Here is a 56,140-nt window from a genome sequence, read left to right as displayed (position 1 = left end):
AATGGAGTGGCAGAATGAAAGAACAGAACTCTTGTGTAGTGCGCAAGGAGCATGCTTCAAGGTAAGGGTCTATCAAATGGTCTTTGGGCAGAAGCTATTAACACTACTGTGTATTTAAAGAATAGAACACATATTTCATTATATTTGGAAGTATTCTATTACAAGGCCTTCAACAACATTCATTCTTTTGTAAATCTCCATATTAACTTAATTAAATATAAAAATAATTCTAGTAATTTCAAACCAAGTAGAGATCATGAACAGGTCAAACACGGAATTTTTATTTACAATAGTATCAATACACAATAGGGGTGTGAAATCAAACTCTTAGAAGCAATTGATTTAAGCTAAATCATATTAGTATGTCTAATATTCAATAAAGATATTATAGTTATGGATAGCAGACTAGATTCCTCGATGTTTGAATTTTGTGTCTAATGACTCTAGCCCCCTTTCCCACAACCTACGAGGGATTTATTGATTGAATGATGGTGATGTGAGGATCTTAGTGAAAATGGAAAGGATGTGTGTCCCTTGCATTGCATTGAAACTATTCTACAAAAAAATTAGTAAAATGTTTTTGTGCTCAATTTCCTACGGTCCCTTCATGCCTTTATTAAGCACTAATGAGGGGGTGATCATTCATCTTCATAGCATCCAGGCATCCATTATAAAAGTTAGGCATTGTTGATTTAGGTATTTTAAGAAGGTTAGGCACCTTTGATCTATCTCCACTAAGAATCCAAGTACATCAAATGAGAGTTCTTAAATGGGTATTCAAGTTGTTCCATTGTGATGGACAATGTAACAAATTGAAGTAAACAAGAATTAGTGGTCTTCTTGTGAGTAGTGGAGGAAAGGGTTTTCAAAGATTAGTAAAGTTGATGGTAGTGTGGATATTGATATCTCCTTGTAAACATTGTCAAAACCAATAATAGTCTCAATGTATGTAAATAATAGTCTCAATTGTATGGAAAACCATGATTGACCATTACTTTCACTAAGAGGAGAAAATTATAAGAATTTTTAATGGGGAAGAAATAATTGTGAAACATAACTCATGAATTTTAGTTGAAATTTATATAAGTCCTCATGTTCTTTAATTATTAAATACTTAACGTAAATACAAATAAATTATCGTTAACATATTGATTTTGAAGATTAAATATGTATTAAAAGGCATTCATCTATGACACTTGATTTTTGATATAGTCAACCACTTAAAGTTCATTATCAATTAATCCTAATTAGTTTTGTAAAAAATATATCTTTACTTACGTTAAGAGCTTTATTTCAAAAATAAATTACATTTATAAACTTATATCAATACATATAAGTAAATGGAATTGAATAAATAGCTTTTAAGTCTTGTTGGATTCTATAAGATTATTTTAAGTACAAATAGTTTCTTTAAGAATTGAAATTTACAAAATGTTTATCTTGATGGGAAAATCATATCATATGGTGCAAAAAGTTTAAAGACATTCATTTATGGCTCATCCGTTGAATGAGCTTAAATAGTCTACTTAATGCTCATTGTGAATTCATTAATCCATGTTTTATTAGAAAATGCATTTTTTACATGGATTTTTACTTTGGAAATAACAATGTCACATTTATACATTCATATTAAACCACATGATAAATAAAAATCAATTAATGGTTTCTTGACTTATTGACCTATATGACATGATTACAAATAGAGATAATTGATTTAAGAATGTGTGGTTAGAAAAAGTTGTCAATTCAAAATAGAATAAATTAGTTAGAACTCATCAAAGATTGATTTTAAATTATTAATTTTCTAAAAAATATTTTTTTACTTACATTAAGAACTTTATTTCAAAAACAAATTGCATGTATACATACATATATACTAAATAGAATTTAATACATACTTGTCTTATTGTCTTCTGTCAGATTCTTCAATTACAAATAATTTATTTAAGAATTGAAATTTACCAAATATTCGGGGTAAGAATTGAAATTTACCAAATGTTAGGGGTGGGAAAATCAAATGTCCTATGTTGCAGAGAGTTTAATTACATTTATTTATGGCATGTATCTTGAATGAACTTGAACAATCTACTTAACATTCATTACCAATTAATTATTTTATGTGTTGTTAGGAAAAACATTTAATTTTACATGGAGATTTATTTCAAAAAAAAATGTCACATTTATACATTTATATTAAACTTCATGATAGAAAAATAAAAGTCGATAAATGCTTTTGTATAGATCACTTAGAATTCATTATCAATTACTTATATATATATTAAGAGCTACATTTCAAAAATACATCACATTTATAAACTTCTATCAATGCATATAACCAAATAGAATTCTTCAAGTCCTAATGGATTCTATGAAATTATTTAAACCACAAATAAACTATTTAAGAATTGAAAATGACAAAATGTTAATATGGATGGGAAAATCAATGTCTTATGGTACAAAAAGTTTAGATACAACCATTTTTGACCCATCTCTTTAATGAGTCTAGATGGTCCACTTAACACATTGTTAATTAATTATTTCATGTTTTATTAAGAAGATAATTTTGTTTTACATAGAGTTTTATTTCAAAACAATACAATATGAAATTAATACTTTTAATAAATTAAGTGATAGGATTATGGATTAAGAATTTCAATTTATTTAAAATACAAATTTACAAAAAATTAACTTTAAGTAATGAAATTAAATGCCTTAAAGTTCAAAGATATAATTCATCCATGGTAGTGTCTAACCAAACTTTGATAGTCCACTTAGCAAACATTATCATTAATTATATGTGTTTTTAAGAAATGCAAAATTATTTACAATAGATTTTTATCTCAAAAATTACAAATCATATTTATGCACTCATATTAGTGCATTTTATATGTAAACAATAAATAACTAACTTTGTGCCTTGTTGATTTTCATTGTTATATGATTGCAACTACAACCATTAATTGATTTAAGCATATAAATTTAGGAAAATTATGAATTGAGAAATCACATTTCTTATGCTTCAAAAGGTTCAAATCATTCATCTATGACACATTTCCCATTAGCCTTAATAGTGAATAATGCATTGTGAATAGTAAATAGTGCACATAGCATTTATCAAGTAAATTATTATAATTTCTTTGGTAAGAATTACACCTTTGCTTGCAAGGAGTTCTATTTCAAAACTTATATTTCACATTTATATATGATTATTGATGCATATAAGTAAACAGAAATCATTAAAAATAACATATCTCGATGGTTCATATAAGATAATTTAAAAGGCAAGCAACAAAGTCATTGCAAAAGAAATTATAAATAATAAGAAATATACATATTAATATAATTGACAATTCCCATATATTTCAAAAAATATAAAATCATACAAATTGATACAACAAAAACTATGTTCAAAATGTATTGAAAATTTGGAATGTACTTTTCAACAAATTTATAAAGGAAATTATCTCCAGCCACTACAATGAAGTACACGTTCTATTGAACATTCGAATGTACTCATATTTTTCTTTGATACAATGAAGTGTCTTAAGAAAGGGGAATAAAACTTGCATAAGTCAAGTATCTTGCTCTTTTCCTGTATAGGCTTTTATCAAGATGTGGTTTGATCAATATCCAATGAATTGAAAAGTATGCTTTGTTGTATCATTAGCAATACATTTGATTCTTTATAATTATCTCCATATTGGGACCACACATCAGTCAACTTTTTCTCATAAAATTGTCTTATTCTCCCTGCTTCCAATTTTGTTTGCAAATAACAATGAGACTTGTCCCAAGCAAATTTAAAGTCCTCTATATCAATATTTGACTTTTCAAGTACTTTTCGGATGTACTTGTCAGTGACATTAATGTCCATATTGTGACATCATAATTTTTTAAGCAACATTTTAATACTTCCGACTGAAAAAGCCTTAAAAAATAAGACCCGCCACCAAACTATCAATTCCAGTTCTCTTTGAATATGAAAATTGTGTTCATCTTCGGTGTATGATTTGAAGAATACTCCTTCCATTTCAAATATCAACATCTTTTGACTTCTAGTAATGCCCATCTGCATCTGCACTGCAACCACATGTATGATGTTAAAATATCTACACTTCATTGCTTAAGGACATAAACACCTACCAAATTAAAAATGACGTTAATATTTATTATGAATTGTTTCCATTTATATGCAAAGGGAATTTTACGAGTTAATAGTAATCAAAAATACAAATACAATGGCCCCATTAAAATGAACAAACTAATGATATGTTTAATTTATATATACAACCTAGTACCTTTATTTAATTTGTATGAAATACAATTCTTCTAGGAAAGTGTTGACCCACCATTAAAATCATTGATTTTAATACTTATGATGATTTCTTTAATTGTGATTGAAAAATATAATTCAAAATGTATGTTTATTGTTGGTGCTACGTAGAACCTAATATAGTTTTTCAACTTATATGGAATAAAAAAAGTTATAAGAATGCAATGGGTCATCCTTCACATTACTAATTTCTAAGAGGTATAATGATAACTTAAACTACGATTGAAACAAATAATTGTAATGATCTAATTCAAACAAATAGACTAGTTATCTATTAATATTTACATATAATGTAATCCATTGTAAAAATTTCTATAGCATGGGAAATTTTGATATGAAAACATTAAATGACCATCCAAATCAATAATTGTTATCAACACAATATCTCACCAAAAATAAATAAAATAGAAATATTTTATTTTTAGTAATGACAAACCAGATCAACAATTATTTTATTAGTGTTGTGAAATAAAGCAATAATTCATGATGTCATACATATAATTGCATGAAATAGACATCGCTCATCTTAAGGTACTTCTAAATGCAATTCGTGGCTATGTATTCGGTCTTGGCGGTGCTTATAACAACTGACTTATGTTTCCTACTAATCCATGATATCGAAGCAGAACCCAAAAAGAACCAGCACTGAGAAGTGCTCTAGTGATCCTCCACATTGGGTGCCCAGTTAGCATTCGAATAATCATGCAGTGTCATATTTCTGACAGTGTATCTCAATCCATGAGAGATTGTGCCCCAAAGATATCTCAGAAGATTCTTTGCACCAATCCAGTGAGGCTCAACCAAATATGAGCTCACCATGCTAACTGCAAAACATATATCTAAACGGAAGTTCACCAAGAACATCAATGCAAATGAGTTTATGAAACTCAGAGGCATTTCCCAAATCTGGTCTGGCATCACCACCATATAACTTCTGAAGGTTAAGATCCTCGAGGTAGTCACGGGCGTGCAGTTTACCATTCCATATTCGGAATCCAACTCCCTCTTACTTCTGCAAGTGAGAGGGTCTGCACTTGTCAGAAATAGGTTGTTCTCAGAAGGCGCCGGTATGAGAGGTCTATCATCCACAACCTTCAAACAATGGTTTGGATCGCCTTCACTCTTAGTGAATCTCAACTTCATCTGACAGCTATCAATCCTCTCATATCAAACCCGAGGTGATTTGCTTCAAGCCATAGAGGGCTTTCTTCCACCTACACACATGAGATTCCTAGTCATGAATCTCAAACCTCCTCGGGTTGTTCCAAACCTGTGGACCTGCTACATGAGGGGAATGGTCCCCTTGTGATATTTTCCTTCGGTACATCTTAGACATGTACCTTCATGCTCCTTTTGAATTCAGGCATCCCTGTCATCATCTGACTGATAGACCTCTGGTGCTATGTGTCAACTGACATGGTCCCCAATGGACTTTCTGCAATTTGGTACAAATTGCCAACCCTGAACCCATGAGTAAAATCATCCTTGAAAATTCTATTTTCAAACACATACCTTTCCATCGATGAATGCCACCCTGAAACCTTGGACTTCCATTGCCGAAATGGACACCCTTTCCGGGATAGGCAACATCGACTCCAAGTATAATCCCATGAATGTTTCCATCTCTACCAAATTAGAGAGAGAGCAACCTTTTATCCGATGGAGTGCCTTGAAGCACTACAATCAATAAGCTAGATTCCCAAAGAATCTGAAGGAGAGGGCCAATACAAGATAACACTTCTTTATCTTATCATAAACAACATTTGATTCTTCATACCTGGGGTTCCTTGGTTTCTCTGAAGAGTTGGTTGTGTCTTGTCATTCCTCTGATCATTGAAGATGTCCCTGGAATGATTGTTATCATCATCAAGTGATGTGTCCCTGACACCAGGTTCTTTTTGCGATCAAGTACATAAAAGAAATTATGTAAATGAATCAAGTTACCCTCATTCAATTGAGGGGTAACACCCTTTCCGGGATAGGCGGCATCGACTCCAAGTATAATCCCATGAATGTTTCCATCTCTACCAAATTAGAGAGAGAGCAACCTTTTATCTGATGGAGTGCCTTGAAGCACTACAATCAATAAGCTAGATTCCCAAAGAATCTGAAGGAGAGGGCCAATACAAGATAACACTTCTTTATCTTATCATAAACAACATTTTATTCTTCATACCTGGGGTTCCTTGGTTTCTCTGAAGAGTCGATTGTGTCATGTCATTCCTCTAATCATTGAATATGTCCCTGGAATGATTGTTATCATCATCAAGCGATGTGTCCCTGCCAGTTGGACACTCCTTTGCATAATGGTCGAACTTATTTCAACCAAGGCATCTACCTTTCCTTCCACCCTTAGATTCAGACTTCCCATTGAAGTGATCTTCAGGTAGGCCATCAGAAACTTCCGCTGTGCCATTCTGATAATATTCTTTGCTTCGACTTCACCCTTGGTGAATTAGAAGAGGGATGAGGAATCCATTGATCATTTTTGTCATTTCCCAACTGTCTTCGGTGGTTGCTCTTTCACTCTTGCTTGGGGTTTGTCTTCACCTCAACTCTGATGTTCAGTTTTGGGTATGTTCTATTCTAGAGCAATTTATTTCAATTTTCATAGTTAGCTCAATATTTTTTCAGATTAGCAATCACATCAGCATTAAAGTAAACTACAGATAGAACATAAATATAAATCGCAGAAGACAAACCAAGACAAGAGGACACAAGATGTGGCACTAGCCAGGGACAAAACCCAATGTGGGGAAACCCTTGATCAATTCTTCTTATATGTTATTCAATAGTTCAGCAGAGACAGAGAAATAGTACATATACAACTGAAGTCAACACTTTGACTGATTCTCCAAGGTGACTCCTTCACCTATCATCGTGTTGCATCTCGTCATCATGCTGCACCTCACCATGTTGCACCATGCTGCACCCATCATCACAATGCTGGACCTCATGACTGTTGCACTTAATGTTGTATTGTTGTCCCATGTGTCATGGTTGAACCATGTTGTCCATGTTTGTTGTCCCTTGCATGCTTGGTGTACTTGTTGCTAAGTACCATACAGTGGTCCCAATGTTAGTTTTTTGTCCCTTGCATGCTGATGTACCATTGCATGCTTGGTGTACTTGCTGCTAAGTACCATACAACTGTTCCAATGTTAGTTTGTTGTCCCTTGCATGCTATCGTACCAATGTGGTATACTTGCAGCACCATGAACTTGCTATATCATATTGTTGCACCTCACCATTGTGTTGCCCCTCATTATGCTATGATACACTTCGTCACTATACCCATCATGCTGCAGCATTCATCATCATGTTGCTGCAATATATCATCATCATGCTGCTTCAATGTATCATCATCATTGTTTTGGGGCTTTTCTATTTGCTGCATTGCTAGACTGGTTAGGGCATTCTAACAGCAGTCCTAACAACATTCAAAATGTGGCCAGAATAGCCCTCCACAACTGCGTCTGCCTTTCTAAGAGGGAAGGAAAGCCTTGGCTGCAATGCTCGGCAGTTCCAACCCCTATTCCATCCTTCGGCCTCCTCTTATCTATTGTGGCTTGCTACAGCAAGCTGTCCCTTAGTTGCAGCAGCCCTTCTAGGGGATATTCCTTCACCTAACCACCCCAAAACAATCCCCCTGCCTCTCAACCTCAAGATGTGGGTTGTGGCCTTCTTCAACAGCTCCTCGACCTCCTGGAATATCCTCCTAACTCCTCGTTGTTCTCTTCTAGGCTTGTTGTGGCTAGGGTAGATCCATACCACCCTTAGGACAACGTATAGGCTTCTCCATAAGGCAGCGTTAGGGCTTCTCAATAGGGCAGCGTTAGGGCTTCTCCATAGGGCAGTGTTATTCCTTAGGATCTCTCCTCCTACTAAAACCCAAAGACAAGTAGAGAGGAAGAGATCCCAAGTTGTGTAGAAATGACATGAAGGCCACCTCTATTTATACTAAAACGTTGGGCACAAGTGGGGTTTATTTGGTTGTTCTCCGACCTTGACAAATTGTCCCATAACACAAATAAATTCAGATCTTCATGAATACTTATCGGAATCGGATGATCTTTAGATCAATCCTACACCTCTCGATGAGAGGGATCCAAGAAAAATATCAACTGCCATTAATAAGATGACCTACATGGAGTTTAGCCCTAGTTTCCAATTTTAACAGCATAAAAACAAACACATAAAAACATTATAGGGTGAAATAAATTTAGCATGTGCTAGAATTACGTTCAGCAAAAATACAAACATGTTTCCAACGATAATATTGCAAAGAAAACTAAATGTAGCACATGCTAGATTTATTTCTAGTACAGACAAAAGCACATTGCCAATAACAACATTAGAAGGGGAAAGAAATTTAAGCATAAGAAAAAAAAAAAAAACTCATATCAACATTGGTAGGTGAAAGAAATCTAACATGTGCTAGAAAGTAATAATAACATTAGAAGGGGAAAGAAATTTAAGCATAAGAAAAAAAAGAAAAACTCATATGAACATTGGTAGGTGAAAGAAATCTAACATATGCTAGATTTACTTCTAGCACAAACACAAATTTGTTGTCAACAACAACATTACAGCAAGGTAAAAGAAAATCTAGCACATGCTATATTTCCTTCTAGCACAAACATAAGTAAACAACATTATTGTATGGCTAAAGAAACCTAATACATGTTGGATTTACTTCTAGCACAAACACAAGCATATTACCAATAACATCATTGTAAGGAAAAAGGAATCTAGCACCCACAAGATTTTCTTCTAGCACAAACAAAAACACATTGCGAATAAGAACATTGTAAGCTGAAAGAAATCTAATGTGTGTTATATTTCATTCTATCATAAACACAAGCACATAACAACATTGCAAGGTGTCATAAATCTAGTATGTGTTAGATTTACTTCTATCACAAGCACAAGTATATTGTCAACAACAACACTGCAAGAAAAAAAGAAATCTATTGCATGCTAAATTTCCCTCTAGCATAGACAGTAACACATTGCAAAATAAAAACAATGCAAGGCATTTGATTTCCTTCTAGCATAGACAGAAACACCTTGCAAAATAAAAACAATGCAAGGCATTTGATTTCCTTCTAGCACAAATAACTATATTGTCAAAAATAATATTGCATTGTGAAAAAAATATAACACGTACTAGATTTCCTTCTAGTACAAATTCACAAACATATTGCCAACAACAACATTACCAGACAAAACAAATCTAACACATGCTAGATTGCCTCCTATCAAAAACACAAGCATGTTGCAAATAACAACATTACAAGGTGAAAGAAATATAATGCATAGTATATTTCCTTCTAATGCAAACATAATCACATAACAACATTGTAGGGTGAGGAAAATTTAGTCTGCATTATATTTACTTCTAAAACAAGCATATAAATATCAATGACAACATTACAAGATAAAACAAATCTAGCACAAGCTAGATTTCCTTTTAGCCCGAACAAAAACATGTTAGCAATAACAACATTGCAAGGTAAAAGAAAATCTATCTAACATGTGTTAGATTTCCTGTTAGAGCAAACACAAGTACATAGCAACAATGTAGAGTGAGAAATCTAGCAAGTGTTAGATTTATGTCTACCAAAAATACAAGCACATTGCCAACAACAACATTGTAGAGTATAAGAAATATAGCCTATGCTAAAAAAAATTCCAACACAAACACAAGCACATTTCAATTTGAAAGAAATCTAACGCATGTTATATTTCCTTCTAGCAAAAACACAAGCACATAACAACATTGTAGGACTAAAGAAGTCTAGTGCATGCTAGATTCATTTATATCACAAACACAAGTAGATTGCAAGCTGAAGGAAACAAAACACATGCTAGATTCCTTCTAGCCATTGTTTTAAAAAACGACCGAGTCAACTCCAACTCGGCTAAGTCAGACCGAGCCAATGCCTTGTCGGGTCAGCTCGGCAGCCGAAACGGAATGGCTGGTCGGGTTGTTATCGAGCCAGTCATTGACTCGGTTAGCTCGATAACAAGTCGGTCGACTCGGTAATGACTCAGCCAGCTCGGTAACAACTTGGTCGGCTAGCCTCTTTGACAAAAATCTTAAAACACACTTGTCAAAAGTTGTTCCGCCTCCTACATATCAATGGTTGGGTTGTTGTTTATTGCATATTTATAGCCCTAAAGTAATCTATCATTGTGAGAAAGTTTTGAAAATTACAAGGCCGAAGTATGGTTATTCTAGTGGCATGAATTAGAAAACTGAAACAATGCATTGAGCCATACAATGTTTTTAAAAAGGCAAACGCTCTGGCAATAGACTAATAAATACATATTTACCTCTAATTGTTCTGGAGCTTGACCAAAATTAAATCAAGGGTTTTGAGACTTCATTAGGGGCAGAGAATTGGTGTTATTGTTGTTGTAGTCTAGTGATTGTCCTTAGGCTGAGGCAGAAAAGAATCCTGGCAGTGGTGGCTAAGTATGAACTTTGTATTGGACAGTGCACTGGGTGCCATTTTGATATAATGGATATATTCATGAGCCTACTTTGATCATATGTTTTCTTCTCTCTATATTCTAGAGCTTTGTGTTTGGAAACATGAATGAAAATATTTAAAATTATGTTTTTTATATAAAAAAAATATATATATTTAATGTATTTTTTACAACTACCAAGTCATTGGAATCAAACCGGTTGAATCGATACCGAGTCGGAGTCGAAGTTGGAGCTAACCCTCGGCCGTTTCTGAACCGGAGTCGGAGTTTTAAAACATTGCTTCTAGCACAAGCAATCATATTTCCAAAAACATTGCATTGTGAAATAAATCTAGTGCATGCAAAATTTCCTTCTAGCCCAAAGATAAGCACATCGCCAATAACAACATTGCAAGGTGAAAAAAATCAATGTGTTTTAGATTTTCTTCTAGTATAAACACACGCAGACACAAACATTGTAAGGTTAAATAATTCTAGCTCGCGCTAGATTTACTTCTAGCACAAACACAACCATGTTGACAACAACAACATTACACGGCAAGGAAACCTAGTGCATGCTAGATTTCTTTCTAACACAAACACAAGCACATTACAGGATGAAAGAAATATAACCCGTGCTAGATTTCCTTCTAGCACAAACACAAGAACATAACAACATTGTAGGGTTAAAGAAATATAACACACACTAAATTTACTTCTAGCATAAACTGAAACATATTTCCAATAACAATATTGCAATAAAAGAAATCTAGCGTGTGCTAAATTTCCTTCTAACACAATCACATGCAAAATTCCAATAACAACATTGCAAGGTCAAAGAATTCTAGCATATTTCCTTCTAGCACAAACAACCAAATTTCCAACCACAACATTGCATTGTGAAAGAAATCTAGTGCATGCTAAATTTCCTTATAGCTCAAACACAAGCACATAAAAACAATGTAAGGTGAAAAAAATATAACATGTGTAATATTTACATTTAGCAAAAACACAAGCCTATTGCCAACAACAACATTATCAAGCAAAAGAAAGCTAACACATGCTAGATTTCATTCTATCATACACAAGTGTATTGCTAATAACAACATTGTAAGATGAAAGAAATCTAACGAATGTTAGATTTTCTTTAGCACAAATAAGCACATAACAAACTTAACCCTTAGTAGCTCCCACACACATACTATTATTTGCATGTTTGTTTTTTGACACCTAACACCCCTCAAGTCATTTCATGGACTTTTTTGAGAAGCCAATGCACTTTTATCATAATTATTAAGTTATATGAAACCCACTTTGTATGCACATGGGGTCTTACGCCCCATACTCTTTTCATCTTATTTGGTCTGTAGTGCTAATGCGTTTATTAGTGTGCATGAAATATCATATTTGCAACACCAGACTTTTTAGCCTCAAAACATATAAAAGCATATGCACATCAATACTCTGGTCCCAAAATATATACACATACATACACATGGGCATGATACCCCCACTAGCCTAATCTTTGCATGTACATGTTATTTACAATTGAGGGGTTGGAATTGGGGTGTTAGAAAAATCATCCAACATAGACAAAATTTTAGAACCTAAAATACACTAGAAGATGTGTTCCACGGCTGGAACAAGGTAGTTATATTTATCTAATGCTTTATTGATATTTTTGAAATTAATGAAAATGTTGATTTCTCCATTCTTATTCCTAACAGGGACCATATTGGATACCCATAGGGAATGATGAATGATACAAAATATTTTTCCTCTTATATTCATTTTCATTTGTTATTATATTGTTGAATACATATCTAGGAATGTTTGTTGAATAGGATTATATATTTCTTGAATGATATCTCATCCTGAATGATCTTAATGTCATGGGTCTTTGAATCAGTGTAATTCTACGATTAAAAAGTCTTTATAATTCCTTAAGGAAATGAAAAAATGTAGCCCTCTCAATAGGCACGTATCCAATACCTAGATTAATATTTTGTGGATATTATTTGTTACAGAGATTTGAACCACATATTTAAGAAATAAGTTCTCACTCTTTGGTTTTTCATCTAGAGGCAATGTATTAATTTGTTGATCGCAATGTCAATTTTCATCAATGGTTGATCTCCTAAAAGTATCTCCCTATGTGAGGAATTCTAAAATAGGAGCATCATCATCAAAAAGTATCTAGTTTCTAATATTGTTTGGTATAGAAGGTCTGGAAAATTGTTCATTAGAAAACATGTCCATAGAAAAGTTTCCCATTGGTATAAATATAGGAGTTGTGTTTGAAAGTTAATTTGCATTTGCATTTTGACTTCAATGTACATAATTAATATTGAATGTTTCAAAATTAGAAATAATAAACCATGCCTCATCTCTATAATTCTTAAGGTGATTAAAATACAATTGATTGAATTTCCTAAATGTTTGATAACTATTTGTAAATCCTTATTAGTTGGAGCTATTTAACATCCAAATCTACCACTTTTTTAAGGCATCGTATCAAAGCCTCATACTTAGTGACATTATTTGTGCATGGGAAATACAAGTGACAAGACATCAAATATTTGTATCCTTTAAGATCTCTACGAGTGCCTCTAGACCTTGCTCATGAACTCAACGTAGAGCCATCAAAAAATAAAAAACATACATTTGAATTTACATCTAAATTTAGTAACTTTAAAAATAACTTTGTACATGTTCTTACATAATTACACTGATAAGTGTTCTCTTTGTTGGCTTGGGGTGGGCAAACATTGTTCACCCCTGGCCAATGGGAAAGATTAAATTTCGCCCTTCTAACCAATGGAAATTTTCCATTTGTCCAAATTGCTTTCGGCGTGTTTTCTCCTACCTGCGTGTTTCTACAGCGCTTTATGGCATCCTCCACCCTGTTTTGAAACCTTCTACTCCTCTCTGGCAACTTGTACCTGTTAATTTTAGGTATGTTCTATGCTGAGAGTATTTACTTCAATTTTCCATATTAGCTCAATATCAATTCCAAATTAGCAATCACATTTAGCATGATAGTAAAATGCAGATATAACATAAACATAAATCGCAGAAAACAAGCCAAGACAAGAGGACACAAGATGTGGCGCCATCCAGGGACAAACCCCATTGTGGGGAAACCCTTGATCAATTCTTCTTATGTTCTTCAATAATTCAGCGGAGATCTTCACTAAGAAGATAACACATGAGGTAGCTGATTTGAACTCAGGTGAAGGCATACTGCTTCAATTGATTCTCCAAGGTGATTCCATCACCATGCTGCACCCATCACTGTGCTGCACCCATCACTGAGTTGTTCTGATCACTATGTTGCTCCCATCACTGAGTTGCACCCATCACTGTGTTGCACTCATCATACTGCATACAATCATCATTGCGCTGCACCCATCATGCTGCACTTCATCATCACTATGTTGCACTATGTAGCACTATGTTGCACCATTCATCATCATTATGTTGCACCATTGTCATGTTGCACTATGTTGCACCATTCATCATCATTATGTTGCACCATTCATCATCACTATGTTTCACCCATCATGCTGCACTTCATCATCACTACGCTGCACCATTCATGTTGCACGATGTTGTACCATTCATGTTGCACTTTCATCAATACTGTCATGGAACGGCCTTACCTGCTTGCTATGGCTTGCAGCCTAGCAAAGCAGCTAGCTACCAACTTCTTAAATGGCAGCAACACCCTCATACTTCTAATATAGATATAGTTGCCCCCAACTTACCTATGCCTTAGAACAGTTGTAATTGTTGCTGCTAGGCTTCCTTTGCAACGTTAGCTGTATTTGTGACAGCAAATTAAGTCTTCTTCAGGCCTGAGATTAGGGCCTCTTCTAGGCCTCCTTCCTGCGGCTTAGGGCAGCGTATGAGTAGCATATAGAAGGCTAAGTATATGCATCCTCCTTGACTGTGGCCACAGTGTTTAGGGCACTCAAGGACAACGTTAGGGTGATTATGTATTCCCTATCATTAGGTCAGCTTATAGATCTCAATTCAGTGGATAGAGTCTCTGTTATGACAGCGGACATTAGGAGTTGTTCAGACATCAGAATAAGGCTCTCTTTTACTGCGTTTTGAGGGTCTCTTGTAACAATAAATTGTGACCAACGGCTAGGGCATTTAGGCTTATCCTTAAGTTGAGTGTAAGCCTCTTTTATGAGGGCTTACACTTCACTGCCCTCCTTGACATCGTTGTGTGTGCAGCTAGGGCTCAGGACTTTAGGGCAGCGTTAAAAGCCTATCTTCATAACTGTGTTAGGCCTTCATCTCCATGCCAACGTTAGGAGCTAGGGCATCTTCTCTTAGGGCAGCGTATTCTCTTAGGAACTCTTCCTTCCACTAAAACCCAAACAAGTGGGGAGGAAGAGATCATAAGAGGTGTGAGTGTGTGTCTCAAATGGCTTGCAAACCTCTTCTATTTATAGTAAAATGTTGAAGATAGATGGGGTAATTTGGTTGTTCGCTGACCTTAACAAATTGTCACATAACACAATTAAATTAATATCTCCATGAATACATGTTGGAATCAGATGATTTTTAGATCAATCCTACACCTCTCGACGAGAGGAATCTAGGAAAAATATAAGCTGCCATGAATAAGTAGACCCACATGTAGTTTGGCCCTAGTTGCCAATTTTAACAGTACCCTTCTCCTTCTCGTTGGTCAGTCTATCACCGTCCGCCATACCATACCTTCGGCATTGAATTATTGCATTGGGCATAGGGTATTAGTTGCAGGTACCACAAAAAACAACGAAAAATGGATTCGCCTTCTTAGAATGTAAGGGAAAGCAGGAAGAAGAATCTCATTGTGAATACGAGTCTATTATACACATATTCACAAGGGTGGGCAAGCACAAGAAGACAGATTTCCCTACATTTACTCAGTCGATGAACTATAGTCGGGGAGGAAGGCCCGGTGGCCTCTGGCCTAGTCCTCACCTCGTGTCAGTCAGCCACCGGCCTTAAGATAGCAGGTATCCTTGCTTTGCTTGTAAGCTAACTCTTATCCAAAGGATTTAATATCAAGGTTGGTGTCTGCAATGTGGACAGTGCCAAGAACAGGGTGCTGCTTAACTGAGTGAAGTAATGGGCAATGTTGAAGCTGCCATCTATGCAACGAGGTTACGCTCTTTTTTGGATTTTCTAGCTCCTTTTTTATGCATGCCAGAGTTTACAGCTCTATCATGTTTGCAGCTTTTACCTAACAAAGTGTGGATGTGTAAGAATTGTACAACACCGAAAGACCTAAGTTCCTCTTCTCCCCATTGATTACCTCTGTCTTCACTATTCCAGAGCTCTGACGCAGGCGCCAAGCATAAGGTTAAGATTTTTTTCATCATAAGCCTTGGATTCCCAATTTCCCATTACTCTTTTTCAGAATTGCGATTGATAGGTTTAGCAATCTAAGTTTTTGGGTATCTGGGTACTCAACAAACTATTGATTTACTGTGTGAAAAGGAATTGGGTCTAACAAGCACGTCTTCTGCAGGAAAGAATTTGGGAGGGTTTTCATCAGATTTGGGCACCTGCAGTTGTTTGGCATGCTAGGGAAAATTGCCCTGTTCTTTTCCTTGAGAGCCCAAATACCTCTTTTGTGATACATTTTCGATTGTTTGGCATGCTGGGAAAAACTGCCCCCATTCTTTTCCTTGAGGGCCCAAATAACCCTTTTGTGATACATTTTCGATCTGGAAAAACGACCTACTCCCCTTATCAGTTCTTTGTTTCTTGAAACCCTCTGCTTCCCATGGTAATCTCTCCTTCTGCTGCTGCAGCAATCTCTTCCTCTGATATTAGCTATAGAAGACGGCTTACTATGAAATGCTACAATTTTACTACTAGTGTTCGGGATTTAAAAAAGGTTTGGTGCACCTAGTTTGGTAATAAAAACATGTGTAGAAAGTAGTGCTTTTTCTTTATACGCCAAGTTTGGTCCCTTGGATCCTAATATAACATGCGTTGAGTTTCAAACAACCTTGCCTCCAAAGAAAAAAGAAGACCAAAGAGTCTTAGATGTTGAAGCCCTAAAGGCCTTATAATTTGTTCCTGAGATGAAGTAGTGTTTGGCTGCGAGGTTTAGTTTGAGATTAGGAATGAGGCCACATGGTGTAAGTTTCCTAGGCAGTCTAAGTTGCTAGTCGTTTAAACGAAATTTACCGTACCCAAAAGTTGTAAATTAATTTGTAAATAGGATGTTCTAGAAACCTATTCTAAAGTTATAAAAGAGCAGTTTGTCTCATTCTCTCATCACACTATTCAGCAAGTCATTTCTCTTGGAGACTGGAAGTGGAATTGGTGCATCATCTTCTTCAGCACCATCCATTGAGCATTCTGCTGCTTCTATATGAGGATTGTTATGATGAGGATTAGTCTTTTGTGACTTGTCTCTATAGTTCTTGCAGCCTTATAGTCTTTATTGTACTTGCAGCCTCATATACTAATATAAATGCTGATTTTCCAGTTCCTATTTTCATTATGTGATTATTCATGACTCATGAGTTATGTTAATCTTAATGATGTAATAAATAATCATGTAAATGTATCATTAATGCTTTATATGATATATATATTATATAGCGTTTCCAAATTTGAGGTTTCGTATCGCTTAAACTGTTTCCGGTTTCGTGCAACTTAGGCAGCGTGAATACAATATACCCCACTACTAAATTTTCAGCATATAGACAGGTAAATATACAAATAATGCAAATCTAAATTGTGTCATAGCTTTCCTTCCTGCTGTGAGTCAATTGCATTAAAAGATGCCTTGGTTTCAGCAAATAAATGACACCTTTTCAAGTGCATGTAGCACAAACAGCTGGCTATAGAATTTCCAAGCCTTTCTAGTGTAAAAGTGATGGTTATGTTCTGAACTTAGAATACCCGTGTAAACAAAGATAGAAACCCAAATCTAAAGCCCTATGGCCAACATACAAGTATAGACATGAATACTGTTATGTAGATGCAAACCAATTCTTTTAAGCATTTTGTAAAATAGTTTTTATTCAAACACATAACAACTTCAGAGTTATAAATTTTGAGTCATAATTAAGAGAGGATTGTTATTTCCAGGCATTAAGAAAAATTCACAAGTGTTTACTTTGCATCTATAGTCATCATCAAAAGAATAAACCAACTTTGTTGCGCATGTACAGAAAATTCATTCAGAAATTTCATAAAAATTTAAGTCTCTTGTCCAGCCAATTAGGGCCAATTTGTACTGGTTAGGTACCAGTCTAGTCAGCAGGCTGGTTCAATACCATGCCCAGTCCAATGGGGTGATTTGACCAGTTCTGATTCTGACAGGACCTACATATGAAAAAGCATTCAAACAATTGCATTGCTTTCTGATGTTGAATAATAAGACCCTAGTGCCTGTTTCTACTCAGACAAACCACTAGAACACTTGCATGATAAAGATAGGATAAACACCCAGGGGGTTCTATAAAAAATTCTCCAGACCTAAAGCTAAATTACTGGCACTTTTCATTGTCTGAGACTGAGAAAGGGAAGCAAAAACAGAGACTGAAATTTCAAATTGTAAACAATGAAAAAACATGGAAAGTTTTACTTCTACTGTCACTTCAGTGATCAATAAACAGCCTCCTCCAGTCTCTTAAGAAGACCCTCAAGTCTGTCCAAGACTTGTTAGTGATTGTCCTGCCATATCTCTCAATGTGGCTCTCAAAGGTAGAGAGTGCAATATTGATATGGAAATATGCATGGGTAATGAAATTTCTTGAAATAAAGATGCACATTCAGCACCCAGAAGCATCAGAACCCACAATGGAAAGCTCACATATAGGGCAGACATTTCCTTGTATGACTGGAACAAAGCATGTTGTACAATATGGACAGGACACATCCTTCTGATTGACCATGGTATATAGGTGTAAAAGTTGCAGCACCACCAACAAAAGGATTTCTGAAGTCAAAATCATAATTCAATTTTTTGGCATGCTGCAGCTGCCTTTCACATGCCTGCAGAACTTGTTGTACCTTTGTTGAATGGTTTGCAGGGGTTCACTTTCCAATAGTCATCAAGCAAAGTTAGCTGTTGTACTAAAGCTCCATCCCTTATAACAGACACCCATGGTATTCAGCAAAGCCAACCTCAAATGGAATTTTTGAAGGTTGCTATGACTAAAATAAACTGCAAGCTCTTTCTGTTGAACAGTATCATCCTTAACTTCCTTTCTCTTGAACTGCATCTAAAGACCCGGAACACAACTACAAGCTCACATATAGCACACAGATTTCCCTTTATGATTGGAATAAAGTGTGGTGTACAATGTGGACAGACACATACTTCTGACCACGGTATAGAGGTGCAAAAGTTGCTCCATAAACAACAAAAGGATTTCTGAAGTCATAATTCAGTGTTTTTAGCATCCTGCAACTGCCTCCCACATGCCTGCAGAACTTGCTGGGCCTTTGTTGCATGGTTTGCAGCGAGCTCATTTGCCAGCAGTTATCAAGCCAAGTTAGTGGCCCTGTGGAGTTCTGTGAAGGGGGGGTGACGGTGTGAACTTGCTACAGCAAGGCGACTGAGGACTAAAGGAGTAGGCCAAGGCTTTGAAGTCTGCTACAGGAGGACTGAGGAAGCAGACCATGGCCTACAGGATGTAGCTGAGGAACTGCTAGATGGGCAGATTGCTGATTGAGTGTACAGGGGGCATGCCAGGAGGGCTACCAAGTCACTAGGAGCAGTCCAAGGTGTCCAAGGAGTTGGTTGTTGGAGCTGCTAAAGGAACAACAATTGTTGCATGTTGGGACTTCAGTTTATACAGAGCTAACAGCTGTAAGTATTGTCTCGTATTTGGAATTTTGTGCAGGGATTGTAAAGGGCCATTATCCCTAGTGAATAGGAAAGAAATTATCACTGGTGTTTTATTTCCAATTGGAATGATGATATGGTGAAGACCTTGTTGTTATAGTTAAATGTACTGAAAAACCAAGCTTTTATGTTTTGGAAAACTTGAATTTCCCTAGCAAACACCTATGGTGTTCAGCAAAGCCAACCTCAAATGGACTTTTTGAATGTTGCAATGAGTAAAATAGGTTGCAAGCTCTTGTTGTTCGACAGTATGATCCTTAACTTCCTCTTAACCCCCATTTGAAGACCCAGAACACATTCTTTAGCAATTCCAATCAATTTCTTCAGCTTCTCAACCTCCTAAACGGAATCTACATCAATAACTGGAATTGCGTGCAAGATTGTAAGAAATAACCTTAATGCTTCACTAAACTTCCCATCTGCTGTGGCTTTGTAAGCTAACTTCCCATATGTTGTGGCTTTGTAAGCTAGTCTAAGTTTCTCATCTAATTCAAAAAGCTTAAATACCAAAGCTCATGGACCTCTGACATTTGAGCTAGCAGTCTCACTCCAGCCTCCCTCTATTGCTAAGAAGACCACAGTGCAGAAACAAATGTAGGGAGGTATGTATGGCTGCCCATGTAAAGATCCAAAAACAAAGGTTTTAACTTTTAATGGAGTGAAATTCTTAATACCAAGTTGTTGACTTGAGAGCTGCATCGCCATATTAATGTTACTAGCAGCTGCATTCTCACCTGCAAGAAAAGATTTTCTGTATCCATATTTGAATTACTGGCATACGTGGTGATGGCGTAACTAATGACATTATGAGTTGTACCTACAACATTTGCAGCTTAGACATCTGTAGGGAGCTTCAAATCTTCTACATCCCATCCTACCTCATCGTCATTGTCTCCTCTCACTTCTCTATCATTGACCACTACAACCTCGCCATTTTGTTTTTCAACTCCAGAAGTGTCAAGGTCTTAACCCCTATTGGCTGCAGCTCCTTCATCCTCTTCTTCATGGACTGCACCCCCTGCATTATCCAACCCACCAGAAGTGTCAAGGTCTTAACCCCTATTGGCTGCAGCTCCTTCATCCTCTTCTTCATGGACTGCAACCCCTGCATTATGCAACCCACCCTCAAAAAGGCCTTCGGTAACCCTCAATAACAGCCATTCACGATTGCGACAAATTGATGGAGGAGGCACAATAAGTGATGATTTCTTTCCAGATGGCAGAGTGGGCAGATTGCCACCTAACTATTAAGTACAAGCATATCAGCAATCTCTGTAAGCCCATGAACTACTGCACTCACATATGGGCATTGTGAACTGACCCATAACATCATTTTATATTTATGCAATCCCCAACATCTTCAAAAACTTATCAATATTGTCCATGACAAGATACAAAATGAAAGCCTTTCAACATTTTTTAATCTTTGGTAAGCATATTCAACAATGGCAGCATTTCCTTACCAAAGGGCCTCAGTTCCAAGTGTATACCAGTGACCTTAACATCTCTCTGTTTTGCAGAAGCAACATCAATTTGAATAGCTTCACCCTACACTGCTAAGTTAAATCATGCCTTCTCGTCTTTAAAAAAGTGAAGAGCCACTTCTGGGAAGCCCTTCAGATGCAGCTAAGCAATCACTGCCTGTCCACAAATCAGTTCCTAATCATGCTCATAACATTGTCATACTTCCTTTTTATCAGTGCTAGCTTGAATATATACTCATGCATCAATCTGTATGACACAGTTATTTCCAACTCATTCATGCAATTGACAGAATTCTCAGACACCTTCATTATACATACTTGAACATCAAGTGTTCCAATAAGGCCACAGTTTCTGTTTGGAAGACAACAAAGCACAATTGTCACCCCGAGCACCACTCTTAAGTTTTAACACAAATAATCTTATGCAGAGAATAATGTACAAGCTCCTTGCTTCCAATGATGATTGCATGCTTGCTCAGCAAGGCTACATTTTCCATGTCATCTGACTCACTGTATTTAACAAATGGAATATGGAGGTCCCCAGGTACAATCCTCTGTTGCAAACCAAGGTTGCTGTCTTTTCTTCCTGCATTGTGTCACTCTTCTGTCCCAACACTATCTTCTGGCCCAAGAAGAAAGTTTTATGTTCCTACACAGAAAATTGTATCCATAGTTACTGGACAACTAGACTTCTTGATCACCTTATTTCTGCGATTTTTATCACTTGGTTATGACTCATGTCAGTGACTGCCGATTGATTGCATGCAAAAAGGCCCAACACTATCCTCTGGCCCAAGAATAAGTTCATATCACCCACCATCAACATCCAAACGTATTAGGACAACATTCTCCATGGGGCTAAACAACAATGATCATCATCCTTGATCCAATTCATGGATCCAACCCTTCTTATCTGTATAAGTTGAGAGTATTTTTGAGTTGCAAATTGATGAGCAAACAAAAAATGGTCATTGTTGCAGTATAGGGTGCCCTCATAAACAACAAAAGTAGATCTTTCTCTTTCTAACTTGAAAACAATCATCCCATGGTCATGCCCAGCAGCAAGAAGATTCGGATCAAGATGTGCTACAAGGATCCAGAAGCAATCATGGTCTCTACGAAATGTTTGGACACCTCTACAATACTTGGATACATCTCAAACTCAGATACTTTTATCTTCTAAATGTTAACAATAATGTCGTGGCATGGATGGAACATCACACGAGACATATAGTTCACATGCCCTCTTAAAAGTTAAAATATCCAACTTCCCAAGCTTGGTACCCGAGAACAAAAAACATACTAACTTTTCACAAATGAATTATCTACAAATTTTTCACGTGCCCTCCTAAAGTATTCAACTTCCCAGGCCTTGATCTCTGAGAACAAAACTAACTTTTCACAAACGAATTATCTACAAACTTTTCACATGCCCTCTTAAATTATCCAACTTGCCAGGCCTTGGTATTCGAGAACAAAACAAACTAACTTTTCACAAATGAATTACATGCAAACTGAGATGCTACTCAAGAAAGAGGAGTAACAAAAAAAAAAATGTTAATATATCTCTAATGAAATAGATATAACTTCACCAAGCAATTGAATTTGCATGCCATTCAATCTGCTTGGTGACCATTTGCTCCTAACACAATCAATGGCAAGCTGGGATGAAAAGCAGCAGCCCAGTTCACTCCATGGTCATGACATTCCAAAACATATTTGACAACAACATCACCCTCTCCAAAAATATCTGTGTTCATTTGTGTTAACCTTAATATCATCAGCAGATGGTTTTCCTCCTCGGAGCACAAATATCCCATACACAATCAGTCTGATCCAAGGGGCTTCAAATGACCAAATCTTCCTTAGGATGAAAAGAAACGCACATTACACAAAAAATGTTGCTAGTAAGGTCAGATACAAGTTCAAGATTGCCAGTTCCATATTGTTATTGTTTGTTCGTCATTGGCACTGACAATCTAAGGATACTCATTGTGGAACTTAACTCTCCGGATATAGGCAGCGGTGCATATTGTAGTTCCATATATTGATCTTAAAGACATTCCCTGTAACATTAACAAGTAAATTGGAGTTATAACAACTTTTCATAATTGTATTTTTGACTGTTATGTCAGATGACTTGCAGTTAATATCATTTACAATCGAAGGCACTACTCTTTAGATGTCCTAAATATACACGCACAATATCTACATAAGAAGCTACATGGCTGGGAAGCTTCACTAAACCTACCAATTCTAAAATAACTTTGTTCCTTGGATGGGAGAGGGTGGGATTTTTTCTTGCAGCTCTCCTTTAGCTAAGTGGCTGCACTATGAGAGGCATTTCTAAGCCTGCCAAAATCACCAAGGACTTGTCATCTGGCCCAATCCCCACCCATTCAGAAGGTTTTAAAATAGGTATACCAGTTTGATTACCTTACGACCTTTTTCCTTGCGTGTAATTTCTCACCCCACCCTCCGTCCGGTAGTGAGACTGAGATATTCCTCATAGCTCCAAACAACAATTGACTCTATTCCTCATAGCTCATGAAGAAGAGCTTCAAACAACAATTGACTCACAAACAGGGAAAGATAACATTTTCTTCCCAACCACCCAAGCTAGACCCAATTGACACCACTACAAAACTTGCCACTAGACGTGTGTAATTTCCAGACATTTTACAATACAGAGCAATTAAAGGTAATCTCCTAGTTGATCCATAAAATTTTTGTCAAAATACATGAGGGACTCTCACAACACCAATGTGTTCAAAACCCTCTCCATGTCACCAAGGTGTTAGACACCCACCATTCCAGGATATAAAAATGTATCCATTGAAACCCATATCAATCGTCCAATTGATGGAACTACTGAAAAATGAACCTTGGTGATCAGTTTCAAAGTGTTTCTCAATCTCTTAAATACATAAAAAAAGAGGTTCACATGGACCACAAAACATGCAATAAATATCCAAGCCAGTTGGCTTACCTACAGACACAAACACGACTAAGCCTTGTGAAAATGTACTCCTCTAATCGACCCATCATGCTCATCAAATCTATCAATGTTCCCATTTGATAATGCCATTGTTAGTGTCAGTGTTTGCAGTCTTCCACCAGTGATCAAATATGCTCTTATAAAGTGGTCTTGGGGTGTCCAAATCAATTTTTTGTCATTTCAGTGAGTCTTCATGTAAAATTTGGTCACTAGGTATTAGGTCTAGGATTGTTTTCACTCCTTCCAAAGTTTTCCAATCACTGGTCCATGTCACCATTCAGCTGAGTGTGCGATCATTCAAAGAGTTGTCATCATTATTTCAAGTTCCAATGGGTCATTTTACACCTTGTTTGTGCTTCAGTTGTGCTTAAGTAAGGCTCATTTCCCTCTCGGGTTTTGAAGGTAATTTTTCTTGGATGGTCAAATCATCACCAAAACTTGTATCCTAATGTTCATACACCTCTCCTTATCCTTAATATACCTTCCTAAACACTTCCCATCACTTATATCCCTCAAATTCATCATTTTCCCACAAACCCTAGCCTATTGCTACAATTTAACACTTTTCTAGGTTAGGCCTGTGTTTTGCTCTTTTAGACCCCTTCCCCTCACTCAATCTTTGAAATTCTACTTTCCCCTGCTTCCTAACATCCCTCCCTACTTCCCAAAATTTTCTCAAGAAATTAGAGGCCCCTCATCTCCTTCATTTCCCTTCATTTCTACAAATCCCTTGTTCCACACATCGGGATAGGTTTTATTCAAATGATGTTTCTGAGCAAGAAAATATGAATTTGAAGAAAGTGAGAGAGGTTTTTTCCCATCATAGACTCAAGAAGAAAAACCTCCTTCAGTTTTTACACAGGTCTCGTGGTTCGGGAGAAATGTCCAAAACATCATTTGCCTCGGGAGAGTTGCTGCACTTCTGGAGTGACTTTGGGAAAATCAAGCTTTCTCCTAGCTGGAGTGACCAAATGACTTTCTTGATGAGTCAAATGATAACTAGACACCGAAATATTTCCATTGAGCTATCATGAGCTCAATTTGGAGTTGAGGAAGACCTCCAAAAGTTGACTGAAACAACACTCTGCATTTTGGCAGCCTCATTCTGCTCATTTTGACTAGTCTTGGGAGATTGGGCTTTTGACATGGCAAATGAGCTCCAAATTGAAAAATTCAAGATTTTCTGGAAAGTAGACTCGATGAGATTTCCAATGAGCTATCCCATGCCCAATTTGGACATCAAGAAGGCACTTAAAAGTTGATTTGAAGTCGTCGCTGCGCATTTGTCCAGGAGAGGCACTGCGCACTTGACAGGCAGCCCAATTTTTCACTGTTTCTTTGGTTTTTCGCTTTTCACCTATGGGATTTTAATCTTTTCACTAATGTAATGTAAAATCATGATGTCATTAACCTAGGGTAGATACATTAGATGAAAAGCTTAAATGAGATGAATGAATCAGTTTGCTTCATACTAGGAATGTTTCAGTTTCAACATCCTAGTCTTTAGCTGTCTGCTCAAATTTTTGTGCAACTGACTCCTCCTCTCGTGGAATTCGACCCCTGAGGCTAGGATTAGTTGTTTGGGGGTCTATATCATGTATTTTCTCAGTCAGTGTGTGGGTTGGACTCACTTGGATGCTCAGAGCTTGATTGTAAATCATTGTAAGCAGTTTGGTAAGAAGATTAATAAGATTTGCAACTATTTTTATGGGATCTCTGTGGTATGGAGTTTTAGCACAGATTCTTCTTTTGTAATCATTTGTTTACATGTTTTATGTATGCCATCATTCATTTCATTGCTTCTTATTGAATGTTAGGGTAGAATCCATTGTAACAGTGCTCTGCCTTGGGAAATCATTCAATATTTCATGTTTTCTATTGTTTGAGAAGGATCCATGATTGTCACATGCCCTCCTTAGCTGCTCATCAGTGTTAAACACCTCACACCATTAAGCCTAAAGTGCTAAAGCCTATGCCTACCTTGCCACATAGAACACCCCGCATTAATGACCTAATTTCCCAGACCTAAACTGCCTAGCTCCATCTGATCCAGCAAAACACCAACAAATTCAATCAAAAACTTTCATGCTACTATACCTAGCCTAAAATCCTTTACTTGATCCAGTCATCTTGACTGAGATCCTTACGGAGAGAGCCCTCTCCCGGCCTAGTAGGGCTAGCTACTAGGCTAAGCTTGGTTTGTGGTTACCCTAGAATTGCCTCCCTTCAGCGTCAGGTCAATCTAGGTGATAACAGCCATAACTGAATAACCCCACCGTGAAGACTAGCTAGGATCCATGGCCTTTTCATATAAAAGTTCAACCCCTTTACCCAGTTACTCTGGCACTCGAATTTGGTCGACATTGCAAATGATCTTCCAGCCTATATACCATAAAAGGGGTTGAATCAGCATACAGAACCAGTACAAACCCTAGACCAAACCCCACGTGCAATGTCATGAACGATCCAAACCATTTGCCCCATATTTATGTGGTATTGTAGTGATGCGTTATTATTTCTCCTTTAAGATTCTTATTTATAACAAACATTTTGAGGCATTCCCCTCCTTTATGGGGAGAAAGTGCTTAATGTGAATTTTATAGATGGCCTTGCTCTCACTACAAAGCTCATTCAGTCGTTTAGTGGAGGGAATGACACAATGTCTTGATATCGTCACTACATCAATAGGCATCATGGTTAATCAAGAAAAGATAGAGGCCTTTATTATTTGGGCAGGGTTACTTTCTAGATTGGCTTGTCAATTAGGGGATTATTGTTTCTTAAGAGAACTTAAGATTGGGTTCCCTCACTTGCCTTGATAGTTCCTCTTCATAGAAACTTGAGGTAAGTGAATTCAAAGAAACTCTTCAAGTTATGATCATTTATGTGTTATTTATGTTGACGATGCATATGCTGGTAATGCAATTGGCGTTGATAAGGAAAATTCTGTAGCTCTCTCAATAAAGGAAATCATTTTCCTTTTCTACAAGGAAATCCCTTTACTAGTGAGGGAAGGATATTCCTTTCCTCTAACTCAAGGAATCACCTTGCCAGTATAAAATGAAAGTCCTTTTCTTACAGAAGATTAGAGAAGTATAAATCTCAAAAATAATTAAAAAGTAATTTGAAGAACGAACTTGAGAATTGGTTGAAACATGTTCTTGAGAGGAGATCCTAGAAAGAAGCAAAGCATAGTTAATCATTAAAAAAGAATGACTTCTGGAGACAAAAATGATAACTACCAGTACTACAAAAAATACTTTTTGGGGGGGCGGGGGGGCTATACGCTGCCTCCAAAAGTGGGAATTATAAGCGATTTTAGCATTAGCTGTAGTTTTTTAAACCCTCACTCACCCCACCCCCTGGTGGCCCCTAAAAGCATCACCTCTAAAAGTCAAGCCTTTTAGGGGCGGTTTTTTAAGAGAGATGAATTGCCCCCAAATGTGTCACTTTTCAAAGGGGGTTCCAAACTTGAAAAGTGACTTTTGGGTGCAATTTTTTAGACCCCCCCCCCTCCCTTCAAAGCATCACCTCTAAATGTCAAGCCTTTTAGGGAAGGTATTTGAAGAGATAGCGTTGATGGGTAGCCCAAATGGTTGGTTGAAGCCCCCCTGCCAAGTCATTGGCCCTCTGTTATGAGGCGTTGGTTCAGTTCTCCTTGGCTTCGTCAGGGTCAAGCCCCAAAAGTTGGGTCAATTAGGTGTGAGGGTCCTTCAGGTGGGCTAGCCTAAGGGTGTTGTGAGGACAAACAAAAAGGTCTTTTAAGAGATATGAACCAGCCCCAAAAAGTGACTTTTAGGGGTGATTGCAATAGCCCTCAAAAGTCATCTTTCAAGGTTGGTTGTAAATAGCCTCCAAAAATTCACTTTTGGGGGCGATTTGAAACCCCCTTGAAAATTGACCTATGGGGGCAATTTAAAACCCCCCTCGTAGCAACCTACAAGGGCGGCTTACAACCCCCCTTGTAGCAACTTATTAGGGTGGTCTAAAACCGCCTTGTAACAATGTTTGGGGATGTTGGGAGCCCCCCTCGTACTAACTTTTGGGGGCGTTAAGAGCCCCCGTCGTGGCAACTTGTGGGGGCATTAGAAGCCCCCCTTATAGTAGACTATACATACTTTCAAATTTTTAGATTGTGATAATTTCACACTGTTATGTTGGGCACGAGTGAAGAGGATCAAAAAGTTGGGTAGTTGTATCCACTTGAGGTTGGCTTACACGACGCGTCACTGAATTCATCAAATCAAGGAGAGTTTGCAAATGGCATTGAATCAGCTTTGCGCAAACCTTCATTTGAGCATACGATCATCTCTTCACATTCACTCCATAATGAAAGCACTGAAGAAAATTGATGATGTCATTGAATATAGTGTTGATCCCGATGTATTCTATGGGAATCTTAGGAGGTGTTTGGGAATGTTCTTTCTGTTGTTGTTGATTTGCGCTAAAGGGCATGGAATTATCAAATCATGAAGGGGAAAAAGCTTTGCATATTGCCCAATAACAACCAAGCAAGTTGAAGGACCAATCCCTCCTAGCCTAGTCCCTTTACCTCTTTGCGTTATGTTTCCTTGCCAACAAACTCCTACGCTTTATTTCGATAGCCTTTGGCAGGGCATCACTCGTAGTAGAGTTTGTTTAATTCTCAAGGAGCTTTCTCCCCTTAACACAAAGACATTTAGGTATATTTCCATATAATGAATTTTCATTTAGTATCTCACGGTTGGTTTGGTCTCTAACTCTTTGAGTTTGTAGTCTATTGGCTTGTTAGTGCATCTATCACATTTACTTTCCCTCCAAAGTGCATCCCTCAAGTCCAATATTTTCCCTAATGTTCTTTCTCCTCACTCTTTCGTCCCAAGGGAGAAATGCAAGGGGTGGTCAAGGTCGTAGCCAAGGCCAGGGTTGTGGTTGTGGAAGAACTCAAGCTCAACCTCAAACCACCCGAAATCGGGGTCGTAGAAATAACAATGATTTAATCTTGGAAGCAACTCGGCCTTATCTAACTAATGCACACCAACAGGCTGATTATATTATTTCAGGTTGGGACAATGAATTGAAGCAACAGGCAACAGATAACGAACTGGAGCTAAATGAATGGCAGGATCTCATCCCTAACCCCGATACCAAAGGTTGATACACCCAGGTCCAGCAGACCCTTTACCTTTTCTGGATGATAAAAAATCTCTTGGAAAAAGCTTTAATGTCCACCTTTGCAAGAATTTTGGAGTTGGCAACAAAAATATTGGAAACCACAAGGAATTATAGCTCATTCAGCGCCATATTCAATAGCAAAACGCTCATTTAAGTCGTATTGAGAATCATATTCCCTGCCTTCCACAAACTGAATAAGGACACAATATCCCTTTTATAAAGTAATAAGGAAAAAAATGGAAATTATTTTTTATTATTAAATTGATAATTAATTGAGTTTGTCTTGAATAATTGGAAAATTTTTGTCATAATGACTTGGAACCTTGTTATTAAATCTAAACATAAACATTCTCAATATACATGATAAAATTTCTACGGTTTTGAATTATAAATCTATTTTTTCTGCACAACCCAAAAGGTGCATCTTTCCTACATTAATGTTCATAATGATAAACTTTGTGACCTATTTAGCTGAATGTCTAAGATATTGCTCAAGCAACCTACTCCCAACAACTAATTTTACTTTATTGATCATAACGTGATTATTTCTCATTAATTATCACTTCCCAGTTTTCTTTGGAGATTGAACAAATACAAATGAAATACAAAATCATAGCAATCTCAATTTTGGATTTGAACATTTAGAACTCACTCTTTTTGTTTGTTTCTCACCAATTATTCCAAAGCAATTAGATTTCTATGCTGAAGTTTTAAATATCCCATAGCTTCCATGAGAGAAAATAGATTTATGTACTAAATTTGCCTATGGATTTTGAAAATTGAAGTTGCCTCCTCTTATTAGGCAACCTAGTCATATGCTTTGTTGACCTCCAAGACGATAATAATTCCATTAACTACTGATCACATAAATTTCGTTTCTCACCCCCATCACCTACCGCATTCTCGACGATTTTGAAAAAGTGATTCTCAAAAGAATCCCCGAGAGGCCCTCAAAATAGAATCAAAAGATCCTCCATGCACAAAGATCAAGTTGACCTACATGAAGGGGCAAGTCGGCCTAAAGAGAGCAATTTGTACCCCTCACAAGCCTATAAATAAGAAGGAACTCAACCTCATTGTGACTCACACAAAGAAAGTTCGATCTTCTCAAGATAGAAGCTGGTAAAAGGACGAAAAGGAAGACGAAGAACTAGATCTAAGTTTTTGGGCCTCTCTCTCTCTCGTGTTAGGGTTTCTACATTTGATGGGTAGAAGAATTTGTTGGGGAAGTCGAAGTTGCAGAAGAATTTGTTGGGCAAGTCAAAGTTGCAGAAGAGTTTGTTGGGCATATTGAAATTGCAGAAGAATGTGTTGGGCAGGTCGAAGTTCCAGAAAAATCTGGTGGGCAAGTCGAAATTGCAGAAGTTGCTGGAATCAACTTCTTGTCATTTTCCCTGTTTCATGCAGTTTCATAAAAAGTCTACCCCGAGTTTCTGGCACTTTCTGGACTGTTACCCTACCCATTTACAAAAATTCATTGCTTAACATTTCCTAATTTTGATTTCCTTCAGTTCCTTCAGTTCCTTGATTATTTTGATTTTGACTTATTTGGGGTATAGTGATGGGATTTTTAACTTTCACATTAACAGTAAACCCTTAAAAATAATCCAAATCGTGTTACAATCCTTCATGCTAGTTTATCATTTGGTTTCTCATTATTTTGTTGCTAAGATGGTGATCCTACCAGCCATTCATGTCTTGATAACGCTCTTAAGCCACTTTGGAAATGAAACAGAAGAAACCCCTGCTAAAACTGAAAATACAAACTTAATAAAAAATTCGCAAATGCTAGTTATGGTTGTTTTATACTCGGAGGAAATTTTAGGATTATTTCAAATAGTGCCATTTGAATTAGTAAAATGAGATAGGTTTCCTATAAGAAACCATCCATTTTGCATGATGTTATGTAATTTTTGTCTTAATTCCCGCAAATTTTATTATTCTCTTAAAATAGCTCCCAAGGTTCTTTAAGAAAATCATTACCCTGGAAGTCACTCCCCGAGGTTCTTTAAGAAAATTATTTACCCTTGCAAACCCCCAAGTTCAGGGGCCGGTTGCCAAGTTATTCAATCTAGTCAAAGTACCACTACAAAATGACAGTTAAGCGACCCTATCTACTCAACGTGGAAACTTATTCTTCGTCATGAGGTTGAATACAGAACGACATTGTCATTGTCGAAGCTTAAAATAAACCAAAAAACTGCAAACCCTAAATTTATCAGACCCTGATGATTTTAATGAGACCACCGAAAAAAAAGACATGGAAAACCACAGTCTATTCCAGAATGGTCTTTTTACTTAAAAATAAGATTGAAGACCCAATACATTGTTTGATGACTAAAATGTATAGCTAGAAATGGCTGACTTAAGACAACTTCAATAAAAATATTGGGTATGAAACCTCAAACTAAGAAGAAAACATAAAGATACGAACCTCGCGTCTAGAGAAATATTTTGGACCAGAAGGATAGTGGGCAGAGTGGAGCGCATGTCTCTGAACCTATCTCGCTCCCTGTATTGATCGCTCTCCCTGCAATCCTCGTAACATCTTCTATGAGGAGGGCTTCGGCTCCTCCTGGGGACGTCGCTTCTGCTGCGTCTCCGGTTTCCTCCCATTTCGCCCCCTGCGGAACTGTTTGATACGAATCAAATGTGAGAGAATCTATGAACAAGTATTTACACAGATAGCTTTGCTCTGTCGCTTGTTGTGGCTATCTAGCTGATGTGTCAAATGCTTTCTTGCAAGTATTGTGACAGTCCTCGGCTTCGCAAATGGAGAGAGGGCGAAGGAATGAACGTGTGTGGGATAATAATGGCTCATCTCAATTTTTCAACTCGCATTAAATTGATATAAATTAACATTATACATAAATCATTTATAAATTAGGTAATTATTTATTATTAAATTGGGATTTTATATAAATTATTTATTAATGTTAATTTATAGTGATTTTTAATATATTTCTGTTAAATAGAATTATTATAGTATAAAAAAAAATTGGTTGATTTTTCTATTATTATATTTTAATTTGATTTAAACATGTTTAAAATATGCTTTCATCTTCATGTGGGGAGGTTATCTACTTGTATATTCAAAGAGTTGTTTTTACCTTTATTTGTGGAGGTTATCTATTTGCATATTCAAAAAGTTTTGATGTAGCTTTTGCCTTAAAAAATGACTATTGTGATTGTATGGTGAGAAAGTAATCTATAAATAGAGTTAAGAGTTATTTAGAATAAATAGGAGATTCTTTCCCATTATCTATGACTAATCTTTGAGAGATTGGGTATACATTCCCTAATTATCACATAAACAGGAGTTTAATCTTGCATTTAGTGTTTTATCTCCATGGAGGTTCGCTAAACAAAGGGAATACCTCCTCCCATGTGACGTTGATTATCTCTCAATCTTAAAGGATTGCTAAACATTAAGAATTAATCTTCATTACTTTAAAGATGCAGTCTTGTCGAATATACTAAAAACATAGTAGGATTCTTTCATTGTGGACAAACTCAAGTACATGTTAGAGGGAAGTATTCCTCTATGGATGGTTAACAAGTTGATCAATAACTACAATCAAATGCTTCAATCTATATATTTAATGATCTCTAGTCATCATCTAAAGAGTTCAAGAATCAAATAAATTCCAACCTAACTTCTAAGTATATAGTAAGCTTGTACTTTAGAGGTTCTATTATTGTAAAATTTGACAATTATGGAAGTTGTGGCAAGGTCTTGGAGGAGGGACTGTCATTTTGGAGCAAAACTAGCCTCTTTTTAAAGGATAGTTTCTAAAATTGAATCCATCTTCAATGTTTGTCTCTTCAACCCCACTCTAGATTTGAATTTTGAATATCCCCCTACTTATTTTGGGATGAGACAATCTTTCAAAAGCCACCATAAATATGTTGGGGATGTATAACAAGATATAAACCAGTCAAGAAAGGTTATACACACATGTGCTAAAATTTGCATTGAAGTTGACTTGAGCAAAGGCATAGCAATGCATATTTAATTAAATATTCGTGATTTTAACAACCCATCCATTTGATTACAATAATGATACTTTATGTGTATCTATGTGCAAAGAGAATATACTCGAAAAACACCTTCCCAACAACAAAATGATTATAAGAAAAATTGAAAAATAACAGCGAATGGGTGGTAGGATTGAATGAAGAATCAAAGATCATGAAAGAAGAGGTGTCCAAGTTTAGTCCCAATAAAATATTCTATGACACCCTCCAAGGAGTGTGTTATTAAGAGTGACACAAACATGATCATGGATTACATGCCAAAATCTTATGGGAAAAACAGGAAGCAACATGAATGAGATATTATAGATTTCAAAGAGAGCATTTTATTCAATCCAATAGAAGCAAGGCAGTTGGTGCTAGTTGAGCCTCCCTAAGCTCTAAATAAATTGGTTGAAAGCAAGAAATCTAAAAGAGAAATGCAAAGAAAGGAATATTGAGTTGTTAATATGTTGAGAAGTATTTTTAATCATTGGAATTTAGTCTTCAAATCAAAGGAATATCCTTGCTTAAATGAAAATGAGCTTGAAAATAAATAAATAAAAGATAAAGCACTCTTTAATAGTCAATAACTTCAAAAAATAAATAAGAAATACACAAAAATTTTCCAAAATTCAAATTTTAAAATTTTACATTCTCTTGCACCTTCCTTGTGTGACCATAATATCTCCACAATTTGAGTAAAAGAAAAATAAAATCTATTTATGCAAAATAGGGAGTATAATGATTCTAAATTATTTCCTCCAAATTTACTAATTTGAATTATTGCCTCCAAATTTATATTTGGTCAATTTTTCACAAATCACTAAACCACTGTGCAATCCAAATTAAACCATGTGAAGAGTTTCAGATTTTTCCCCAATGAGGGAGAGCATTATATAGTAATTGGATCCCCTTTTCCCCCTCCCTCATTGATTCTTGTATAATGACAATATGAGGGTAGTGAACTTGATTAATCTGTTTATAGTTAAGTTTTTATAGGGTTGGCTAAGGACTTGCAATTCAAGGATATGATTTTCATTTTGAAAGAGATTCAACGCTTGAAGCTCTAAGGTGCAAAATGATATATATATATATATATTTTCATGGAGCAAATTTCAAAATTTGCATATTTATGTTCCATTGACAAAAAGGATTTCCCCCTCTCTTGGGGACATTTAGATGATCATTGCTATGAGGCCCCAACCCTCTACCAGAGTCTAAAAAAGGGATGTTCGACGAGTCAAAGAAGGGGGAAACAAAAAGGTGAGCAGAGCATCATAAACTGTAACAAGGAGGGAGGCTAAAGAGGAGGAGGGTAGTAGGGAAACAAAAGTAATAGGGAGAGAAGGGGGAATAGAGGGGAGGGAAGGGACGAAAGAGAACATCAAGGAGGAAAGAGAAAAGGAGAGTCTTTGGAAAAAAATTAGGTTGTCCCTAAGATCCAAGGGGGAGGAAGTGATTCATGGAAGGACACTAAAGCACAAAAACACAAAAACACAATAAGAGATAGGCAAGGAACTAGAAAAAGGAGGTTGTTGCTTGGGAGGGAGGGCCCTACTATGAGGTTGGAGGAGTTTATCTGATAGTGTCTAGAAAACTCGATTAAAGTTGAAGATCAGGAGCACTCTTCCATGCATGACACAAGGGAGAAAAAGAGGCTCTAGATTATGATATTCAAGGAGACGCTTGAATGTGTGGAGTTTTGAGAGTTTTGCCATTGATGCCAAAGAAAGGGTCCTTGCTGAATTGGAGGTAAACCTTAATATGTTGCATGTCTCATGAGTCTTATTGAGAAATGTTCAAGCCTTCTTAAAAGACTGCCACCAAGGAATTCACTATCCCCTGAAGTATGAATAGTGTAAACATGTGCGTAGATCAATAAATAATAAACATATGTATGTCTATGTGTTGATTGTATGCATATGATATCACAATCTCAAAGATGTGTATGGTGAACTCTTATCTAGTGGGTATTTGATCCGACCTAGTGAAGGCAGAGGAGCATTAGTCATCATGGTTGATCACATGACTTAGAGGCTTCAAGTGTCCTTGAAACACTTTGTATCTTACACGAGTCATCTACATTTTTTTCATGGAAGATGACAATTGAGGTAGTGAACACATTATCTAATGATGGTTGGATGTCATTGTCCAAACATGGTTTGGGGGATGTCACTATTTCTATAAAGTCTTTGTCAAATTACTTAAACCATATATCATCGTTAAATAGCCTATGTTCAATAGACATGAGCACCTTGAGTGTAAAATCTTCCTTGCTTTTATAAGAGGTTTATATGGTAGACATCTTGAAGGAATGATTTTGAAGTATTTTTAGGCATAGTAGATCAGAGGAGAGAATAGGCGGAGGGGATCACCAATGAAATAAGCCCATTCAATCCCTATATTTCATATTGAATTGGAAAGCAATATTCGTTTCACAGCTGGCCCCACCCATATGAGCATATTATGAATGGGAACCATAGCGCATTGATGAACAATTCCGGGACCCTCGCCATAAAAAAGAAAATAGTCAGGTATAACCTCATCAATTGTCCAATAAATCAGAATTATGGTAATCGTGGACCTAACATGACCTATATGCGAAGAAACACGAAAAGCCTCCTTCTCCGCTACGACCCTCCTTGGTTTACTTATTTGGTGGCCCCTCTAAATAAGTCACCCCCCCCAAAGCAATAAATTCCTCTCCCGTTGGTCGAGCGAGAAATCGATGGCGGCTCTAAGATTTTGTTTTTTTATAAGTATAGTTAAAGGCTTCAATCTAAGAGGATTAATGTCCTCATATTGACCAGGTTGGTGCCTGGATTGGCCTAAGAGGCTTTTTGTCCTCATTCAAGGTTGGCGACTCGAAGAATTAAAGAACTTATATTACAAGTTGGAGCTCATATTTATAAATGAGAATCAAAGTCCTCACTATATTTAATAAAATTATTATTTTTGTTCTACTTCTTATGTTCTGGCTTAACCTTTTAACTAACATAATATAACAATTGTAAGAAGTATCAATTCACCCCCCCAATATTTCCAACAAGGGTTGAGACATATTTGGACATACCAAAGCCCATGATTATGTTGTTTATCTAATAGATAAGTATTTTCCACCTGCGTGTTCGCTGAGACCCTTCGCTGGCACTGTAATTCTATAATGGTTAGTAATGGCAGCAAAACTACATGTACAAACTACTTGCAATATGTTTCAACATATATTTTTCTAAGTTGATATTCAGATCTGTCATTGGGTAATGGAGAGATTTTGCACTGATTTTTCAAACTATTTATCATTCATAATTTCAAACCCTCATCATATAGCCTATATCAACAAGCTCATCTGCTCTCTAAGGTCACCTTCAAATAATTAGGAGGTTGAGAATAAGGGAGTGTTCTCCAAATAGATTTGTTGACCTCAGAGTGCAATGTAACAATTGTGCTTTCCACATACCCTCGAGGTGGGACATTCCTTCGACCAATCTAACAAACTCTTCAAAATAGAAACATGTGCCAAGATGGTAGCTCTCATTTAATAAATCCATATCTATTTATAATGAGGTCATGATAAGCTCATTAAATTCTACTTATAATGGTTGTTCCAACTTACACCTCAAGCCTTGAAAATGCTCTTTCCAAATTCAACTCAGCTGGTAATCCTCTCAACATTGCCTCAATTATGGTGGATGTTTAAGGGTTTAAAACAGGTCTAGATTGGTGCATTTCTATTCTCAAACTGCTTGATTCATCTTCCAACTTATGCTGAATCCAATGATAATTATTAGCATAAATGATTCCCTCCAACAGAGTCCCATAAAAGCACTTAAAGTTGGGCTAGTGCTTTCATTCCCTCAAAAAAATCTAACAACTTTAAAAATACATCTCAATTTTTTAATTTATATATTTTACTAAAAATATATTTATATTATTAAGATATTTTTTTTTAAATATATATAATTAATATATATGATATTTTTTTAAATATATATAATTAATATATATGATAATTTTTTTTTTAAATATATATAATTAATATATATTGAATCAATAGATTTTGATTAACACATTAAATTAAACAAAATAAGATAATTAATAAATATTAAATCAATAGATACTAATTAACACATTAAAATCATGTAATTATTACATAAATCAAAAATCGATGGGGCACTTTTCAAGGAATTTGGTGGGAAATTTTCAAATTTTTCAAATTTCAAGCGCTTCTGGAACAGTTTGGTGTTGAAGCATTTTGGGACACTTTTCAGCAAACAGATAAACCGTTCGAGGAGCATTAGCTGGTGCACACATTTACAGATAGATGATTAACTCCACTATCCTCAGGGAGTGTCGTGGAGCATTAACAGGTGTGGTGCTTCTGGCAATAACCCTTCCACACCATAAGACATGTTTACAAGCTATGCAGTTACAGCCATTCCTTCTGCGAGGCCCGATCTTCTATGGATTTTGCAAGGCCCGATCTTCCATGGTTTTTGCCTAAAACAGGGGCCCGATCTTCTATGGATTTTGCAAGGCCCGATCTTCCATGGTTTTTGCCTAAAACAGGTATTTTTTTCTTCATCTCAAAAATTAACTCTTTGAATAAATTATCATCTCCAGTATGTGAAAATAGAAAACATTTCTCCGGTCTCTCATTGATAAGGATTACGCTTTTTCCCTGCAGAAAAGATAGGTGGTAGAACTGCAGGGCACTTCAATCGACAAATTTTCCTTTAAGTTAGATTGAATACACAAGCAATTGCTCCCAGTAATAGGAAATGTAATGCTCGAGACAATAACAAGGGTCAAACTAATTGACCTGAAGTTTAACCTTCAAAACTAGAACACCAGACAACCTGAACTTTAACCCTACTTTCGGAACAGGACACCACGCAGAAGGCACACCGGTCTAGATATGCTCTTTAGTAGTCCATGCCACCTATACCGTCTCTCATACCTGGGATTTCCATCTTATCCTTCAGAATCACAACAATGATGCACTCTGTTGTGGCTAACAATGAAGGCACACTTACAGCATCAACCAAAACAGGTCTGATCACTTTCAGGGGATCAATAATCCCTGCCTTCACCTTATCAATGTATTCACCTTAGTTAGCATCGTAGCTAAAGTCAAGATTATATTGCTCAATAATTTCCCAACAACCACTGCTCCTTCCACACCAGCATTTGCAACAATCGTACATGAAAACATCTTCAATCGTATTTGCAGTTTGACCTTCCTGAGGCAGAGTTCGTCATTTTTTCCTGAGGCAGGATTTGGACCCTTTCCTGAAGTAATTTGGGCCTTCACTTCCTTATATTTATGTGATGCCAATTCACGCAGATCTGTAGACTGAATTATAGCATCCTTGACAATATCTTAGAGATCGTTTTCTTTCACAAACAATGTTACATTGGCTTTTGATGACACCTATCTGGAGGCACCATCTAATTTGTCCTCAAATCTGAGACTTGATGCTGCCATCTCTGAGATCTATTTTACAAACTTTTCAGATATGAAAATAAAACAACAAAAATATACCCGCAAGAGTGGTTAGTCCTTCAAGCAACAATAATGAAACCCTATAACTGCTGGTCTTTGATTCTGGTAGTTGATCTATTGTTGTAAACCCTTGAGGATCTCAATTAGAGATGATCCTCTTATACCATGTAAAAATTTTATTATTCAAGAGGACAATTGTCCTGTGTTTCTTTCTCAAATAACTCAGATCTTGAATTACTTCAATAACTGAATAAAATTCTGAACATGCAACAGTCACACATATAACTGGAAAATATAAACAGTGGACTCATAATAGCTTTTCAAGTACACACATAATTCTGTCCTTCAAATCAGCTTATCATTAATGATCAAAACTTACAAGGACACGTCAAAACTGAGGTTTTCAGCTTCCTGGACACTCAGATCTGCTCTATCTCCTTGCTGGATACTCAAACCCACACTTTACTGAATTGCTGTACAACACTGTTCAATATGGATTCTGATCTGACCTTGGCTCCTCTCCTGTGCTTTGAATCTGCTCAGCTGATCTTTCTCTGATCTCTTGTCTTTTTGATGTCCAAAAATGTTTGCATACAACTTCTCTCATCTTGTTCTATTTATGCTCTCAGACTCTAATTGAGAAAATTAATCTCCCGTATCTTAGCAACTAATCTCTTTAATCCGAGCAACCACCTTTTCTCAACAGTTATGTGTACAGCTAAGATTAGATCAAATACAAATCACTAATATTCCGAAAATATCTAGAATATTTCATTTAGATTTTGAAGAGTTAGGAGATCTAGTGAAATTGATCTTTCACTTTTATTTACTAAGTGAAATTACAAGATGGTATTATTTCACAGTTTTACTAGGTGGTCACCAAAAGTTGTCTTGAACCACTTCTCACACATTCACACCTTACATGTGTAAGAAGTTCCTACATGAGTTACACTTATCGACATACCCTGTATACCTTGTACCTAGTTCCAAATCAAAGCAAAGGTCTTAGCAGAATGCCATTTCTCACATGCTGCTGGTCACACTGGCTTCTTTAAGCCATATAACAACAAGAGTAATTTCTTTTAGAATGGACTTTAATAAGAGGTGAAAAATATTTGTTGCTTCATTTGAGACTTATTAGAGGAATAAAATAGAGACTGTGAGAAGTCCAGGACTAATGTATGCCTTGCCCATTCTGAATAAAAGGTGAGAATCCATTAACATTGTCTTTAGAAGTTTGCCTCAGGCCGGAGGGAAAATCTCCATCTTTGTTATTTCTTGGGTGCTACTGACAACTTCTCACACGTTGTTGAACTATTCATGCCACATGTTTATAGGCTTCATGGATTTAAGAAAAATCAGTTTGGAGTTAGAAGAGCCAACTAGGTTTAAAGAGAAATTTAAGGCTGAATGGCAGCTTTAGGGTAACAAAAATTAGTGGTATTAATTTGAAATTTTAACAAAATAAAGTTTATTGTGTAAAATTGGTTATCCCACATGCAAGAGATAAGTGAGCCTGCCTGAAGGCTTTAGATGGGCTCTTAACCCTGATACAAAAGTATCTTTGGGAATGTTTTCATGTGGGTAATCTATGAGAAACAGATTCCTAGGTCAAGTGCAGTGTCCATATTCCTCTTGGACAGGCATGGATTCACATCTAAACCTATCTAGGAAAGCATTTTGGGGTAATGCTTCAAAAAATGTGCCTCGAGTGGCTACACCATGGAGCAAACTTTCATTGGCATAAGGTGTGAATTTTGAGGGGTATTTATTGGCGTAAGGTGTGAAATCTGAGGGGTATTTATTCTGTGAACTCTAAGGGGTATTTATTCTGCCAAAATTGCTCAGGACATGCACCATGGAGTAGAGTTTCATTGGCGTAAGGTGTGAACTTGATGGGTATTTATTCTGCCAAAATTGCTCAGGACATACACCCAATCTGATCCCTTTAGATCAAAGTGAGAATGGAACTCTGGTGGACAACAAAACACTTGTTCACCTCACCAGTGAGTCAATCGCCCATTGGCAGGAAAAGCCATTTTATCCTATATATTGTTGACGCATTTTCTTTTTTCATATTAATAAAGGCTCCGTTTTGAGGGTTGTCCACAAATATTTGAATGTTGTTCTTCTTTATTGTCAAATATTCAACGTTTTATTCCAAAATTCAGAATTTTGTTTCAGATTTCAGGTATTTCAAAACATTTTTATCCTAGGGAAAAGTATTGTAATTTTCATTATCAAGGAAAATTACATGTTGTAAACGCCATATGCATATGCAGAAAAGTGACCGTGGTCATCTAAGAACTGTTTTATACTGTAGAAATCTATACAAAAAACCCAGAGAAGGGTGTGATGATAGTATCTGATCATATACATTATTATTTACATATTCAAATTTTTTCAAAATTTCACCCATGGTGATTACTGTTCTGTAGACAAAAAATAAATAACAGAAATAGATAAGTTAGGGCTTGTCAACACTCTATAGTTCCTGATCCATGTATGGTCTATGGAAATACTGGTAGATCTGTTCTGGTGTGTGCTCCTTGATCAACCATTCCCCTCTAGGATGATGCGTTGCCGCTTTTGAAAGCCGGTCCGCAGGTTCATTGCGCTCCCTGTAGATATGAGCACATGAAACATGATCAAAATGTGTTTTTAAAAACAAAACATCATCCAATATGGTTATGAGTGTATATGCATTGCATGTAGAAATGCAGTTGAACCAGTTAATAACAATCTTGGAGTCCCCATAAACTTGTAAATATCTACAGTTATTGTTTATAGCAAAATATAAAAGATGACGAAGTGTAAGGAGCTCCGCAAAGTTATTTATGCAATCTCCCAACCCCATACAAATATGGAAATAATGTGTCTCAGATATATGGAGGATAATGCCACTGCCACAACCCCGTTCCTGTGTTGATTCGTCGAAATAGGCCCAAGGGTGTGCTTTGTCTATGACCTCCGTGGTGATGGTTCTAATCTTGGCAACCTGTTCATCAACTGGAATTTCCATATAACTGTTACAAATCTTAGGAATAATCAAAGGCCAAACTATATGCTTCCCATGAAATATGTTGTTGTTCCTGCTCATCCATATGTGCCAGCACACCATTAATGGAAGATTTCGGGATCTTGGGTTTGGAGCTTCAGCCCACCATCGGTTCCAGGCATTTAGTATACCATTGCCAGCCCAAGTAAGTGATAAATTAAGAGTATGTAACACCTGCGCCTAGACCTGTTGTGTTGTAGGGCAGGAGAGAAAGAGATGGTGATTTGATTCCTCCTCCTCACGACATAATACACACCATGTAGGTCCCTGAAAAGATTGTTTTTTGAGATTATTTCTGGTCGGGGTTTTGTCCATAATGATGTTCCACATCAACAGACAAGTACCTGGCGGGCCTTTTAGCTTCCATATGCTGCTCCACCAACTATCCAAAGAATCAGGTTTATGGCTAGCATGGATAATAGGATATCCATCCTTTGGAGTATAGATCCCCTTCTGTGCAAAACCCCAAATCAGTTCGTCATCCTCATCCCTTAGTCTCACATGGGATTCAATTAAAGCCGCCAAATATCTCCTCCACTCCATATGCCATTGATCTGGTATATCCAGGGCCTCCACTGGTATATGTAGTGGTGTTGTATAGGTCCCTGATCTGTGTGATGTTTGCCACTCCATTATGATTTAGGAAGGCAATCAAGCCAAGAGGGAGATGGTGTGAGTTGCTGCAACCAATCCATGGATTAGTCCCAATGCGGACAGACATATCGTGGCCGATCCACCAAGTAAGACCCCTTCTTATGATGGGAAGGGTATTTATAACAACCCTCCAAATCACTAATATTCCTTTCTTGTTCAAAGCAAGTAACCTTAACCAGTCCATGACTGTGTGCGACCATATGTATTTATAGGTAACCACCTCTGACCAAAGGCTCTTGTGCTTAAGGAGAAGCCATCCTAATTTGGCTGCAAGTGCTTGAGGAAAGGCAGAGAGGTTCTTGAGGTCCCAACCTCCCCATTTTTTGGGAGTTGCAATTCTACTCCATTTGACCCATGCATAAGGTTTTCCCTCCTTGTGACCCTTCCATAAGGAGTGGCAGCAAACTCGCTGAATCCTTTGTAATATACCTTGGGGGATCCAGGACAGAGACATCCAGAAGACTGGTGTTGGTTCCAGAACCGATTTAATGAGCACCCGTCTACCTGCTCTGGATAGTAGATGATGGCTCCAAATATTTAATCTTCTTTCCACCTTGGCAATCAACGAGGTCCAATTTGCAATTTTGTATCCATCTGCTTTTATCCTGAAACCCAAGTACTTCAATCCATCCTCCATTGTCAAGTTTTGGAAGGGGAAGTTTTGGAGTGCATGATAGGTCTCCTGTTGAGTACAAGCTGAGAGAGATATAGTGGATTTGGCCCCATTTATTTCCATCCCTGTTGCGGCACAAAAAAGATTCAACACTTCAGAGAGAGTGTTGTTGTCTTGAATGCCTCCATCTAAGAAGATGAGCATGTCATCCACAAAGAGCAGATGTGTTAGAGTGCATTGCTCCATGATCTTGAGACCCTTGAGCCTCCTGGCTCTTTTTTCCAACGCAATTAGCCTGCTTAAGCCTTCCATCACAATAAGAAAAAGCAATGGGGAGAGAGGACAACCCCTGCCTGATTCCTCGCTCCGCCTGAAAGGAATGGGAGACTGATCCATTGATTAAGGTTCCAAAGGATACAAATGTGATGCAACACATTATCCATTTGATAAAAACCAGTGGAAAGCCCAGGTGAGTAAGGATCATCCTTAAGAATAACCAGTTGACCCTGTCAAAGGCCTTTGAGAGGTCAATCTTGAGCATCGCCCCTTTAAGCTTCTTCTGTTTGATGGAGTGTAAGGCCTCTTGTGCTGTGCCGATGGCCTCATGGATTTGTCGATTGTGTAGGAAGGCAAACTGTTCCAAGGAGATGTTGCTTGATAGGATCAACTTGATGCGGTTAGCAATGATCTTCGCAATAATTTTGTATAGGCAGTTACATAGGGATATAGGCCTGAAGTCATTGAAGGATGACGGGGAGTCTGTCTTGGGAATGAGGGCTATATAGGTGGAATTTATAGGTTCATACATTTTGCCCGATGTACGACATTCCTCGATCACATCGAGTAGATCTGGTCCAATAATGTCAAAGAATGTAAGATAGAATTCCACGGACCAACCATCTGGCCTCGAACTTTTGTCCTTCTTAAACCACTTCAGGGTGCCCTCCAGTTCCCCCATAGTAACAGGTTTTATGAGATCCTCCACCAAGTCAGGTTCCACAAATCTGGGAAAATGCCCTGCAATGCGAATGATATCAGCTAGAGGTGAGCCTGGTGGGGCTTTGAACAGCTGCTTGAAGTGAGTGTTACCCAGCCGTGCCAGCTGATTATAAGTTTTAGCAATCAGACCCTGTTCTGTAGGCATCTGCTAGATAGTATTGTTGGCTTTCCTTCCATTTGCAAATTTATGGAAGAATTTTGTATTGCCATCCCCCGCTTGTAACCAAATTTCCCTCCTTCTGAGTCTCCAAGTTTCTTCCCGATCTAGCAGAATCCTTGATCTCTGGGTTTCCAAGACCACAAGGTGTAGTTTTGCTGCTATATAGGTGTACCCTCTTCCTTGTTCATCCATTAGAGTGGCCAACTGATTTTCAATGTCACCAAGGGTATGTTCCTCCTTGGCCTTTTTCCTTCTGGCCCAATCCATGGATAATCGCTTGAGTTTGATCAGGTTACTATAGAAACCCTCAGCCTTCCTCTGGACATTTGGTAAGGGATGGGCCTTCCAAAATTCCGAAACCAACCTGAGATATTCAGTGTCCTTTAACCAGGTCGAATTAAACTTAAAATGAGCCCTAGGTTTTTTGAAGGAGCCTGCCACTTCCAGATAAATAGGGGAATGATCCGATATTCCTCTAGTGCCCACCCACTGTTTGTAATTTGTGAGGGAATTAAGTAGATCTTCATGAATGAGAAACCTGTCTAGTCTCCTCCCTAGAGCTGCATCTCCAGTCCTTTTGTTGTGCTAGGTTGGCAGCTTCTTGTTCATAGGGACATCAATAAGACCATGTTGCTCCAAGAGGATGCCGAGCTGATCCGAGAGTGGATCCATCTGCAAGTGGTGTCCCCAGAATTCTTCATGTCCGATGGAGAAATTAAGATCTCCCTCTAGAATAGTGGATTGGTCTATCAGGGGATTCTCAAGGAGCTGCTGCAAGAAATCCAATATATTGTGATTGGGTGCATAAATGTTCATAATACAGAGATTTCTGCCCAATTCAGCTGAAAATATATCAATTCCTAGGAAACCCTGACCTCCCCAAGCCAATGTAACCTTGATGGTTTGAGGGTTTATCCCGAGAGCTAGACCCCCAGATCTCCCAGCAACATCCAGGGCTTGAAAGTGCCACCCTGGCATGATAGTTAGAAGGGTCCTAACAATTAGCTCAAAGCTACCTAGGGTTTCTTGAAGAAAAATAATGTCACAAGGCTCACAGCTCAAGAGTCTCTTAAGGGCTAATTTTTTAGAGGGACTAGCTAATCCCCTACAGTTGAAGGAGAGCCACTTCATGGCGGAACATTGCCAAGGCTGTCTAGTGCTCTAAGTACCCTTCCAATGGTGTTCTGTCTACCCTAAGCTACATCATCCCCAACAATCTTAATGGTTTTGGACATCTTGGAAGGCCTTCCCTGGGTGGGTTTATGCTCAACATTAGAGAGTGTGATACCCAATCCAAGCGAGTCAAGGATTTCCCGATGGCATGAACGGAGGTTGTAGGAATGTGAACCCAAAGCAGATGGGGAAATAGTATTTTGTTGGAGCCCCTGTCCAAGGACAACCAGGGGGGTGGTGGAAAAGATAGGCAATGGGTGATCATGTGCACAGGTAATGGGAGAGGTAACCAAACAAGGTGAAGATGCAGATGATGCCAATGAGAAAAAAATATTGATTAAAATTCAGTGCAGAGGATAAGGGAGAAGAAACTGTACCCGATGTAGGAGCAGCCTTCGCAGCAGACCAGGATCTAGTCATAGGAGGGGAGATTGGCGGCATTTGGGAAGCACTGGATGGATGAGCAGTGACCCTAGCCACATCCTTTGGACTATCTGGACCTGTGGGCTGCTCATCCACAATCGGGTCTTCTGTCTGGTGATGTTTGGTTCCCTTTGTAGCAGCCGGAGTAGTAGGCATGAGCAGTGGGCATTCTTTGAAAAGATGTCCAACCTTATGGCATCGTCTACACTTGAATGGAATGCCTTCGTAATCAAGATTTTGTCAGCGAGAGAAATGCCTCCAATGTAGGGTAATCTTTTCCTCCAGGCCTTCTATGGTGCCCAAATGAACCAGGATGCAAGCCATAGTCATATTCCCTGACGTTTCATAGGACTGATCATGTTCCAAATAGGTACCTAGTGCGTTGCCTGTTAGCTCTGCTATATAACATTGATTTTCTAGAGTTGGAGGCAAACTTGGTCCGTGGTCGTGCTCGAAGAAGGCATATAATGGTTGCCCTCACCTTCTCCTTTACCTCTCTCACCCTCCCTTCATCTCCATTTCCCGCGCTTTTTGGTTAAAAAACCATATAAAAGTCCCTTGCTCTTAAGCCCCGAGCGCTAAAACCCATACCCCATAAACCCGTGCCCATACGATTGTGCGCCTTCACAAACTCTTCACCACTGTAACCTCAGCCGTTGATCTCTGCCTCCCCATCCAATGGCTCCCCGTCGCATCTGGTGGAACATCCGCACGATAGTTCCCCTCGCCGTCCAATCATCTCTGCCATGATTGGACGACGTTCGCTCTCCCCACGCTCACAAAGTAATGGCACGTTAACTCGCGATGGAGAGTGGTTTCCTCTCTCCTCCACCGCCATGTGTCACGCTATGAATGGGATCGCGCACCATTGTCCTTTTACCGCCCAATGTCTTACGGCGGTGAGATCAATACCGCTTACCACCCGGTCCTCCGTCCTCGCCCGATAACCACTGCGCGCCTCCGCCACCCGACGACCGTTGGACCTGTCCACTTGAGATCCAACGGCCCACGTTCATTCTGCCCCCGCTTTTCCCGATAGCCCCGCCAAGCCATCTCCGCCGTCCATTCTCCCGATCCGACGGCCAATCTTGCTCCTTCGACCAACTCGTCTATTTTCCACACCGTCCACGTCCCTTGACTGTTCCGTGCACCCGAAGGACGAAGGTGACCGGTCTTCCAGTACCATTTGTAGTTGCTCCTCAACCACCATATTTAACAAACAGTATGGCCGAGGAGGAAAAGGACAGAGCTCGAGCAGATAACTGCATTTAACAGTTATGGGGCCTCATTGATACAAGCACTCCAGCTACCTGAGAGGACAACTGAGCACAAGAAAAGATCAGATTCATCCACTAAAGCAAGCAAACGCACTCAGAAGCGCCATCAGGCAACTAAATGCGGTTGGTGGTCAATTATGGCTCTTCCATATCTAGAATGGCTAGGTGCCTTTGTAATGAGACTCTATATATACCCAGAAACAAGATGTAATCAGGGTTGATGGTTGATATTTTGGTGTAAGGTCCAACTTCTGGAGACTGTAACTATTTTGATACTTGCAGCCTCTCGTCTTCATTTTTAGCTAATACAAGCTTCTTTTGATGTTAATTGTTCACTTTCCATTTCTCTTCTCCTCTAAGCTGTGCCTGATATGTTGTATTCCTGAACTCTTAATGTTTAGCACTAGAGTAGCTGTCATCCTATCTCTGTGTTAAAGTCTTGTATGTATCATTGAATGAGTGATTCAGGTTTCTCTTCCTCTAGTACCAGAGAACTGTCATCCTGTCTGTGCACTAAGAGATTAGATTTGCAGACTTCTTTACTGGTTGCAGCCGGCCATCACATGGTCTTGTGCATTTGCTGGTGTGGTCAGTATTCTCCATATTCACCCGATCTTAAAACTGTGAGTAGTTGGTGGTCTAAAGCCTTGAAGTCTGGGGGTGTTCACGCATGTCTGGAGTCAAGCAAAGTAGAAGTGGTTATCTGGCTTGGACAAGCACCATTTCTTCCATTCATCCATTTGCAACGATAAGTTGAATTTATATGTTCCTAGGCATCTTCGAGCTACAACCTAGGAGAGTTTCTTGGGGTGATAACATTGCCTATGCGCTCAAAAATGACTGGAGTCCAGTATTGCATTGGAAGGCCTGGTAATCGAACCCAAATCGGCACAACTCCCATCTGTTCCCTCTCAGGATCAAATAAGGGATCCCATCTTTTCATCAGAACAGGGGCTAATTCGATATGCCAGAATCTAGAGAGTATCCAGTCCGTGTACTCTTCCCTGTGGAAATGAAGGGCAAACCATCCTCGCACAAGCACCCGAATGGTGGGTAATTCTTTGAGTAAAGAACCCCCAAATCTCTGAGGTCTAGAGACGAAGTCTCTCCACAGTATAGTTTCGCCCCCGAACTCGGCCCACCAAGACCTTCTTGGCTGTATCAACAACTTCCCCCATCGAGAGGTCTTCGCCCAAGGATAGGTTGATGTCCCTGTCGACAGCTTTTAGGCACCTTCCTTTCTTTAGCTTGTCATATCTGCGAGCCGTCGTATAGTCCCAAAGATGTCCTCGTATGCCCTGGTTAACCGTCTGTGGGGTGGATGGGGTCGATTTAGGGTTTGGGACTGGGGAGCTGAAGCATCCAAAACAGATAGGGGTGCTGGGAGATGGGCCACCAAGATTAAGGGTGCTACCGGATAGTGCAGGGATAGGGTAGGTAGTAGTCCTAGGAGGGGGGATGCCAGAGGAGGAAGGGTTGTAGGGCGGGGTGGAGATGCGGGGTAGACGGGGCAGTGGTGCGTTGAAAGTGGGCAATGGTTGCAGGTAGGTACCGAGGAGATTCAAGGTAGCCAGGGAAAGCGGTGGGCAGTCCAAGCCGGAGGCGTCTTCGATGTTGACAGAGGGTGGAGGATGGGGCACATATGGCCCAAGTCAGTCCAGTGCAGAGCTAGGAGTTGACAGAGGTCACAAAGATGTGGTAAAAGGACCAGAGCCCGACACAGCGTGATGGTGAGACCAAATGACCTCATGGGGATTGGGGTCCTCGGTATAGTCCACCTCGTCCAGGTCCATTGCAACCGATAGGAAAATAGTCGATGGTGGTTACGAACTGCGAGGAAGGCGGGAGGACCATAGGAACGGAAAACGCTAGAGAGCCCACGGGAAGGAGGTAAGGTTGAACGGAGTCCGGCGAGCCGTGGAGGTTAACCCTTACCGTCAGGTGCCTGGCAGTAGTGCCACAATAACTCCATTATCGATGACCATCAGAGCTCCGCTAGGGTTTCTTTTCCTCTTCATTTTCCGCCATTTTCAAAACAATTATTTGTTTGTGTTCTTGTCTATAATTTTTTTTGGAATAATTTATAAAGATGTAACAGTCAGGTGGTTTCAGATTTTAGATGTTTCATCAAGTATATTCCAGTATAATACTGTATTCCAGCTTTGTTTATCAGACAGTATTTGTTCAGGAACCTTACATGTCATATTTGGCCATGATATAACTGTTTACTATTTTAGTATTACAGTGAATTGATTAATGGACATAGGGTGCTTGTAAGAGATTAACTGCATACATGAGATACATTTTGGGCCTGTTTGGGTACACCAAACTTTATTTATAAGATATTCAATACCTGTTCAGGTACACCAAACTTTGTGTATAAGATCTCCAATAAAGAGAGTTACTTTACTTCATTGTTACTCCAGAATGAAGTCTTTTCTCTTATCCTGTCATTAACTCTGTCAGTATTAACTATTTAACATGTTCTTTAATTTGTTTAAACCATCAGCAGATTGTTGTTGTAGTTGGTGCATTTTTAGTGGGAAGATACCATTTTGTTTGAACGCTTTATTTAGTTTATTTTTTACACAAATGTTCTTATGAACAATATTTCTATGGATGTCACGGTTTGTTAAAAGTGAGGACTCATAAATAGTGAGCACCTTATTCACATCCACCTACTCATTCTTTAAACTTTATATTGAATCACAATGCAGGAAATTCCAGGGATGCTCCTCGCTTTAGTGCTCTGTTCTGATTACCGAAAGAACAGGGATCTTGGCAATGGTACAAAATTGCCTGTTATGAGGGGCTGCAAGTATATTTGGCATGCACTTTTAGGATATACGACTGGTTTGATTGCTGCTCTTGCTGCAGGAATCTTGACACGGTTACCACAGCCTGCACTTCTGTATTTGGTATTGATTAGCATCATGCACTTTAAACTGGATAACTTGCAAGTTAAAAATATATTTCTTTGGCATCTTCATTGTGCTCTGGTATTCCTCAGTTACAAACTAGAAAGTTTTCATGTCATTGTCTACTTTGAGAATATGAATGAACTTGCATAGATTCCCTTTGAGAATATCTTATTGGGAACTTGTTTTAATTTTTTTTGTCAGTTCACTCACTTATTTCTTCCATTTTCTTTTTAGTATCCTTAAATGAAATGGCATTTTTTAATTTTTAGAATGGGTTATAGTTGTTAGGAAGTATTGAATAGTTCAGAGAATTCCTTCTTTCATGTATGAATGTAGTTGTTTATCTTTGGACACATATTAATAGAAAGTGTATTCTGTCTCCAATTAAGAAATTTTTGGAATTGCCTTGCACTATATTATAATCAGTATTTTGACCTTTAATCAAAATGAATGAGTACGTCTTCCATAATTTTCCAGGGTTCTAACATTAGAAAATACTCTGACTGCATTTGATTTCGTGTATAAAATGTATTTTCCCATTGGATGTTACATGGTATTTCTGATGACCGCCTCTAGTATTGTTGTCGTCTGGAGTCAATGAGTTTACACCAGATTCTTTGTTTAGAGACTTGAGGTGTTTGGATGTTTCTAATATTGTGTAATTGCAGTGATGAATGGACCGATAAGTTTGACCCAAGTAATGGTACAAAACTTTTGTTTAAGGTCCATTTTTGTCAATTTAACTTCATCCTATTGCCATTGAAAAATTAGAGCCTTCAAGGTCATCCACATTTGATCCAGAAGACCAATAATACCCACAAATGGTTGTTTCTCATTCAAAAATTGAACACACAGTCAGGGGAATTAGAAAGATGGAACCTGATTGTTTTATAGTGGTCCACTATAAGTAACATCTTATAGTTTGTTTATGAAATATAATGCCCAGAAATTGATACAAAGACACAACACTTCATAACGGTGCTTGTATCACCATCAAACCCTAAACCCCATAAGCTGATTGGTCAGAGCAGCCAGATCTTGTTTATGACTAGGTTGAGAAAATGTCCTCTTGCTGGTTTCAAGATCATTCTGACCTATATCATCGATCATTCCATAGTGCACCTTTTCTAGGCCCCAAAATTGTCCCTCAGCGTTGACTTCATGTGGATTTGTTAGAGGTTCGTTGTCTACATTTCTTTTTAAAAATCTAGTGCATGAATGATTGTCCACATGTTCATGAAGAAGAGAACATCTTTGCATTTGATGTGGTCCAGAGAGAAATTTTCTATTTGGTCAAGCCTGTATTCTTCATCAATTATTTTCTTGACATCGTTTTCATTCTCGGCACTGTAGTTGTATATGTCATCGAGGGTTTCATTATAGGTTTCATCAATATTCTGGGCTGTCCAACTTTATTATTGTCAACAATAGAGCCATCTAGAGGTGGAAATGGATCTGTATGACTGAAAGCTTCAATAATTGTGTGTTTATAACATACCCTTTGTTCGTCTACCAAGGAATATCCATCACATATGTCAATAACATTTTCTTCCAGATGAGTATTGACAGTAAAAGGAAGAGACTTCCCTATCCCATCAGGCTTGAGGAATAAATTCAGATTGTAGGCATAAAAAATAGCAGGACTGTTGGATTCCATGATATGGATCTTTGAGGGTTGAACTATAATATTAATTGTTTCTTCACTCAGATAATAATAATGGTCACATTATTACTTTGCTGGCTTTGAAAAGCCTTTTGAGTTTATTGACCTCAAACTGTAGGAAATTATGATTACTTCCATTTATTTCTTACATGATCATGATTAACATCAAAGTGCAACGTGGGGGTTACATTACTTCTCAAACTCACAATGAAATGTTGAGGTGCCAAGTATATTACCATGAAAGTCTACAGCTCCCTTAGTTTCAGTGTCTATGAAAATAGGATTAGTGTGATTGAACTATATTTCTGTGACCTCAAAAGTGTTTTCAGGATTTAAATTATCAGCAAGGGAAGCATGATCTTCATCATCCTTTTCATGTGGTTGATCTTTCGGGGTAGAAACATGGTTTCTACCTGTCTAGAACTGCATTTGGGTTGTATCATTGGTGGAAATATTAAAAAATTCTTCATTTCCTCTGTTTATCACTTTGTCATGTAGGAAATCATGACTGGCATCCTCACAATGGTGAAAATTATTATCATGCTCCTTGTTTTCATGCAAATCATTCATAGAATCTAGGACAGATACATCAACACATAGCTGTTCTTTGATGAGGATGGGGTTTAATGTGGGGCCACGTTGGTCACAAGTAGCCTGTCCAAGAACCAATCTTGTGAATTTGGAGGGTCTTTTTCAGTGATACTGTTATCATCTTCAAGAGAGGTGGGAACTTCTTCTTCTTGTACATCTACCACAAGGTCTTGAAAGGTATTTTCATATCATCGGAACCCAGGGCCCCAATGCTCGAGAAAGCCCTCAATTAGACTAGCAATAGAAGATATTCCCTTTGGACTACCGGAGCTAACCCAAGCCTTTTGTTTTTCCTCAAGATAGTATAGAATTAACCTCATGCATAACGTATATATATTCTTTTGAGAAGAGTATATATATTCTTTTCAATCCATGTCCTTGCCTTGCAGGACCTTGAGAGGGGTATATAGATTCTTCTCAACGGAAAACAGTTTCTGTTTGTATGATTGTTTATGATCTAATCATCTGCAGAATATCATAGTGCAAGGATTGTTAGGGGATCTATATTCAGAAGAAGGCTTGAAGATAATATCCACTATCAAATCAACCAAGGGTAGGCTTAAAAGATGAAATTGAAAAACATTTTACTTCCTAATTCTCCCTACAAAAGAATTTTCAATTGCAAAGACTAAGCACAAAGAATATTGTATGACTAGTCTTTGACCTTGGGTAAGCTAGCTGCTACCCTCTCAAACATGATCAATGATGATGGTAAGTCTTGGGATTAGACAGATTCTAGTGTGAATTCTATAATGCTACCTAGTACTTTGTCAATCCAAACATTTTGTATAGGTTTACAAAGAATCCATCACAAGAGCAATCATTGAGAACCAACTTAAACAAAGTTATTATCAAGTTTATACCCAAACCCATTCCAAAGTGACTATGAGCTGGAAGCCTATCACTCTGTTGAATGTTGCATGTAATAGTCTTACCAAAGCTCAATGCTCATAATCAAGCATATTCTCATGATTATTATCAAACTTGGGCAGACTTGTTTCATCAAAGGGCGATTCATCATCGCCAATATTATTGCAGTCTGTGAAGGCATGGAATGGCCTAGTCATTATGGCCATAACATCCTTGTCATCAAAACCAGCTTTGAAAAAACTTACATGATAGCATGGTATCCCTTTATTCTACCTCTTGTATTTGAGCCAATTTCTCTAAAGGCTTTTAAGATATTATTTACCAAGACCTAACCTTGCCTCTCTTTTAAAGAGTGTAAACCAGAGTTAATCCTTTTCCGATCAAGTTGCCAAACAGAGGCCAGTGTATGTCTGATATCTCATAGGGTCAAGCAAGGTGTCATTAAAGTGGATTCATCTACACAAACCGTATCCAAATAATCTTTTGAATGGTCTAAAACTCATTGTTCTAGATTGGAGTCAATTGATAATGTGTTATAGATTACTTAGGCATTTTCTGCAAGGCCCTTAGCTCTAAACATTCAATGAGTGAAAACCTATTGCTACAGGTAGAGCTCACAAAACATGCCCGATTGACTTAAAGGTAGAGCTCACAGAAGATGCCAGATTTACTTAAAACACAAGGGTGGGTTTGGGTCAAGTCAAGCCAGATTTTTAAATTCCTAGGAATTCCTTTTCTTTTCAAGAAACACGTGAGGAAAATGGGATATGCTTATCCAAATGTGGGAAAATAATTTTGGTAAATGGATTTATAAGCCCAAGACCTTAGCAGCTTGATTTCAGATCTGTGCTAAGTGTTGGCTTCTATGCATGTTATTCTTTATTGTGGGTGCCCTTGGTTGCTTCTTTGTGCCAATTTTGACGGGGGGATGGGTTTCAACTTTTCATAGATTCAGGAACCTTTAATATAGATGGAGGGAATGGAGTGGCTTTGGTATTCCCAGAACATCTGTAGAACTGTGGTTGTGTGTACCTTTAATGTATTTGATGACCACTGTAAATTTTTGCAAGAAGGCAATCCAGTTGAAATGATGTCTTTGGTGCACCTTGGAGTGGATTTGAAGGAATTAGAAAGGCTTATGATATAAAATGATAATTGTCTCTTGTCCCAATATTTTAAGTTATTGATGTTATGCATAACAATTGTTGTTATATTCGATATTCTGCCAACATGCCATGCAGATTTTGTTTCTCAATGTGTATTCATGTATTAATTCAACTGTTTTCAATCTATTTTATGTGATCAATGATATGCAGAGGCACTTTCATGGGTGCTTCAGATCTTAAAAGGCTGAACTTGCATGCACAGGAGTTTATATATAAAAGTGAAGATATGACAGGAAATTAATTTTATCATGCTTTAATAACCAACTAGGGTTTTGGTGAACAACCTTTTGAAAATATAGTCTAATGGTTCTTATGTGTATTTGTATTCCTGTAGCAGGATAGTTCCAACAGGATTTGATTTAGACAACTTCCAAGAAAGCCATTAAGGTAATTTTTACATGTATTAGCTACAACTACAGACTATTTTAGTACACTTTGTCTTGATGCTCTTTGTTTGTCACTAAGGATTAATGAGGATCATTGTTTCATTGATAGCTTTGTGCACAAACATTAATGATTAAAGAGGTTATTTTAATGATACCACAGTTGTGCATATTTGTTGTGATTACCCTTTTGTTCCCAAAATTGGTTAGATCTCACCAAAATCATCCTACACCTTATTCATCTTTCCACTTTATTTTCCCCGGCAAACAATTCCCTATCTAATGCATAAGGCTTATGGTGGGTCACACCATCTTAATGACGCGAATTTCTGTCATACATTATGACAATCCTGTTTCTTGTGTCACTTCAGTATAGGTGACATATCTGTTAGAGGTTGACTGCAACCAGGAAAAGCCATTTTGGGATCTTGTGATTTGATTATAGGAAAGGTCCTGAAGGCTTGCCTTGGTTCTGTTGTTAAAATGTTAGGTCATTAAAGTAATGGTCAAATTTTGAAATTAGTGTACATGAAACAATTGTGTGTGGTGTAATTTGAGGGTCTGTAAAATGGCAAGTCAATAAGAGGACAAACTTGGCTACATATGTGGTGAGAGAGAGATTATAGGAAGTGAAAGGTTATTGGGCAAATAAAGAGTGATACGAATTGGAATGTTTAGTGTTAAAAGATCTATTATGTGTTCATGTGCTTCCAAATCCATTTTCTTTTGCTTTATCTTTGTAATAAAATTGTTAGTGTCTCATTTCATAGTATTTTTGTCTTATTGAATGATCTATGTGATCCAGTTTCAGTGATAACATGATGCTAATTTGCTTCAATTTTCACCTGGCATCAGAGCTGAAGCATGTGTTTTTGGAAAGCAGAAGATGGATAGCTTTGAAATATCTAAATTGAGAGCAACACAAATCACGAGTTAATTCATAGTGACATTTGTGGTCCTATCAAAACAAAATCACTTTGAGGAGCAATCTACTTAAGCATCTCTGCCATGTGAGCCCTGGAACTCTTGTTTCTAGGAAAAAAACAAACTGTAAAAAATAACAGTTTCTGGGAATCTGTTGAAACTGACTTTGTAGCAATCCCTAATCACTATAAAGACCTAGATACACTTGTCATCAAATATAGACCCTGAGATATATTGACTGCTCAACAAATTATGAATCTCAACAATAGATTTTATTCAAGGTTGAATATGCCAGATGAAGGTATTGTACTTCTGGAAAACTGAAGCCCATACATCATCAAGATGTACCCTGACTGTCATACATAATCATACTAATAGTAACATATTCTGACTTCCCAGGATATCAAAGAAACTGCTTTAA

At 37.7% G+C, this 56,140-nt stretch overlaps 1 long non-coding RNA gene and 2 pseudogenes across 2 annotated transcripts; all 3 read right to left on the bottom strand.

Annotated features, from left to right (window-relative positions):
* Positions 1-3,419: 3,419 nt before the first annotated feature.
* Positions 3,420-32,130, bottom strand: LOC149225343 (uncharacterized). 2 transcript variants are annotated; one of them, XR_016247668.1, is made up of 2 exons: positions 31,759-32,130; positions 3,420-4,080 (listed from the first exon to the last, which is right to left on the bottom strand). It is a non-coding gene; the product is annotated as an uncharacterized LOC149225343 (long non-coding RNA). The 2 variants fall into 2 exon arrangements; XR_016247669.1 differs by lacking the exon at positions 3,420-4,080 and adding an exon at positions 22,785-23,238.
* LOC149225345 (coatomer subunit alpha-3 pseudogene) lies at positions 19,875-20,650 on the bottom strand (annotated as a pseudogene).
* LOC149225344 (coatomer subunit alpha-3 pseudogene) lies at positions 20,175-22,932 on the bottom strand (annotated as a pseudogene).
* Positions 32,131-56,140: the final 24,010 nt, after the last annotated feature.

Source organism: Pinus tabuliformis, chromosome J (genome assembly GCF_031772625.1).
Source record: "Pinus tabuliformis cultivar Carrire ecotype Pingquan chromosome J, CPIR1, whole genome shotgun sequence".
Classification (NCBI taxonomy): Eukaryota; Viridiplantae; Streptophyta; class Pinopsida; order Pinales; family Pinaceae; genus Pinus; species Pinus tabuliformis.
This window is presented reverse-complemented; position numbering and strand designations above follow the sequence as displayed.